We start from the raw sequence: 72,089 nt of genomic DNA on the forward strand, positions 1-72,089 counted from the left end.
AGGATTTTAACTGCCTCTCCAGAGGGGCATGAATCTTTTAAATCCCAGATTGTAGCTGTCTGCTACTCACATAAGATTCTAAAATATCTAGAACTGTACTTAATGTCTTTGTTTCAGCAGATTGATTGCTCCCTTAAATTTAGACTGATTAATTTAACTTTGAGAGATCTCATCTCCAGAAGAATTTAATGTCCTGAACTAGAAGTATAAAACTTTTCAGAGAAATCCTTAAGTACACTGATGTTTGTAAAATTAAAAGAGACATAAGAAAGAGTTGAAGTCCTGAATGCTTATTCAACACTGCATAGTGCCCTCCCTGACTGTTTTAGGCTAGTCCATCCTGTTCTTTCCAAGAAACTCTGTTATAAATAGACCTAGTTCTAAGCGGAGTAGACATGAGCCATTTGATGACGTGGTCATGAGATATGTACCTAGTTCTGCTTTGCAATGAAGAACAGTACCCAGGAAAGCCTTGGTTAAGGCTCTTCCACTTTACTTGGGAATTAGAAAATTTGCAGTGCAAGAGATTAAGAACTTAACCCTAAGAATTTAAGGTTACTGTCTAGTCTAGTGGTTAAGAGTTATCACACTGGTGAGTTTCAAGTGCTAGTGGTTGCCTGTGTATTTAGCTTGAGCAGCCATGAACAAAGTACAAAACCAGGCTTTAAGGCAAGGATAGAATCATAGCACTGTAGAATAGTTAGGGTTGGAAGCTCAGAAAATCTTGGCTATGTATCTCCTGTAGAGGTTAGTGAGTCAGGCCTTTATAGGCGTGTTTCTTCACCTTCTCTGAGTCAGTGAATCTTTTAAACTTTTTCAGAAAATGAAAGTTTTCAGAGATGTTAAAAGCATGTCCTCTCCTGAGCAGCCAGTAGCCTGGTAGGAAACAAATTCAATTCTTCCACAGCCCAATGCCTGGTCTTAGAAGGAAGATTAAAATGCGAAAGCAAAGGCATGGTGTTTCAACTAGCTCAGGCTTCTCAAGCAAGACTTGAAAGTCAATAGCTTCTTTGTAAAGTCTGGTGGAACTATGATAGTTAATATTAACCATACTATTCTGCCTCATCAGGCCTGAAACTTTGGAAATCCCTGAAAACAGAATGTAAATGTTAAGAAAAACTGATGGCACAGGGCAATGCATTTCAGGTCTTTCCATGATTACGAAGGAGCTGATTGTATTAGGCTAAGAACCTGTTTTGAATTTAGAGCAATACAGAGTATGCTCTTCAACAGAGGTTTTATGTGTTTTCATCCATCGAAGTAGGAGTACATAAGCAGTCCATGAGGAAGTACCTCTGTGCTAAACTCCGTATGTTCTAAAAATGATTGTCCATACTGAAGATATTTGGAGGATAAAAGTCTTTTAGCAATACTTCCATTTCTAAACAGAGAAGGGATATGAACCCAGGGTTAGATTATTCTAATTCTTGGGGTATTTTTCCTCCTGGAACCAGTACTGCAATATTGCAGTCTACAAAGCAAATCTTATAGAACTATATAAACAAAAGCGCATCTAGATGTGCTGTTTATTTTAACTTAAGTGTATTAAAAGAAGCAGCAGCTGCCAGAGTTAAAAGTAAACTATAAATTGATCTAAATCCCTGATCAATTCACCCTTTCACATAGTACCATATTTCACAGCATTGGTCAGCATGACCCAATCTTTGAAGAAAAAATCTTGAGGTTACTGGCTGAACTTCTGGCTTTTTGATAGTTTACTCTGACATCTTAACTGCTGTTTAAATGTTAGTATCCGAACCTCCATAAAAAAAAAAAAAAAAAAGGGAAGAAAAGAAAAAAAAAGAAGGTGGGGGGGGGGGAGGGAAAGGTGCTCAAGACAAGAGTGGGGAAAAAGGGAAAAAATCTGACTCAGTTCAACAATCCCATATGGTCAATTGCTGTAACATTTTATTTTGGCTTTTGTATGTGTGAGAAAGTGTAATAAGCCTGCATTGATCTATGGACCTTATTCTTTGGGGAAATATGAGTCACAGATGCATACTTTGGAGGCACTCTTAAAAAATATTATCTCTCAAGTGTTGTGTGAAGCTTTACAGGCTTCTTCCTGCAAATCTTCCATGTCACTGTTAGAACCAAATCCAAAATATTTACATCTAAACAACTTATGGCATCTGTCAATAAAAATTCAGTCTGCTCCAAAACGTTTCTAAGTGCAGCATTTAAAACAGCATAAACAGGAGTGAACTAGTAGCAGTCTAAAGTTGTCATCATTGACAGTTATGATTTATCTTAACTCTCCCTAGCCATTTGGCTAAAGTTTTAAGTAAACACTTTCAGTCTTCCTCATGTTCTCTTTACTGCCACCTCCCACTAATAAGAGATGCTGCCAAGAAAAGCAGCCAGACAGTTCATTTACCTCCCAAACTTGCCTGAAAGTAGCTTGCCTGGTTTAGACAAGGGTCGAAACTACTACTGCACATTTTCAACAGATGGAACAATGCTTCACAAATTATTTACATTAAAGTTATTTGCTTTCAGGATGTGTGTTTAACGAATGGTTAGTTGAATGAAATATTGCAGCTCAGACAGAGAATGCAAGCAATTCAAGCAAGCCATTTATGGTGATAGATGTAGTTGTGATCCTTAATTTTTTACAAAGCAATGTAGCATTTTGTCCTCATTCTTCATTAGCTCCTTGACTCTGACAAAAGTATGGTTTCTATTTTCACCCTCTCCCCTGCAGGCACAGTTCCATTAATCAGCTTTGTTGCAATAATACCTTGCACTGGTAAGACATCCTCTCATTAGCAGATCTTCAGAGATCTTCATAGATATAAAGAAGTCATAATTATTCTCATTTAAAAATAAATACATAAAGGCATTACAAATTTTAATGTGCTAATTGAAACCAGCCAACCAAATACAAATGTGAGATCTGAAAACCCAGCTCCTCCTTCTTTGCTCAGTCTCACACACTGTGTTATTTTTCTTAAGAAAGCATCTCTGCTGCTACCTACCATCACCATGGTTCTGAAACTCCAAACAGGAGAGTGAATTGCATAGGAACTTCCTTTGTAGTAGTCGATAAAGGAGAAAATCCATGTGGAGTTTCTCTCTTCATGACTGGCTTGAATTGGACATCATATCACTGCTATATACCATCGCATTTCTTCAAAACATTTATGAAAATAACAGAATGCAGCAATCAAATATGTTTTGGTAATTGGTAGGCAGGTTAGCCTGTTGTGGGAAAAACAGAGACTAACTTCAAAAAGAAGGAGCACTCCACCTTGAAATACTTTCTGCTCCAAAGCAGAAACAATTCTCCCAGCTCATGTTTCTGACAGAAAGGTACCTGCCATATTCTTTTTGACAGTAGGCTAATAAATATTTTCTTTAAAACACCAGGCCACTAACATTATTAGGTAAAGTTTTTTTTAGTCCATCAAAATCAATAGTAATGTTCTTGACATCAGTAGGCTTCTGTTTGTACCTGCAGAGAAAGCCACAGAGGAAGAATGCCAAACAATTGCTTAGGATTCTGAAGAATGAACAAGTAACAAGAAAAGGTTTTCCTTAAACTGTGAATTGCCTTACTTCTTTCTGGTTTTCCGAGAGGAACACAAGATAGGACTTGCCAGGAGGATCTTTTGCCCTTCTATTGGAACATAATGGTTCTGTCATATTAGCAGGGTATACAAACGGAAACCTAAGATTCCCCAATGTTTCCTTGGGCTACGGACATCAAAATGGACTTGCCTGAAATGTCTATTTTGTCTGAACTGGTGACTTTTCTTCAAGTTTTATACTTCATGTTTTCTAGATTGTCCAAAAATTATTTCACATCCTAGACAGCTTTACAAAATTCAGTTTTAACTATGAAGAATCTTTTACCTAATATGTTACCTAATATGTCCTTTTCACATTCTTTCAGCTTGGACTGAGGTTTTCCTCTTTCTAGGAAGTTTGCTCTGGAATTATGCTTATTCAAATTCATGTCTAAGCAGAATATTGTTGTGTTGCTTTAGTGACCATTTTGTAGTTAGGTGGTTGTTAAATTTTGTATATCATATCTCAGAAGGTTTCACAGTATGCATATTTTATCAAACCTATAGGATTAACTCGTGAGCTAGATGCAGACAGAGAGCGTTAATCAATTTAAGCTCCCTATATAGAGAATGAGGAGAGCTCTATAGAGCTATATAGTGCATGCGACTCAGTGGGACATAAATCCATAAAGCTTAGTGGATCTTGCTTTCCAGGAGTGCTTATAGCACCCTGGCAGATGAAGGATAGGTGCATACAGAAGCATAGCCAAGAGGTTGAGGGAAATGATTATTCTTATTTGGTTCTCATTAGACCATATCTGGAATACTGCATCCAGTTTCATGCCTCTTAGTTTAAAGACATCAATAACCTTGAAAGTACAGTGGAGAGCCACCAAGATTTTCAGGGCTAGAGTATGTGCCTTAGGAGGAGAAGGTGAGGGAGCTGGACCTGCTCCTCTTAGAGAAAAAATGGTTTTGGGGAAACATAACATCAGCTTGTCCATACCTTCAGGAAGAAGGTAAAATCATGGAGCAGATTCTCCTGGAAGGCATGCTAAGGCACGTGAAAAACAGCAAGGTGCTTGGTGACAGCCAGCATGGCTTCACTGAGGGGAAAACCTGCCTGACCAACTTGGTGGTCTTCTATGATGGGGCTACGGAACTGATGGACAAGGGTAGAGCAGTTGATGTCATCTACCTGGACTTGTGCAAAACATTCAACATTGTCCCACACAACATCCTTGTCTCTAAATTGGAGAGACATCAATTTGATGGATGGACCACTCAGTGGATGAAGAGCTGGCTGGATGGCTGCACGCAAAGAATTGTGGTCAATAGCTCAGTGTCCAGCTGGAGAGCAGTAATGGGTGGTGTCCCTCAGTGACTGGTGTGGGGACTGGTCTTGTTCAACATCTTTGTCAGTGACATGGACAGTGAGATTGAGTGCAAATTTGCTGATGTCACCAAGCTGTGTGATTCAGTTGATACACTGGAGGGAAGGGATGTCATCCAGAAGGACCTCGACACGTTTGTAAGGTGGGCTGATACCAACCTTATGAAGTTTAACCATGCCAAGTGCAAGGTCTTACACTTGGGTCAGAGCAATCCCAGGCACAGATACAGGTTGGGCAGAGAAGAGGTCCAGAGCAACCCTGTGGAGAAGGACTTGGGGGTGCTGGTCGATGAGAAAATGAACGTGAGCCGTCTTCAGTGTGCGCTCACAGCCCAGAAAGCCAACCATATCCTGGGCAGCATCAAAAGGAGTATGACCAGCAGGTCGAAGGAGGTGATCCTGCCCCTCTGCTCTCATGAGACCTCACTTGGAGTATTGTGTACAGTTCTGGTGTCCTCAACATAAAAAGGACATGGAACTGTTGGAACAAGTCCAGAGCATGATCAGGGGACTGGAGCACCTCCCGTATGAAGACAGCTGAGAAAGCTGGGGCTGTTCAGCCTGGAGAAGAGAAGGCTGCATGGAGACCTCATAGCAGCCTTCCAGTATCTGGAGGGGGCCTACAAGGATGCTGGAGATGGGCTTTTCATTGGGGACTGTAGTGATAGGACAAGGGGTAACAGGTTAAAACTTAAACAGGGGAAGATTAGATTGGATATAAGGAAGAAGTTCTTTACTGTGAGGGTGGTGAGGCACTAGACTGGTTTGCCCAAGGAAGTTGTGAATGCTCCATCCCTGGTGGTTTTCAAGGCCGGGTTGGACGAAGCTTTGGGTGGCATGATTTAGTGTGAGGTGTCCCTACCCACGGCAGGGGGTTTGTAACCAGATGATCTTAATGTCCTTTCCAACCCTAACTATTCTATGATTCTATGATTCTAAGATCTATGACCTAGCTAAAGTGTGTGGTGAGAGGGAGGATGAAAAGCAATGGTCAGAAACTGAAACATGGAAGGTTTTGACTGATTAGAAAGAAAAACCTTTTCACTGTCAAGATGGTCCAGAATTGGAGCAGTCTGCCCAGAGAGGTTGTGCAGGTTTCATTCTTGTGGTCTTTCTAGATACAACTGGGAAAAATCCTGAGAAACCTTACCTCACATTTAACCCCACTGTGAGCAGGACATTGAACTAGAAACCTCAGGAGCTCTTTTCCAATCTAAGTGATTTTATTATTCTATGAAATTAAACAGCAAAGGAATCTGGTTTCAATTCATAAAAATGGGAACAAATGCACTTTTAAAGGCCAAATGTCTTCTGTCTTCTATCAGCATAAGTTGAGACATAATTGAAGTGCATGGCTATACAATGGAACAAAAATTCTGAAAATGAAATAGAAATAGGCCATTGGGTTTAATGTCTGTAAGGACTACGTCAGAATAGTGCTGCTAGCACTAAACTGAGTATCTTCCTTTTGTGCTGTTCTTTGCCTCCCTGGCATACCAGAGGACTCAATACCTGCTTCATAGGATATATGCTGGAGCACTTTTTATCCGCTTCTCATGTAACACCTGGCTTAGAAGTGAATAATATAAAAACATTTACCCAGTGATACGCATGATCTGGAGCATGAAGCATTGTAAAACACTAAAATAATGGAAAAAATGAAGACAAGTAGTACAAGAATAAAAATAAACACAAACTAATTTAAACATGTACTCATTTAAGTACATCAGGATCTCTACCCAAGAATTCTATGAGTGTTAATGTGTGAATGTGAATGACGGAAATGAAAATATAATGAAAAATTTAATGCACACTTATCTGAGTTTACTGCCAGCTCTGCTTCTGGTATAGATGCTTGCATCATCCTGAGAGCTATATTAGAGATACTAATGAATAGTTCAAAGGTCTCTTGAGAGAAAAAGACTACTCAGAAATAATAGAAAATGGCTAGAAGTTCAAGCGGTAGAGAAGGGAATACAGGATATTATGTTAAGATGCCCATCCAAAGGAAGAACAGCTTGATCATTGCCAGCTAAGGTTGCTAGCTAGGAAAAGATGCTTCAGTTCTTCAACAGCATCAACTGTAATGGTTAGAAGAAGCCCAAGGACAGAGGGTGCAGAAAACACAAGGACAAGAATGGAAGAATTTGATTTACATCTAAAAAATAATTGCCATGGGTGCCAAGATGTCCAACTAAAGAATTATAAGGATTATAGAATCAAATAATAACATCCTTTCATCATTTCAGGAGACATTTCTTGAGAATAAACTGAATAATGTGAAAAGTGTTTGGCCCAGAGTGGCTGGAGTTTTTAGTTAACAATATTGTCCCCAGCAATGAAAAAATTACTATCAGTAGGAAATAATGTCCAAATTATGCCTTTCTTCTGAGTAGTTAATTTTTCAAACCTGGGGGTGTTATTCATATTAGATCGTATATATGAAATGTTAATATAGCATTGTATATCATATGTAACTTAATAGCATCCAGAGTGTGCTGAATAAAATTCAATGGAAAGTAATAACTTTCTATTGTTCGTTATTTAATATTTTGCCACTGTTTTCAGTGTGCAGAAACCCATTTATCAAAAATTTCTGTGCAGCTTCTTCAGAGAATTCAGAAGTTGTTTTCTGTGTTTGATACTATGGCAAAAATATGCAAAAGTGACTGATTTTGAGTGATTCCTTTTATCTCATAGTGAGTATTTAAGCATCTTCAAAGGTATCTGATCTCTTAAAGAAAATAGAACAAAATCTCATTGCTTACCTTTGCAAATCGTACCTCCATCCACCTGCTAGTCCTATCAGTAAGACTTAGTTTTAGCAGGAAGGCACCATGTTTGAGAGTAACAAGGCAGATAATTCATTTGTGGATCTCTTTGAGGAGATCCTCAATTTAAGTAGCTGGTTTTGCAAAGGAAACAGCCTTCCCACCTGAATGCAGACACATTACTTGGGATCAGTGTCACAGCTGAGTTATGCCATTAAAACCAGCTAAACAAACCCATGTAACAGCAGCAGCGCCTTAATAAATTTGGAAAGGAACAGAAGCCAACTTTCTGTGGGGTGCCTGAATTGAAATCTCACCAAAAAGATGAATAACTATTTACTAAAACTGAGTAAAATCAAGTGGGAGTTTGATACGATTCCAGTTGCCATGTGAAATCAAAACAGTTATCAGTAATTTACTGATAACAAATTTTAAAAATTGCAGATGTTAAATAATTAAACAATTTACTGATAACAGATCAAACAAATGTACTTGCAGTGACACCATACGAACATGTTGATCTCTTTCTTGCATATTTTATAACTGATATATAAACTTATAAGAAAATTACAAATATCTTACTCTTTTTGGTAGGGAAAATGTCCATATCCATATCTGATACACTGTGGCCACTGCTGTTAAAAAGTTTGGCTACAGATCACAAATTATAAGTAACTCATGCTGCCTTGCAATTACTACAAATTGTAGACTATTTTCTCCTCTTTTTTTTTTTTTCTTGCTTTTTTGCGTACTCTTGCATGAAACAGTAAGGCAATAGTTAATTTCTGCATTTATTTTGTGCTTGTGGACAACGAAAATGACTGAATAGGTGAAGAATCTCTGTTTGGATCAGAATACTGTAGTTTAAGCCCAGATTTTATATTTTATCTTTGACTAGCAGTAACATTATAAATGATATGGTTTTTGCAGTTTATTGTGTTGCTATTGTTATTTATAAGGTACCATAAATGTACACAAAGGTTTAAAACAATGATCTATAAACTGCAACTGAATGAAAATGGGACAGAAATCAATCCCTTCATCTGAGCTGCTCTGAGCTTTGGAGAAATGCTATTAGAAACATTATGTTAATGGGGAGCTTGTATTTTGGGCAGGCTGGATCAAACCCACATACCTGAACTTCGGTAAAATCTGGATACAGACCTTAACTTTTGAGATCTTATCCTCACTGCAATTAATTCTACAGTACATGGTTACCAAAGATGGCGTCAGAAAAACCTCCTCTACTTTTCAGCTGCGTGCATTATGCACAGATGAAGCATTAATCTTCTGGTAAATTCCATTATTATGGTCTTTTCAGGAATGAGTGCTGAAATCACTGGCTGATGACACAAAGCGTTGAAATAAACATGTATTAAATAATAATAACTAAGCATAACAGTATCATCTTGGCTGCCTCTAGAGGGTTCAGTGTGGTGTGGGATACCAGTGATGTCCCTTGTTATTCCTCTGTTGACTCTAAATCTGGACAGTCTGAAGCAAGCTGGGCAGCTGCAACACCCACATGCCAGTTATGAAATTAAATTTTCCAGCAGTTAGAAAATGAGCTGGCACATTTGCTTGGCTGGTTCTTATAAAGTCATTTTTGGTCCAGGTCTAGAACAACCTGGGGAGTGTTTCATGGCCAGGCTGCTGGTGGGCTATTTTATTTTGACATAACTATTATATTATGAAAGAATTTGCTTGTCTGTAATATGTCAAAGGATGAAAGCTGGTAAAAAGTAAAAATTAATTTAATCTCCAAAATTCTTTATGGCTTTGAGGGAAAATAGGTGCAGATACTTTTAATCTATTTGTCTACAGTACATTTTCAGTGAAGACATTTTATACTTTATAAGATAAATAGTTCCTTAATGAAATGGCCCTGTAGCATTTTAAAAAACTACAATCGAGTTTTCTACAGAAATATATTAAATTTCTGTGAAAAATTGCTTGAAATAGGAATTTATAGATTTATGTTCAAAACACAGCTTAGGTAATGGAGGGATCCTACGTGACAATTTCTTTTGTGAAAGCACTATTGAGAGTATACTGTCTAATACTACGTTTTCTGTTGAAATCTATCAATGTTTCCATAAATCTCTAGCAGGAAAGGCACTTGCATTTTCTCCACTTGGAAAACAACCAAAACTTTCATCTAGTTGAAGGTAAGGGGATCCCTGCCTCAGAAACAAGTCACTTTTGGGGTTTCATAAAATCAGTGGGAGTAAATGCTAAAATGGAGTAAGTAAGAATCATCTACTTTTACTAATTTGTAAAATCCTGGCTCAAATTAAGGTAATGACAGAAGTAGTGGAAACAACATTCTCAAGAAGTCTGTTATATTATGATTAGGATGTTTGTGCAGTAGATTGTCTCAATCTGTGATGTTCAAAAGTTTTCTTACAGACCAGATACAAGCATTTTGTATAAATATTTTAAAATATTTACTAAAGAACAAAACCATATTGAAGTCATATTTTAAAACTCACTTTAAACTGACTTCAGTCTGCATAGCCACTGATGTTTATTCTTTGATCTGACACAGAAAAACTAAATCTTAAGCATTTTCCAACACCAGAGGTCATTTGAGCCATCCATACAGTAAACCTCAGCTTTTGCCAACTCTCCAATTTCTTAGTGGTGATAAAATCAACAGAGAGGGTAAAGAAGGCCCAAGAAATGCTCGAGATTTCCCTGGTGGCCTTCTTTATTCATGTTCGTTGTTTCAGAGCTGCAGAGGAGTGAAGGACGTAGCCTTCAAAGCAGCCTGAAAATGGATATGCATGAAGAAGAAAATCCTTCCCTTAAGGAAAGCAAACATGAAGAACTTGTTTAAGGTGTCCTCCTCACTTGCCAAGGTGGCAATTGTATTGTTCCCTTCCCATAAGACTGCCTAGGTCTTAGCTGTTTGGTGGTGGTGGTATTCCTCTTTGAGGTTCAGCTCCTCGACTTGCGAGAAGATGTTAAAGGGGAGGGGGAAGGAAGGGCATTTCTAGTTACAAAGATTGTGAAGCAATGGTAAAAAATGTCACACCACTCTGACCTAATGGCTAAGAAAACAGATTTTTATTTATTTATTTATTTATTTAAACAAAATAAAATAATGATTTCATTTGTGGTAAAACTTGTGTTTCCTAAAGGACTGAGGCCAGATGCCAGTGTGTATTGCTCCTCTACATTTCATTCACCCCATCTATGTTTTATTTTTCAGTCTAGCTTTAGAGGCACAGCTTTGATCCCGCAAGAACCTCCTTGTCAATATCTATTGGATTTATCCACTATGGAATAGGACCTCACAAGCTTTCTGGCTATGGTTCCATATCCTTTTCCTAGATTGACTCAGCCGCTATGAAATTCATATGCCAGATAGCTCTAACCTTAAAAATTCAGACAGTCAGCCCTGTAGGAAATCCTAGTTTTATAGTGTTTCCTTTTCATGCAAATCAGATCAACATTTCAAAATACTTTTTGCATACAGAACTTGACTGAATAAAATTATGTAGACATATCAAAGTGTCTGAAATTGGTCTGACTTTGAGCAACATCCACTTGAGTCGGTGAAGTGTCTCAATAGACATAATTTTGGTTATTCATGGTCATATTTTTATACATGCTTTAGCCTACTTGTCTGAATTGTACTCCTGACATAGTGCATCCTTTATCAGTTTTGTGCCACTTTCATAACATTTTCTTTCCTGAACAAACAACTTCTGGAGAATTAAGTTTTGGTCTTAAATAGTCCTTTAGCTAAGATGTGATACACAGTTCCAGTGTAATAAGCAGGGATAAGCAGGGATTTGTCTTCCTATCAAAGTCTTACCCTTTTCAGTCTTAGCATAAGTTATATTACTACTTATTAATTCTGTTACAGTTGTGTGTAGTAAATCCTAAACAGCATTAGGGTCCTGATGTACAAGGTACAATTAAATAACATATAATCTCGGTAGACCTATATATCCACAATGCTGGTGTCTCACCAGAAACAGGTTTCAAGAATGATAGAAAAAGCAACAATGGCCTGATTGAAAACATGGTTGAGAATTTCTTCCCAAGCATGAGGGGAATTGGGAAAGGGTGCAGAGGTGTTTGTGAGATGATGATAAGAACTGGGCCCATTAGTGAAGTGATGGTGGAAGCTGACTGAACAATTCGACATTAGATTTGATAGGGGCTATACCAAGGATAAGCCCACGGCCAAGTGTTTGTGAAGACAGTGGGAAATGGTTCGGGCTGGAGCAATGTAGAGTTTCTAGTTAAAGTTAGCTTTGTTACGAATTTACTGAAAACTGCAATTTCCATCATACATATGCAGTACATGTCCATGGAAGAGTAAAGGTGTCAGAGGAGAATAAGGTCCCACATTTTTACCAAAAAACTAGAAAAAAGAGATTTTGGCATGGTCACAAAATATTTTATTTCCATTCCCTGGATCTGGAAATTTTAATTGTACTATGACACAATCTAAGACATTGCCAAAATGGCAATCTATTGGATATTATGAGACACATTCCTCCTGGAGACAAGGCTGGAAAAGAATAATTAAATGTGTCCCAGAGCATAAATCAGGACCTCCTGGGTATATGGCTAATTGCTGGGCCACTAAGTCACTTTCATACTCTTGTTTTCTGCCTTCATGATCATTTAAATACACATATTGATCTAGTTCCATCATGAGTGATTTCAGCCTCAGTGAAGTTTACTTAGTAATGAAGATACCCAGCTGCTTGCTGGTGACTTCAGTTCAAATCCACCCACTTCTAGTTTCAAGACAGCATGCCTTCCTCCTACCCCTGTAGCCCGTACTTGTAAAAAATAAGGTATTTTTCTGGAAGTAGCAAGAGATGGCCTCTGATGCTAAAATAAATTAGAGAAATGAAGCAATAACAGATATCTTGGCTACATTATAGAAACATAGAAGAGTTAGGGTTGGAAAGGACCTCAAGATCATCCAGTTCCTACCCGCCTGCCATGGGCAGGAACACCTCACACTAAACCATCCCATTCTGTAGTCCCCTGCTACTGGATAGGAGAGGATTAGTACCACCTTTTCCCACAGAATGTGAAGAATCTATACCTCGTTTTCTTGTCGGAAATTGAAATGAGTGTTTTATTTAAGTCTGAAATAAACACGCTACACTAAACACCGTTAATTTTATTATATTTTCTCAATATGTCAAGATACGTAAAACCAGTCATGTTTGCTTTAATTGCTGTTAGGTCAGAGACAAGTTGCCCAGAGAGGTTGTGTAGGCTCTGTTCTTGGTGTTTTTCAGGACTTGGATGGCTAAAGCACTGAACAACCTCGCCTGAAAGCTGATCCTACTGTGAGCAAATGCCATGAACTACTGAAGCCCCTTCCAGCCTTCATTATCCTATGATTCTATAATCTCATATTGAGTAAAACTGATTTTATTTAGTCAAACTAGAAAAAACAGTATTTCATTAATTCTAATATCTACTTAGCACTGATACCACTGTGTGAGTTCACTAAAATTTAGTCTTCTCTGAGACAATTCAGCAACCAGTAGGAAGTTTATTTATTTACATTTTATTTATTTATTTAGTGATTTACTTCTTTTCATGTGAGATTATACCAAATGGTGGAGAAAAAAAGAACTATGTGCCACAGCAGAACTGATGACTGTCTGCATGATACAAACTAAAACACTAGCATCACGGAATATTAAGGAAACTATCTACAAATTGTTGAACCTTGAGCAAAAAAATAATAAAATAAAAATTAATCTTTGTAAAGTCCAGTAAATTATAAAATTTCATGTAGTGTTCCTACAGACATAAAACCGTGAGTCTAATGAGGTTTACGTTTCATTTGAGCACCCAAAAAAACAAATGTAAATCAATATTAAAAAAAACCCCACCAAAGTACCCACCCATTTGTAACTTTAAAAAAACCACCTTAGAACATTTATCCTGGAAAGCTGTAAGAAAATGGCTGAAAGCCATTCCCAAGTGATATAAAGTCATACAAGTTTATTGCTTCTGACTTCAACTACTATTATGTTAAGCTTTCAAAGTGTTCTGAGGTGAATACAACAAAAATTAAGGAAACCTCCTGTAAAGTTTTCTTCCTTTTATGGGATGCTGTTTCTAGTCTGGAGAGTTTTAGAGCAAAGAAACCAGTAAATCAGCTAACCTAACCTTGTTTATAGGTCAGGTTGTATTGAATTGAAGTTATAACTTCAATTTATATATCTGTACATTAAACACAATTTTTATTTTTAACTAATGCATTTTTTTCCAGAAAGACATAATCTGGAGACACTAGGAGCTGAAGCATCCACTGACTCTGTGGATCTACAGAAAGCTGGTTGGTGATTCTGCACTAATTTAATCTAGATTTCTTTCCTAGTTGCTTTCCAATAGCAGTACAATTCTTTTGTTCAACAATTTTCTTCTATATAAAGCTTACAAATTTTGACTTCATATTAATTTAATGTAAGTTTTTCAGATTCATCTGTAAGTAATTCTGAAATCATATAACAGTCTTCTTGAACTAGATAATGTAATGAATAGGGCCCAGGAACAACTGTCTTGAAAGAGAATTACCACGTAACTACAGGATGAAATAATGAATCTGTTACAGGATGCACTACAATGGCAGTAATAAGATGAAACGAGCCTGAACACGATTTTGAGAGGCCTCAAGACAAAATTAAATGTTGAGATAATAAATAGTGTTTGGTCTCTGTCTGATGCACAGAACTAATTTGTCCAGTCATCTCTGACAAAGCACGGTACATTTCTGAACTCATGTGTCCTAGTTCTGTTGTCGTGCCTGACTATGGCTACAACTGCACTCAATGTTTCTATCAACATCACAGGGGCCAGCTGTTTGATCTTTTCTTTTTCTTTCTCTGCATAAAGTTTTGTGTTGTTTGTTAGGATTTTGTTTTGTTTTGTTTTGTTTTTAAATCTCTTCCCACTGTGTCATTTCACAAAGCCTGTGTTCTGCTGTGACCCTTGGGACTCCAGTTCCATTTCAGTATCAGTGTGCCAAAGCTTGGCTTCATAATGACACAAACCAGGCTACTCTGCTGGAAAGGCATGTGCAACTAGCTGCCACGTTTTCTTCTGATAGTCTGTCTTCCATGCCTTGATGAAAAAATCTTGATACCACATACCCTTGTTTGGGAACTGTACAAACAGCTCAAAATGCCACTCATAAAGACTGGGACAGTGATCTGAAGAGCTGATAGGGAAATTCCTTTCGGGATAACATTCCTGTCCATCCATCAGCTTCCAAGTTGTACCAGGACTTTCATTTTTATTTTCATACCCAGAAACTTCTCTATCAGTATCTTCATTTGAGTCTTCAAGCCACTTCATGACAGATGTCATTGAGTAACTTTGCAACTTGTCATGCACCAAAGATCAGAGGACATAGATTATTAAGTCAGGCACATAATTTCATTTGTGCTTAACAGAAAAAAAAAAATGTTGCAAAGAACAGTTATGACCTTGTTTGATAATAAAATTGTTAGGTTTTCATATTAAAAAGACAAAAAATAATTATAAATAGATAGTTGTTTAAAGCATGTTTCATATGATCTGAAATTAAGAATATGTAATTTAATTTTCAGGAAATTTGCATTCATTTCCTTTTGAATTGATTTCATTTAATATAGAAAAATTTTAAAACTAAATAGATTGGCTAGTCAAACATCCTACCTTCTTTCTGACCAAAGAAATCCAGGAAAATCAAGACAAGCTCATGACAAGTTTAGGTTGTCAGGGATATGTATTACAGTAAAGAAACTGCCAAAAAAAACCCTAAGTGCTTATACCTCCTAAAGAGGGGGTCTTTTTATGGGTTTGTTTTGGTTTTGAGTAGCATATTTTTTCTTTAGAGCAAACTAAACAGTTTAGTATGATGCTCTCTGATTATTTTTAAAAGAAGCAAATTGTACATTTTTATACACTTTTCTAACTAACTGGAAGGCTTTTCATATGAAAAATTAAACATGCAAAGCTGCCTAGAACTTCAGGGAGGAAAATACTATGAACTTTGAGATAAGCTTGACTTTACAGGTCCATTAAAAATTTTAATATTACAGTGACATTTGGTAAATAAACAACTAAAATAAAGATGTTACTTCTTGAAAATCATGTTTATTTAACTGCAATAAGAAAATGCAGATTTTCATCTCATAGTGTCTGTCTATAACATTGTTAAAATGCAGTAAATCCTATTACTTATTAAGAAAGCAATGCAATCAAGACAGAAAACAATAGGTGGCAATATCTCCTAGCAAGCCTAATGTGTAAATTTTAATGCCATGTGCAATCTGCTGCCATATCCGCTATCAATACTTTCCTTCTGAGTCACATGTAAGTACTGAGAACACAGATTTAGTGTGTCCACAGAACACAATGTACATCCAACAGAACGGCATGTGTCCAACCCTATGGAAGGATGTACGTCACTGAGCTCTGCTGAAAGCCATTGGTGCCTTATCCAAGCAGGGGCAACCCCTAAGTGTTCAGGATCTATGACAGGCAAGAATTTGACATTTATTTCTTTTAAATAAGTGTTCTACTTTATGCCACTCTGTTCAGATGCATAATCACAAGATGGTCTATAGCTTGGTGACTTTAATAAAACAATAAATTAAACAATTTTATGTAAAGAGCTATTTTATCCCAGAGCTGTTTCTAGGCTATTTTCTGGCCTTCATGCTTTTTTCAGCTCACTGACTCATATGGAAATGGATAGACCAGAGCAATTCACTCAGTGAAGTCCCTGGGAGTCAGCTAACCCAGATTTTATAACTGGTTTGGTCACTGAGCTGCTCTTTTTGAGGCATCCCGCACATTTTTTTGTCTATTTAGAGTGTGAGTCCTCTGAGGTTGTGTTTGGGTTTTGCCCTGTTTTACTATATGGCTGCACAGTGCCTCCTGCAGAGGGGTCCTGATTTTGGCAAGTGTTTATTAACTCCTAGAAGGCAGCTAGCTCACTGCCTTTGTACTTCCAGAATGCAGGATCCCTGTTCAAACAGTCATTAAATATGGTAAACAAATATCATGCCGCATCTTCACTTCACAAAAGCACCTTACTATTCATTGGTTTCTCCTGCATTTAAAGAAATAGCTATGCAAAGGACACTATAGAAGAGAAATCATGTAGAGCCCTCTGAATGTTTCATGTTTACCTGAACAGGTAGTACAGAGAACAGCAATACCCCTTTGTAATTTAGCTTTGTAATTTAGCTTTGTAATTTAGCTTATACAGCACTTTTTGGGGAAAGAGTGAGTTCTCTTCTACGCTGGCCATTTTATGGTGACACTACAGCGACTACAAATCAGGTCTGAAAATCACAAACCGCTTTCACGTCAGCTCTGTTGATATTTGTTGGGTGCTACAACTTGACTCAAGTTTTATTCTCCTTAATTGTTCTGAAAAAAGTTGCCATATGGTTTGAAAAACTGGTGATATACCAAAAGAAGCCGTGTGGAATTGCAAATTGAGAAAATGAGCTTGAAATATACATGTACTTGTTACTTCAAAGTTCTATAGTAGATGAGATGTCTACAAAGTATACATGGAAAAATGCTCCTCTTCTGTAGAGAGACAAGTACCAGTTTAGGAGTACATTTTAAAGGAACACATCCAGAAAATAATAGCTGTTTGAATTCCTGTACTGCACAGGAGACTGAATGTCCTGGGTTCAGCAGTAGCAGTCATTTTTCTCCTTCTTAGTAGCTGGTGCAGTGCTGTGGTTTTGACTTTCAGCCTGGGAACAGTGCTGATAACACCGATGTTTTTATTTACTGTTCAAAAGTTTAGGCTGACCAAGGACTTTCTGAGCCTCATGCTCTGCCAGGGAGGAGGGGAAGCCGGGAGGAAGCAGACAGGACACCTGACTCAAACTGACCAAAGAAGTATTCCATACCACAGCACATCATGCCCAGGATGTAACTGAGAGTTACCTGAAAGGGCAGGGGCTCTCTTCTGGGGGTCGGACTCGTTTCGGCGGGTGGTATTGTATTCTCTTCCCTTGTTATTTTCTCTTATCATTATTGTTGGTGGTAGCAGTAGTGATTTGTGTTATACCTTAGTTACTGGGCTGTTCTTATCTCAACCCGTGAGAGTTACATTCTCTCGATTCTCCTCCCCATCCCTCCGGGAGCGGGGAGTGGGGGGATGGGGGAGAAGGAAAGATAGAGGGAGAAGTGGTGGGGGGAGTGAGTGAACAAGCTGCATGGCTGGGTTTAAACCATGACACTGAATTAGAAGATGTTAATAGTATCACAAAGCTTTAAGGGTGCACTATTTGCCTTCATCACTGTCCTTAAGAACAACCTTGAGAAATATGGTAAAATGTTCATTCTCTGTATTTGTACTATGTCAGCTGCTAATACTAAATGAAGCTATGAACTACATAGCAGAAACAAGTGAAGATGAGATTGTCATGTAGGCTGGGACTAGCGTATCCCTGACAGCTTTAACCCAGTTAGCATGAAAGCAGTGGAAACCCTCAAAAGACACCCTCACTGTCAACCCCTGTCACAGCCAAAATTTTCATTGCAACTGCTACTCTTGCTTGCTAAGTAAAGTAAGCATCCCAGTGTCTAGCCTATAATTATAACCAGACCTTTATTTGATTACCCAGGGGTATCTCAAGAGCGGCTTCATTAATGAAAACAGACTGCTTTGTGTCCTTGGTGCAAGTGCAAGAGAAAACACTGATTTGGTCTCCATTTGGAGGGTTGGCTGAGCTTGGACAAAAGCTGCAATCAGTTCTTGGCTTTTGTGATATGAGAAGAAAAGAAAGATACCCTGAAGAGAGCAGTGTAATGATAAATCTTTTCTTCTTTCTTTTTTCTTTTTTTTTTTTTTTAAATATGTATAGTTCATATATATTGTCCATGTTATCAGTAACTTTATATCTTTAACAGTGCCTGATTTAGGTAAGAAGAAATGTGTTAAATTAAGTGTTCACATCTCATTGAAACCAAGCTTTGATGGAGCAACCAACTCTCTTGAGCTGTTTTAAAACCCCAGCTCTTAATTTTCTTGGGAAAGTTGTTGTTCAATTTGAACAAGAAAAGGAAATGGGCCTGGGGGGGATTCATGGGGTGGGGACATAATAAAGGAAATTGAAAACCAAATGCTTTTCTTTCTGTAGCTTCACAAACATTTGTTAGATATTTAATTAACTTCATATTTGGTTTTGCAGGCCGGATCCCACATTAGTAGCTTCAGTTGCTAAATATGTAAAATCCAAACAGTTATTACTGTTTTAATCAGCAAAATTTTTAGCTGTGTTCTCTTGGTGTTGGTTTAGGAAGGCCCCATAAACTGGCACACAAACTTCCGATGTCCTTCCAGTTTTGTTTTCTATTTTGGCTGACTAATTCAGACACAGAATCTTCCTTGCTCTTCATGAATTATTGGTATAGAGTGCTAATAACATCCTCAGTCACATGCAAACTGTGGACATTCACAATCTTATGCTTGTTAACTTTTTTCTTAAAAAAAAAAAATAAATTATTTTTCCACAGCACTTCTCACCTAAGGGGAAAGAGCAGATCCACAACCAACAGTGTGCGCTGGCACCCACCCAGCTGGTCTGCAGGGGAAAAAGGTCATTTCTGAATCTCTAAGAGATAGTTTGTAGATTTTGTTGCCTTTTTTTAGCTCCATCTCCATGATTTATGAAATAATTATGTCAACTTTTTTCAATATAGGAATTCATTACTGATTATCACTCAATTATTTGATCCAAATGGGGGAAAGGCAAACAATTAATGCTGCCTAACTTGGAGAAATATCTAACAAGTTGAGCTTGTAGAGAGGCTCAGAAACCTGCAGCTCTTGCCAGTAAAAATCATGGTCTTTAATTTGTTAAAAATAAGAGTTTTGTTTTATTTATTGCATGCTATGCCTAACCCTTTGGTAGCTGTCCTTTACTTCAGAATTTGTTTCTTGAGCTGAAGGAACAGGTTTCTTGTCTTTGCTTCGATGTATGTATAATTGGATACCACAACATATTTGTCTCTCAACACTCACTGATTTGTACATTTGAGCTTAAAGTAACAAGAATGCTCTGAAGAAAACCAAAGCCATATTCCAGTCAAAGTTGACCACTGCTCTGTTTGCAAATTAGACATAAATGTTAAATTTTCTTCAAATTCAAGTATTCAGTTTATCTCTAAATTCAAATAAAGTTGTTTATATGCAGACTTTTCACAGTACAGCCAGCAGCTTTGAAAACTTTAAGGGTTTAGATATCATCGAGAATTTTCCTTTAATAAGTTATTTCATGCAAAAAAAAAAAAAAAATCATAAAGGTTATCATAAGTATAGCAGTCAAAACAATAAGCAGATATAGGGCTAAAAAGTATGAGCTTGTATACAATAGACTTAATTTATGACTTTCTAGTCTTATGCTGCAGAAGCTATTTATCTCACAGGACTTGGGTGAAGCTTAAGATTGTGCTATGAAAGACTGGGAGAGAGACATAGGTGAAGATCGCTAAGCTGCCATTTTACTACTTTGATTTGTTAAGTGGCTAAATTATACTGACTTGCATATGATTTTTATGCAGTTGTTTAATTATAATTTAAAATTGTAAATCTAAGACTTTAGAACATCTTAACGTAAATACAAGTAAGCCTACGCTGATTTATGCATTTTTGCCAGTTTGTTTTTATGCTTGTCTCAGCTAGTGCACTGAATATTTCTGTCCGCACCATAAAGTAGGTTAAAACATTTGGGCATCTATACTGTGGAGGAATAGTTATTTTTTTAAAAAAGCTCCATACTGGATTTTTATCTCCTTTTTTATTTACCAGCTACTCAAGCTATATTATATGTTTGCTCATAAAGCCTAAGTGTTCTGCCTGGGCCATTTGTCAGGGTTCTTTTAGGAACAGGGCCATATCTAGTGTTCCTTGTCCACCTAAAACTCTTTTGTCAGTAGAAGGACTGGGAATATAGAAATGGATCCCAGGAGGGATATATAGTAGCTATGAATAGTATGTTAGTTGACCACAAAGCAGAGCTGTTACTGGCACAAAACAGAGACAGCTCATTAGAGAAAAGAATATTGTAATAGTGGAAGAAGTTTTACTTGAAATTGTTTTCCAAATGTGGCATTCAGAAATAAGATGGGCCACAACACTCAAAAAAGATGGGTGATCTTGAGTTTAAGTTATGGAATTTTAATTCCAGGAGAGAACTTTGCCAGTGAGTTTTGTGCTGATGGTCACACTACAGACTCTGTCTATGCCTTTTTTTTTTCCTTTTTTTGCTAAATAGAAGTGGTTCCACATGAGGGTACAAATTTTTTCTTCACTCTAAAGCCCTTAAATGGATTGCAAGATACAGCTTCATAAGTTCTCCTGCCTTCAAAAGAAAAAATGGACTGTTTAAACCTGGACAAATGTTTATAATTCTTTACCTGGCATGTGGGTTACTTATGAAAATATTTTGTGCAGTTACATTTTAAAGGGAGTTTTAAAAATTTGTTTGTCCTGTTAAATAGAATAAAAGATTTACAGCATTCTTCTGTTTTCAGAAGCAACAATCCTTTTCTATTTCCCAGACCTCAGTATAGAACGTGATGTGACTTGGTCATAGAAAATTTCACAGAAGAGATCCAGGAGCTCAAGAGATGTCAGTGTTTCAGTAAAAAGCTGGGCAATTTCTGAACAAAACCTGAGCTTTCCCATCCTTCCAGCCTCAAACACAGAAAGATAAGTTATGTCTACTTATGACAATGATGTGAGTTATCTGTGACATTTACATGATCAAGTAATGTGCTATAAACTACTTGGTATATTGTATAAAATGCTTATATTTCTTATTGTTTCCTCTTTCATTGTATCTTATTGTAATATAAAAATTCAGTCACCTAAATGTTGAGCTTAATCCAAATTCAAATTAAATTTCTTAAACATTTGGTACACCCCCTAATTAAGGACAGCACAATCCCTTCTGCTATGTAAGGCAACTGTAAACAATAACTAGAAATACTGCATTTCTAAAAGCTACTTTTTTATAGTTCTAGTGTGTTTTGCAAACCTTTGATAGGGTCAACCTCATTTATGAGTTCCTTTAACTGCATTTTCGTCGTACCTTTTAAACTTCATGCTTTAAGTAGTCCACAGTAGGTTAGCTTCATGTGACCTACCAGAAATGTTTGAACTGGGTCATAAGAGGCTCAGTCTAAATTGTTTAGCTTTTCCTTATCTCATAGGCCTGTCTTTTCTCTGGCTCTAAGTCTAGGGTCCTTTATTTTGATGGTCACTTTGTTACATTTAAAATTTTTAGTTATTTTTTCTTCCCTTTGCATTTTACAATGTTCTCAATGTTGAGATTATGAAAAGAGGGACGCAGTATCAACCCTTCTGGCTCAGACTTAGGGTCCATCTCCTCAAGCATTTGCCTCCAACAACAGCCATAAGCAGATAGATGAAAAAATGATACAAAACTTACCTTTATCCATTCTCACTGAAACAATGACATGTTAGGTAAATAAATTTTGTACTTTACCAGCTGTAGCAGATTGAACAAATGGGGTTCAATCACCTAACTATAAATATCTAGAGTGTAGACGTGTACATCTGAGCTTATAGCTTTAGGCCACTTATAGTCAGTGTGGAGAAATAGACCCCGCTAACATGCAGCTCAGTTTATCCTAAAGTCAATATCTAAAATGCCTAAGATGAGTTGCACTAAAAGTCTGTTTTGTTCTACTGAGTCTAAAGGGGGCTTGGGTTGGTTAGTTAAGATACAGACAGAAAGCATTTATATTTGCTCAGGTGACTTTCACATGTGGTTTCAAACTTTCTTTTGTAATGAGTCATCTGAATCTTGTTGCTGTGCTTTATAAGACTTGAACTTAAGTCATTCTGCTATGGAAATGAGGAAAGGCTTTGAGTTTTCAGAGGTAAAACCAAACAGTTCTAGGCCAGCATCCTATTTTATTGGAACATTGTTAAATGGCAGGAGTGTGGGAGTGTGCTGATCTCCTTTTTTTATGCACTTATACTACCTTTAAAAGAGTTTACAATATCAAGGAGTACCCTGAATCAACAGAATTCCTCACAGTTCAGACTTTTGTTTTCTTAACCTTCCTTGCAAGTAACTTGAACTCGCAGAGAATTCAGACTGCTTCAAGTCTTGCTTTCTTTGCTGAGTTGGTCACAGCTATTACTGATGGCTAAAATATTATCTTGAATCTACATATCAGTAGTACATATCAGTACGTATCAGTAGTACATATTAGCTTGAATCTACATATCAGTCCTTTCTGTACCCATTTCAAACCAATGTCTTAACATCAGGCTATAGACACTCTCACATTTTCATTACTGAAAACTTCATTGAAAGTAATATATTGTTTCCAAATAGATAAACAAACTGCATAAAACTGTATAGACAGGTGAAATTACTAAATCTCAGAAATCTCAGATGACATGTCTGATAAGCAAGTCATATGGGTGAGCTGGCATACTGAGGTGTGCCGTGCTATAACAGGCAACAGGAGTTGAATGCCTCATAACAATTTTTATGCAAATCCCTCCCCCACCAGACATTTTGATAACGGATTAGTTCTTTGCTGATGCTGATTTTATGCCATCGCAGTTTAAAGACACAAGACTCAGAGGGGTTTAGGCATCTGATCTCCATGAATGCTCAGCATCAGAGAGTCTGAGCCCAGATATGTGGTCCAAAACTGTCAGGTTGACTGAAGTCTCTCCAAATGAGACAGAGGGTGAATAACTGAGTTCAACCATAGCTCCAGTGATGCCAAGGCTTGGCTGGCTGAAACCATATCTCATAAGGATATAGAACAACCTCTATGGCTAGGAAGTCCTCTCATGCTGCAGTCAGACAGCAATACCCAACAGACTAGAGCACCACCTTTATAACGAAAGAGGAGGGGAAAAAACTGCTTATTATATATCTTAATCTATGTAAAAGAGAGAATGGAACTACTGTATCTTCCATCTGAAACTGTATTAAGAATTTTTTATACTGGAATTTTAGTAATGTGTAGCAATTTAGCATCTTTTATCTTGGAAGGCTACATGTATATTCTCAGTGAAATAAGTGGCAAATACAAGTACTTCTGAAATGTGAGATGGTCTTTTCCAGCATGATTCTATGATTCTATGTATTCAGGCTGCTGGTGGCTGCAGTGAGCAGTGGAAAAACTATACAAACTCTTTCCAGTATAATGTTCCGAATGCACAAACCTGCAGAAATACTTAAATGTGAGTTCAGAAAATTACACCTAAACACATAACTTTAACTGTTTTATTATTAGAGCATTGATATTTTATAATCTGGGTCACTAAATGGGATTAATAGAGGAAAGATTTAATTCAATACTTATACAATGTGAATCGCTGAAAATAGGTTTTTAGTTATATAAACAGAAGTCAGCAATTTCTCTCACAGATATATGCTTGTATAAACATTCATACAGTGCACAAAAGCAGCATTTTTCTTCTAGTTAAATGTTGCTGGCACAAATAGTATTTTAATGGTGTGAGAACTGTAAAAATATAAATATAAAACCTGTCATGAATAAATTGAAATCTTTTAGCAAAGAAGATTTTAAAATGTAGCTTATGTTTCGATGGAAATAACTATGTGAGGTAGCAGATTCAAGGGTCAATCAAACAGGTGTGTATGAACCACAAGTTAAAAAAAAAGTGAAAAAAGAAGTTTTATGACACTATTAAAAAGGTTGTCATTGCAAAATTATTTGTGGAAAAAAATAACCTAAGGAAACTGAGTCCTAGGAACCCAGAGAAGTTCTCCAGGTATGCTGGTGGGGTTTCTCACACCTAAATTTGGATTATCTTCGTCATAAGGCACCATGTTAGTATTTACTATTCCTAATTGATTTTGTCTGATTTCCTGTGCTGCACAACTTTTGACTGAGGTTTTATCCTTCTTTAGAATTTGCTATAAGGTTATGGAGAAGGCTCCTTACTGTTGCAGGACTTACTGGTACCCCCAAGGAAAATAATATGGATGGCCTATGAGGACAATAGCAAGCAGAATAGGAAACAAGGCAGTTATCAGGTATTTCTAAAACCAGCTAAAAATAGTGTTCTGCACTTTAGGAATATTAGTCAGTGAGTGATAGTGCTGATGAGGTGATGTAACTCAGATTTCTGCCTCTTCATTTTCATGTTATGTTCTTCTGGAACTGGGCAGAGCTGGATTGCTCTTACCTCAAGTTGCTTGTGCAGTATCAGTTTCCATTCATTCACCTGAAATACCTTCTTCCTTTGAAAAGGTGCATTACTGCTCTTTTTTAGCTCAGATTCACAACTGTTATGAGGAATTGTTTGGAGTTTTAACAATTAGAGCCCACATGTGACTTAAAAACAGTTCCCTCCAAACAAACTCATAGTTCCCTGGAGGTTATTCCCTGGATCCAGTTTACTAACAGTGGGAAGAAGGCCAACACAAAAGCATAAAATATAATGGAATGACTAAAACAATATGGCATGGTTCTTCAGATAAATTTCCATAACCCAGTATTCATGGATGTTGATTCTTTGTGGCATAAGATGTGGTATAAGATGTTAATTATTTTATTTATAATTGTTGAAAATATTCATTTAAGTTTCAAAATAAATGTCTTTATGCCTTCTCGGCTTGTTCTGACTTCCATTGTCAGAATTAATTTATTCATGTTTGTGTTCTCTCACTCTTGTTCCAGATTTCTGTACCATGAACAGGATCTTCTACAATATACACCAGCATAGTACTGAGACAGTTGAACTGTAGCTACGAGTAGATATGTTATAGAAAATAAAATTGCACACTAGAATGAAAAATGCATATAAATAACATAAATAGTAGGATACTTGCTTTATAATTTTGAGCAGGTAGTAAATGGAACAAAACATGGAACAAAATATGGAACAAAACATGGAACAAAACATGGAACAAAGCTGTCTAATTAATCTAAGTAATCAAGATTACTTTTGGTTTCTGAAGAACATTTTTATATCATCAACCCAAAATTGTTCATTAAAAATGCTTTTGTATACTCTGAGCTATTATTTGTGCATGTACAGTAAAGGATTAAGTGATATATACTGTGACAGAAAATTGTTCATTTATAGTCCTTGGAGTTTGAAGATGGCAGAAATGTGGCTTTACAATCCAAAATGTGGACAAATCCATACTTTGTGTATATTCTTCAAAAGAAAAAAATAAAACTATTGGTCACAATGTACAAATTCATCTGCACCATGAACTTATTATCAATGTTTATTGCAATTCGGTTAAAGACAGTATGTTTCTAACTGACTGGAGAAACATGCCTGATTCTTTTTTCTTTTTAATAAGATTACTTTCAAATTATAAGACTATATAATGGATTCTCCCTTTATAACATAAAAGAACAAGAGAGGTGGATTTACTTGGAAAGGGATTACTTCAGCTTCAACACCCTCATGGACCTGCAAGAACAAGCTCTGGGGATAACAATGGGCAAATACGGAAGAATAATCTGCAATCTCTCTGTCTGGGTGAGGGTGTTATCTTCTGATTAATTTAAATACTAGAAATCAAATTATGGCCCAAAAATGGCATTCCACTCACAGCTCTTGTGAGGCACATGTGCTTTAGTGTTGCATCAGGTTAGAGAACTTGTTAAGACAAAACACGGATGTTTTGTTGGCTTGTTCATGAGGCTGCTATTCAGCTGGATAAGCAACTTAGAGACAAGGAGAACTCCACATGCTCACTCTTCCACCTCAGTTCAGGAGCAGAAGTAGGGAACAAGGTCCAGCAAAGGAAAGAAAAAGTTTGGAATGCCTTTGGCTAGCAGGGTCAGGATGTGACTGTGAAAGTACAACTCTATCCAAAGAGATTTTATTTCAAAATTCAATGACTTTTGATGTAGCAAGCCCTGGGCTTCAGAGTCTAATTACTTGTTCCTGGACCCAGGCCCTGAGCAAAATCTCAGTAGCACTGGAGAACATAACTTGAAATTTCCTGCCCAAGTCTGATCCCAAACAAGGGGAATTCCTCTAATAGAATCATAGAATAGTTAGGGTTGGAAAGGACCTCAAGATCATCTAGTTCCAACTAGAATTAACACTAGGTGGTGTTAACCTATGTAAAAGAGAGAGGACTTGTGCAAAGTGTCAGTGTCAAACACTTTGCACAAGTCCAGGTAGATGACAGCAACTGCTTTACCGTTATCCATCAGTTCTGTAGCCCCATCATAGAAGGCCACCAAATTGGTCAGGCAGGATTTCCCCTCAGTGAAGCCATGCTGGCTGTCACCAAGCACCTTGTTGTTTTTCATATGCCTTAGCATGCTGTCCAGGAGAATGTGCTCCAAGATTTTACCAGGCACAGAGGTGAGACTGACTGGCCTGTAATTCCCCAGGTCTTCCATTTTCCCCTTCTTGAAAATGGGGGTTATATTTCCCTTTTTCCAGTCGTCGGGAACTTCACCTGACTGCCATGATTTTTCAAATACAATGGCCAATGGCTTAGCAACTTCATTCGCCAGCTCCTTCAGGACCTGCGGATGGATTTCATCAGGTACAATGGACTTGTGAGCGTTCAGATTTTTAAGATGGTCTCGAACCAGATCCTCTCCCACAGTGGGCCCAAGGTCTTCATTCTCATAGTCCCTCCATCTACCTTCTAAGAACTGGGTGGTGCAGTCAGAGCATTTGCCAGTGAAGACGGAGGCAAAGAAGTCATTCAGAACCTCAGCCTTCTCCAAATCCTGTGTAGCCAGTTCTCCCGAGAGCTTCCTCAGGGGGCCTATTTTGTCCCTAGTCTGTTTTTTGTTTGCTACGTACCTGTAGAATCCCTTCCTGTTATCCTTAACATCCCTGGTCAAGTTTAATTCTAACTGGGCCTTAGCCTTCCTAACCTGGTCCCTGGCTTCCACACATAGAAATATCTTGCTAGTACCATAGAGTAGACATAAAGTGGTACAACTTCATTGCCTGGCCACAAGTCCGTAAGACCTTATATATCAATCTTCATTGGCCCACAAGCAAGTCAGGAACTGAAGAGTCAGAAGAAACTCAGGAACCTGCATGCACTTTGAGGCACGAGTTTGTGAAAACTGAACATTCAACAGACATTCAAATTGCAGTTTATTTGTTGAATAGAGCAGGGAAGATGGGCACCTGTCCACTGGGAACTGCAGTGACACTGATGTCAGCGACTCTTTACACATACATAACTGCAGAGATTTCGGACAGCAGTAACCTGAGCTCGGCAGTAACCTCATCTTTCTAAATCCAAACCACCCAGCATTTATTGGGGGGGTTCAAAAGGGGGCCTGGGCCTTTACTGCTTGGCCTGGTCTCGGGTAGGAATTTTCAGTGTCTGTGACCAAAGCTGGACAAGAATCAGGGGAAAGTAGATTGGTGAAGTCCAAGGATTTCATTATCAATGCACTCAAGTATCCAACCCCTTCTAAAAAAGGCTTTCTATCCATTTACTCCCAGGTGATACTGTTTTGCTTCAATGTACAAGTTATTTAAGAAGCACCTTGAAATAAAAAAATTTTGAAGTAAAGTTCAAGTTTTCTCTTATATTTTAAAGGCTATAAAGAAAAAAACTCCAACTTACTAAGACTCTTTCGAAGCCAACAGAAAGACAAGAATTTTCCACCTTGCTGCTTAATTGGCAATATAACAGTTTAGAATGTTCTTTTAAGAAGTTTGGACACACTAACCAGTATTATCCCATCCAAATGGCATTAGTGCTTTATTATCATTCATTTATATTGCACTCGGTATACAAGAAACATACCATAAGGTTAATTTTTAAAATGCCTCCAAAATGTCAAACTGCCACTTAGATGAAGACATAAATGAAGCATTTGAAATAAATTTAAAATCTGAAATAAATTAAAATTATCCTCCTACAAAATATAACACCTCATTTGTTGTAGCAGAGATTGCCTTTTTTTTTTTCTTTTTTTTTTTTGCCTTTTTTTTTTTCTTTTTTCTGTTCTGGCTTCATCAAGGTGTAATTGAGCCCATTCTGGATGAAAATGATGTTCCCAAGTTCTGCACATGATGAATTTGCAAGCTATAAGTATGCAGGCGTGAAATCTGGCACCTACCAATCTGTACATTTGTACTTACAAATTCACTCAAGATTTATAACCATTACTAACACATGATGTCATCAACCATTCCACATATTCCCTACCTCATTTTCCCAAGGTAGGATTTAAATTTTTTTGAGGAATGTTGAACTGGCAATGAGTACTGATAATGAGCAACAAATAGCAGGGACAATATCAAATTATTTTTAATACCAGAACACTATTCCTTTGCGGTTAATACTCTGCAAAATGTTACTGCATCAGCAACATTTTTACCATGTAAATGCATTTTCTACAGTATTAGAAGGTTTTTCTCTTACCTATAATTTCAAATTTTCTAATGCAACAAGAAGGTGACCAGCTCATGAAACTACCCTCCAGGGAATCATCATAAAATCAAATCCTAATCAAACAAAATTTGTTCTAAGATCACTAGAAATTTTTATATAAGATGGTCAGGTAGGTCTTGGCACATTTTCCTCTAAATGAGTATAATTTAGCCATTGATTTATGGTAATGGGCTAAATTCTGGTCAATAGGATTTTGGTAAATCTGGAGTAACCATATGGATATCAGTGGGCTTTTTTCTGGACAGTCACCAGTGCAAATAAGAGAAGAATCTGGCTCCTGTGCATAAGGCTGCTATTTATTCAAAATATGTTCCTACAGGCTGTACACATTCTTCTTGCAAATGTTTTAGTTGTGACTCGGGGATATGGATTCAATGTGAAACAAATCACAAATATCAGACCTGTAATGAGTGATAAAAAAAATATGAAGTCCATTCTGAATAAGGATTTGAAAAAAGGGCAGAGACACTTTTTTGCTGCCGCATAAGGGGCAGTCATGAATCATGACTTACACTATACCTTGTCAATGACTTATGGATATTTTATTTCTTATAGGGAGCTTGGAAAACATTTCATGGAAGACTTACTGACATATGCCAATATCTTTTATGACAATGTGCTGCCCGCAGTAAATGAAGAGTGGTTATTTCCCAGTAGCAAGTGTGCCAAATACTATATCCACTGATATATTCCACCATGAAACACCGCTTCTTCTATCAGATAATACCAAGCTACGGCTGGTGGTAAAGAGGATGTGCTATTTCAAGCAACTGAAGCTAACTACATTTTAGTTGGGATCACTTTGCTTTTTTCCTCCTGGAAATCATGAAGTCATCTCAACTTTTATTTGCTCCTTCTAGTTAAGTTGCTTATAAAACTTGATGTAGGCAAGGAAAGTGTGAGTTTGTAACAGTAAAAGCCCAGTATATTTTGTCACAGGAGCCCCTTCTTCCTAAAGCCTCAATTTTAAATGCACAGCATTTCCCTATAGTTCCTATATTGACCCTGAACTGGATGAGATCCTTGTTCTGAGCTAGCAGCAGTGTTTAAGTAGTTCTTGGCAATTCTTTGTGGTAAATAATTTATTTAATACACTTATCTTTAATTCTGATCACAGATGGTCCAGTGACAGACTTTTAAAAAACAACTGTCAGTGACTGGCTTTAAAGGTTTTAGTACTGAAAACTTAAATATCAATGGGAGGAAACTTCTATAGACCTATTCTGATTTCACAAACATACTGAAAGATCATGACTTACTGACTTACCTCATCCAATGTTATGCTTCAGTGACAGCAGAAAAGCACTTTCAAAGTCAATATATTTCTAGGACTGACCTCTAGAGAGTCCGTTGACTATAGAAGGGGATTAGAATGATTCCATTTGTACCATAGTAAGTACTTAAATTTGCTGGAATGAACTGTGACCAAAGTGTCTGAAACAAAATTTTATTTATACTGGAAATGCCTATGCTTACAGATATTGATATTTATAGACATACAAAACTACCACTTCAGAGAAGTGTCATCATCTTTTTCAATCACACCTAGATACTTCCATAATTTACCATGTCAGCTCATCAAAATAAAGCATTATGGTATATCATATGAGATATTGTCTGGTTAGGAAACACAGAGTCATGCAAATAGCATAGTTTAGGTCTGCAAAGCATGTAGGATTTTCAGGATGGAAATGCTCACTGTTCACTCAAAAGTTTGGGAGGGTTTGTTGTTTCATTTTGGTTTGGGATTTTTTTTTTTTGTTTTTTCTTGGTTTTGTTTTATTTGCTGTGAAAATGCAAAAGATGTTCATCAAAACTTTCTTCTGTGAATATATTTGCCAGCTATCTCTCTAAGTATGTATGATATTTGGTGTTTTCCCATATAACACATTAAAATCTATTAAATATAATAAGCATGACATACTAACTAACACCAACTGAACTGCAAGGTCTGTGAAGTATGAAACCTTTTCTTACTGTACCTGTTTGAATCACCAGTTCTCTTTGGGTAAATGTAATTGCAACACACAATACTATAATTAAAACACTGAATTCATGGATCAGATAGTCAGCTGCTCAGAGCAATTCAAGAAAGCCATTTAAACACTCCTGCGAAAGAGATCTCATTTTATGACCACTTTCACTGTGACCCCATATGTTTCTGGGTGTTAAAATTCTGTAAAAATAATTACTCAGACCTTCATGTTGTTCTTGCCGGCCTTCCTTCCTTCCTTCCTTCCTTCCTTCCTCCCTTCCTTCCTTCCTTCCTTCCTCCCTTCCTTCCTTCCTTCCTTCCTCCCTTCCTCCCCTCCTTCCTTCCCTCCCTCCCTCGCACCCTTCCCTCCCCTCCCTTCCTCCCTCCTTCCTTCCTCCCTCCCTCCCCGCCTCCCGTACCTCACTCCCTCCCTTGCACGCCTCCCTTCCTCCCTCCCTCCCTCCGTCCTTCCTTCCCTCCTTCCCTCCTTCCTTCCTTCCTTCCTTCTTCCCTCCTTCCTCCAAACCTCCCAACCTCCCTCCAAACCTCCAACCCTCCCTCCCTCCAACCCTTCATCCCTCCCTCCATCCCCCTTTTTCTCCTTCTCTCTCTCTCTTATTCATTTTTTTTAATTTGAAGTTGGACCTCTACCGTGGAAACCCTCAATTGTATTCTGAGAGTGTTCAGCTCGGACACAGCATTGTACAGCTCTATTTCAGTTCAGAAGAGCATAAATTCACAGCAGTCACCTCTGTGCTCAGGCTTTCTCTCTGGTCCTCATATTACTTTTTTTTTTTTTTTTTTTTTCTGTGTACATCTGGTAAGGTAGTTTTCTAAATTTGTCACTATTAGAGCAATGCAAACTATTTATGAGAAAATCTCCAAAACACATGGAACTCACCTGCTTCCATGTTTCATTACAGATCTGAAATTCAGCCCAGCTTCATCAAACATTTTACAAAGTCCACAAATCTTTCAAATACACCTGGCTGAGGTATAATTCTGCATGTAAGTTATCCAAAATTAATTTATCCAAAGCCCAAACGCATGTGAAATCAAAGGAACTTCTTCAGTTTTTAGTTTTTTGCTTTTTAATTCAGTTTTGCTCTGTGCTGGCTCAGTTTATTTGGGCTCTAAGTGCAAAATAAAACTTTTCCTTCTCCCCAAACTTTTACCCAGCTCTTTGTCTGCCAAAAATGTGATCAACAGGAATAGCTCTGAAGGCCTCACCTCAGGCAAAGCTCCCATTTCCATTTTCTTCAAGGGCAGCTTAACCTGGCTAAGGAGGGTGATAACGAGCAAGAAATAGAGGAGGCTGCCTCAAGTATTTTTAACACCCAAATGCTACTTCTGTGTAATCAGCAGCCTGCTGTGAAATGCATCAGCAACTTTGAAACTGTGAAAAAGATGATTCCCAACAAAAAGTTAGTATTTGCCTGCAGTTATTATTTACTGTTTAACATCATGTGGTCAGCACAATATAAGGCACAAATAAATGTAATCTCTAACCAATAAAACAGAACATGGATTAATATAACAATAACTTATCTGAAAGTTTAGTGTGTCCAGGTTGATCTGGTAGGAAACTGGCTTAGCGAATTAAATTTTTCTGTATGCTAAAGTACCACACTAAAATATAGACACTTTCTATTCCATGCCGTTCCAGAGAGAATCTTATACCTCTTATATCCCAAAGCCTTTGTAAAGAGCATGATGTCAAGTAAATAGTACCTGTCATATGCAGTTTATCTTTCTGCAGTGCAAGGAGATTGTCAATGCATGTGACCGCATTTGGGTAACAGTTTTAGGGAAGGAGAGTGAGATAACTGAGTGATACATGTGCTGCATATATCTAGCAGAAAAATGGGTCGTATGAACTCCCTGTTATAGACAGGACAACACGGGTTATTGGCAGGGTTTTTTTTTTTAACATTTCTTTTCCTGTGAGAATTAATTCCAGAAACTTGGACCAATCTCTGGAAAGGAATGTTTTCTCCTCTGCACAGACAACTGTTACCTTCTGGATAGAAAACACTGCTGTGCCTGGGGAGGGGATTTTGCATCCCAGGTTCCCATCCTGGTGCCAGAGAGATTCTTTGAGATCCTGTCCACAGTGCCAGCTGCAGACAGATTCTCCCCTCCTGCATTAACCCCAGAACCAGAAGGGCGGTTCTGGATAAACTGTCAAGTCAGTCCTGGAAGCAGAAAAGTCACGTTCACACACAAAGGGCAGGGTATATTAGCTTGGGCATGGCGCCAAGTACATGCAGCTATACTGCTTCCAGATGCAAACTGGTGAGTCCACAAAGTCCCACTCTGCATTTGCACGGACTTACTACTTTGGATCTCTGGACCATGTGCTATTTTGTCCTTACCTATCCTAAGTGCAGGTCATCAATCATCTTGCAGGAAAGGTGAAAGACTTTCAACTCACTTCTTTTTATTTTCTTCTTAGAGGAAGCCAGTGGAGAGAGAGGACGTTATAGGATAATTGCATAGCTTGTGTTGTTGGGTTACGCTACTGCATTTAGTTGCAAATTCCTACAGCAGATGGCTTAAGGTGAAGGTATATCACATTACTGAATTCCAGATGGGAAGTGAGAAACTACTATAAACTCAGACCAAGGTCATCATCTACTAAAAGACGTGGAATCTTGTCAGAAAGCATGAACAGAGAAAAAGGGAAAAAAGTTGTACTCTCATCATTGCTGCATTGAACATCGCATATTTAGAGGAAATCAGAATAGAATGGAATAGAATGGAATGGAATAGGATAGGATAGGGTAGGAAAGAATACAATAAGATAGAATAGTTTCAGTTAGCAGGGACCTACAACAATCGTGTAGTCCAACTGCCTGACCACTAGAATTATAGAATCGTTGGAATTAGTTGGAAAAGACCCTTAAAATCATCAAGTCAAATGTTAACCTAACATTACCAAGTTCACCATCAGACCATGTTCCTAAGCATCACATCTACGTGTCTTTTAAATATCTCCAGGGATTGTTGACTCAAAAACCTTCTACGGGCAACCTGTTCCAATGATTGAGAACTCATTAGGGAACAAAATTTTCCTAATATACAGTCTAAACCTTTGCTGGCACAACTTGAGGTCATTTCCTTTCATCTTATCACTTGTTACTTGGGAAAAGAGACTGGTACCCAGAACTGAACACATTATTCAGAGTGCAGCCTCACCAATTACAAGTGAGTTATGGGCAGATGAACAATCACTTTGCTAGTCCTGATGGCCACAATATTGCTGATACAGGTCAGGATGATGCTGTTTTCTTGTACACCTGGGCACAAGCTGGCTCATGTTCAGCTGCTGTCAAAGTCACAGTCGACACTCCCAGGTCCTTTTCTGCCAATGAACTTTCAAGAATCAATTCCCCAAGCCTGTAGCGTTCCACGGGGTTGTTGTGTCCCAAGTGCAGGATGCATCATTTCACCTTCTTGAACCTCATAAAAGTGGCCTTAACCCATCAATCCAGCCTGTCCAGATCCCTCTGAAAAGCCTTCCTTACCCTTCAGCATATCAACACTACTGCCCAGCTTGGTGTCATCTGCAAATTTCCTGAGGGTGCACTAGATGCCCTCATCCAGATCGTTTCTAAGGATGTTAAACTGAAGTGATCCCAGTACTGAGCCCTGGGAAACACAGCCTGTGACTGGCTGCCATCTGGATTGAATGCCATTCACCACAGCTCTTCTGGCCTGGCATCTAGCCATTTCTTTACACAGTAAAGAGTTTATCCATCTAAATCCTGACCAGACAAACAGAAGCTAAAGCATACTATTAAGGGCATTGTCCAAATGCTTCTTAAACACTGACAGGCGTGGGGCATGGAGCACCTCTCTAGGAAGACATTTCCAGTGTTGGTCAAGAAATGTTTCTTAATGTCAAGTCTTAACCTCCCCTGATGCAACTTTGAACCATTCTTGTGTGTCCTACCAGTGTATACTTCTTAAAATACCAAGTTTAAGATTAGTGCTTCACTTTCTTCAGATTCCGGGATTACCAGAACATTTGCATTGTTGGTCTCTCTTGATTTAGAATCACAGAATCGTAGAATCATATAAATTGGAAAAGACCTTTAAGATTATCAAGTCCAGCCATTAACCTGGCACTGCCAAGTCCACCACTAAATCATGTCCCTAAGTGCTACATCTACATGTCATAAATATCTCCAGGGATGGCAACTCAATCACTTCCCTGGGAAGTCTGTTTGAGATTCCAATGTTTGAGAACTCATTAGGGAAAAAAGTTTTCCTAATATCCAATCTAAACCTCCCCTGGTGCAACTTGAGGCCATTTCCTCTCATTCATTCCTTCTGTTATGAAGTTGCTCAGGCCAGAGCAGCTGCGGTACACACTGATGCACTGTATGTGGCAGCTTGGTGAGGAAGGAAAGGTGGCATAACAAAGACAAATATTAGCTACACTATCTGGAAGAATTCAATTACATAAACTCCACTGAATCCTTTCCTAAAATTATTTTCAGCCAGATTAATTTTCCCAGATGCAAAAAAAACAGGAAAATGTCATAATCAAGAGCAAAAAGACTTGGGTCTCTTATAGGGGAAGTCTTAGAAGCTTCAGAGAAAACCACTGCCTGAGAAGAGTGTTTTCTTCACTCTGTCCCTTCATCTTAACATTAGGAGTTCAAGACAATGAAAGCCAGTGCCATTTAATTCAAACCCAAGGCTGTTTTCTTAATGTCTGGGAAGAATCCTAGATGTCAAGGAGCAACTAAAACATGGTTTATCGAAACAATTAGTTTTTTGTCCAAGAATGGAGCACTCTAAGAAACCGATGAATGACAAAACAGGCAAGAATTGTTTTCTAATAAAAATCATCCAAGCTAAAGAACCAAAACCAAATCTGAATCTAAAAATCTAAACACCTTTTAGAAACCAATCTGAAAAAGGATACAACTAATCAGGAAACCACATCACCAACCTTCAGGCAAAATGAGATGTTGAAAAGCTTTCCTTTGGAGAATTAGGGTGAAAAAAAATCCACAACTGAGAACAATATTCAGAATGTCTCTCCCTCTCTGTAGAAAGATTTTAGTGTTCCAATAATCTCTAAACAGTTTATTTAAATTATGTCCTAATAGTAGCTGAAATTATGAAACAAAAGGTATGTGAAACTGAGAAAGCTGATATGTTCCATATTGAAATATTTAAACACAATACTTTAAAAAGTATTTTTTAAAGTTTTATTTTTATTCAAGTATTAAAAAGTTATTACAAGCGATCTTTTTCTATAGAAAATTTCAAACAGAAAATGATAATTACACCAGATAAAAACCTGTGAAATTCTGAATCAGCTGCAGAAGGCAGTGGGAGCTAGAGATGTGCAGATGAAGGTCGTGATTGTTGGCTTTCGTCTTCCATAGGCTTCATTTTGGCTACCTCCTACTAATCTGGCTTTATCTTCACAATCTTATCCATTTTATCCTAAAGTCAATAAAATAACAGTCATAAGCTTCAGTCCCTAGTGACAGGCAAATCAGAAGCTGAAGCAAAGATTTTATGATATAAACATTTTAGGCTTTGTGTTGCAAATCCTCAGCTACCCTTGAATTAAATTAGAGATTAAAGGAAGGGGAAGCAGATGTGTAACTAACAGCTCACTCAGGAGAGAAAGGTGAAATCTCCTCTATCTGCAACATGTACCTGTTTATTGACCACTAAGGTAAAAACTCCTCCTGCTTTAATCTGCCATAACTATTAAATTAAATGGAAGTTGAAGGAATTTAACTCTACAGAGGACTATGTTAAGACATAGCATTCATTCCCTTTGTTTTGTCAGCATTAAAAGTAACAGCAATCCTCTACTACGTATGTTTTGTTCTTTACATTTTTGGAGTTTACTTCTTGTTAAAGGTATACCTGAATCCAAATTACTGGGATTAGAAGGAAGAAATTCAAAATAATCTCATTCCAGGTCAAGGTGATTGAAAGAAAGGAAATAGCACAAAATTGGTTTAAAAGGTATTTTGTGTAAATGACCAACAGACAGTAATTAGAAGTTATGACAAACATGACAATTTAAAACAGACAGATCACTGTACACAATAACCTATTCCTTTTGAAAGGCACTGTTACTGAAAGCAAGTGATGTTAAAAGCCTACTGTGGTTCAGAACAGGAGTACATAATCAATATAGTGTTAGTCATAAATATTATCAAAAGAACTTTATTGTATCTGGAGACAGCAAACATACCTTTACTTGAGCTTCATAAATTTTATGAAATCAAAATAGGGAATTGATCTAGGACAAAATATGGTCTCTTGTCCTTCTGCAGTGGTCACACATCCTCTCTGCAGGTTCCATCTAGTCAGTTTTCTCCTTTCCTTTTTATTTTTATTTCTTTCCAAACCTATAATACAGCTCAAATACTGCACACAGCAGTGTTTATGAGACTTCACATGAAATCTGTTATTAATGTATAAACAGGGTAGAATACTCATTTTTCAGAAAAAAATTTGTCGTAGAATTCAAATAAAATTTGTCATGACACCAGAAAGTTTCTGTGGCATCCTCAGAATAACTAAGACCGAGTGGAATTTGAAGTTAATTATAATTATTTCAGAAAAAAATCTGTTCCTACCCAAGGTCTTTCAGCAAGGAGAATATTTGTAGCACTAGACAAAGCAGTTCTTTGTTCAGTTAGTATAGAATACAGTCAAACTTATACAGTAGAATGGATTTCTTCATTGAAAAAATAAAGAGCAAAATTCTTATATATGTATTTGTAAGCACATGGTAATTGACATGGACTTTGGAAACAATTTTTCCAGTAAGAAGTTATTTCTACTTGAGACTAATAGCTGATTGACAATGAAAAGCAAATTAAAAAGTCACCAAATCCATTAAATTTCTATCTTCCCTTTTTACAAAAAAAAAAAAAAAGCCATTTTAGACTTTGAAATAATAATGAGGCCTAGTGTAATAACTTCAGTATGAACTCCTGATTTTTTTCATATATTCCAAGGAGAAATTAAAAATTTACATATAGGGGATTTTTGTTTGTTTCTTCTCTACCCCCACCTCCTCCACACCCCAGGAGAAAGAGGAGGGGAGGTGGTTTTCTGGGTTTGGAAACAAAAAATCAAAAAACAACTTAATAGAAATTTCCAAAACTATGTCCAGGAGAAATTCTGCTAATTACTTTGGTTTGCTCAATTATACTGCACAGTGCTAAATCTCTAATTTGGATCTTTAATGTAGACTGACAATAATTGTAAACCCACAAATCCTTAGAAATTGTGGGCACCAAATTTGTCAGTGAAGGAGACTGTTGTCAGGAGATTAGTGCCAGCTGAAGCTCACTGTGTAGCCTGCATCTGCAGCTAACAGAGAGAGGTGTCTTTGAGGGAGCCCTTCCCCTCATCCTAAGAGGGTGTGTGCTTAAGACATGTGTGCTGAATCACCTGGAAAGATGTCATACCTGTCCACTCCTTGAAGAGAGGTCTAGGTGTTAAACTGATAGATGTCAAGCTTCTTAATGCCTAGTGTTAGAATAGGATATATTGTCTTCCATTATAATTATGTTTTGAACTGTGTTTTAAATTACAGAGATGACAAAGCTTGAAGAGACCAGAGCTGTTTTTCAAGAAAACCAAACAAAAAAATGTCAGTTTAATTCAGAAATATTCACATTTTAATTATTGCTACAAAAGTGTTATTTTCCACACATCTACTGCACACTGTATAAATGCATCACAAAAATATGTTTCCCATTAGAAGCTTCCATTGTAAGCAAAGTCTGCAAGCATAGTTTAATACCTAGGAGTTGTCGTATTTCTGGGTGACACACAGATTGCCTGAGCTGAAATTGTGAGAAGACATGTATCCTGAATCTGAGCTTCTTCGGAAGAGTCAAAAATTGTGTTTTCCAAATTTTTGTTTTTAAATTGATTTTTCTCTACACACATTTTCATGTGAAACATTAGGGAGAAATCCATTAGCTGGGCCACACTTCTGGACTTGGAAATAGATGGCAACTCCTGCACGTATTTTTCTGATTTGTCCCTAACTGACACATTTCCCTACAGAGCACCCCTTGGGCTCTGCAAGAGACAGGGAAGCAGCTCATTCTCCTGACTTCTGCCATTACTTGTAGGGGAAGAACAGTGACAACAGCTCTGGTGCTTTTTATTTCATGTGGCCATGGCCTTGCTAAAAAAACTTCACAAATGCTTCTTGAAAGTGGCATCCTGGGACCTGGAAGCAGCGGTATCTGCTGCACCCAAGATTAGAGCCATTCCTCTTGATAGACAAACACAGATAGAAAGTTGTGATCCTCCATCTCCCATGTATCTGGTCCCAGGTCTGCTTTAAAGATCTCTGCCTTCATTAATTAGCAATACTTCCAGGAGTTACACCTGCTTTCTGATAAATTCATTATGGAAGAGCTATAACCTCTTCTGTCCCTGACTTTTGCTTTTATTCTATCTTTCAGATCGTACTGGTCATTACTTATAATGGGAACATCACTATTTTGCTCTGTAATTTTGTAAGATAGGCTGAATAATCTGGAAAAGGATGTCAGAGAAGGTGGATCCTGCTGAAAGGTCTTGCTGGTAAGCAAGGAAAAGCAAGCAAGAATGAACAGAACCTCCATCACTTCCAGCAGCTAAGCAAAGAGGAGGAATGATACAGGAGGAAATTATGAAGATTACCGGTTTTCTCTCAGAAAAAAATCTATCCAGTTGCCATCTCACCACCTCCATTTGACAGTATTACTGGGAAATTACTGGGGGAAGGAGAGCGGGGCCGGGGGGGGGGGGGGGGGGGCAGGAATTAAAAATTAGAGCTTTATTCAAGTTTTGAATAGTTGTAGTTTCAAGTTTTTTGACAAAACTCCAGAGAGGAGCTTGACTGGTTCTCTTTAATGAAAACAATTGTGACAAATATTGTCTAATAGATTGGACCTCATAGACTGTTGCTTCACATAAATCATTTCATTAATTGTTTCATTGCAGTTTCTAACAGAAACATAGCAGTTAATGAAAACTGCACACTTTTTAACTATTTGTAACTAAGATGCGGCACTTTAATGTTATTCTTGCATATAATACATATGGCAGTCTCATATCAGCTTTAATTAATATTGAAAACTCTTTCACATTGGTATAACTAACAATCAGAAAATTTTGTTATTTTGCTCATTATTTGGCAATTTGACCATCTAATACAGGGAAGCCACAACTACCAAATTCTTTCATACGGGCCACTTAGAGCTAGCACAATGATAAAAGATAGATTTACAAATATCAGACCAGATAGAGCAGTATGAGACATTGCCCTGATTCACACAGTTAGAGCTTTTATCAGATATTAATGTGGAATATAATCGCAAGATATTGAAAAGTAATATAATAATTCATCAAAATGACATTGGGTTTCCATAGTTGTACGTCCTATACTTCACAACAATTTTTCTGACGATTATGAAATACTAAGGCAAAGACAAAGAAGTAATAAAAATGTCATTGCTTGAATATATTCTCCATGTAATTCATTATTTACCAGCTTTAGCAAAACACTGCTAAAAGTGAGAATTACAGAGAGGTCAAATTCTCATTGCTGCTAAAGAAAAGACAGGAACACCATGTGATGTGAAATAGCTGAGTATGAAGACGGGAGTGGGTGCAGTGTTCAAATGTAGGGTCAAAACCAAAAAAATGGGGAAAGAGGGAGGAGTATAGACCAGAAAAGTAAACTAGGTGGGGTATGTTCCAAAACTTAGCTAATGATGTAATTTTCCATGTGCTTTTTTCCCCATAAGATTCTAGTTTCAAGGACACTGCCTCAAATAAATGTCTGCTAAAGCATACTACAAAGAAGCCTGTGTATCTTGCATGAAGAGCTCGAGTTATAGATGCCAACAGCTGTTTATTTCTCAAATACCTACCTTATAATAAATCTAGACTGTCTTCCAGCCATGGAAAGATTAAAATGTCTCGAGCGAGGCATTGTTTGGCAGCTCATAAAAGACGGAGGAAACCTTTCGTCCTCTTGATCCATCCTGTGGACAATTGGCAGCCAAGCCTTGCCATACGGCAGGCCAGCTCACTTCCTTGAGCACAGCGTACCTGGACACAGCTGTGCAGTGGTGCAGGGCTTATGTAAACCAGGTTGCAAAAAGTAGGGCAGCACAGGGAAAGACTTATGAGGGTTTTAGCAAAATTTTTTTGGTACAACAATCCCTTCCATTTCAGACAATTATGTAATGCAAGAATAAGACACTTGGTGAAAGAGCAGTAAATTCAGAACAATCTTTTTTTCTTCTTGGGGGATAAAATATAATAATTCCATTTGAATACTGGAATTTACTGACAAGGCAGAGAGACAATTGCCATGTTTAGACTTAAGAATTAGGATAATTTGTTGACAGATAATATTTGTAGATGTGCAGTCTGTTTAATCTTACCTTGAAATTAGTTCTTTAAGGCTTAACTGTGTGCAGATGTTTGGACACACTTTTTCAAGTAATATCATGTAAGTGAGGGTCCTAAACATGTGCAAACCCATATTGTTCCAGAAATTCAAATGTGTCGGGGCAGTTTACTTCATTTGTGGGACTGGACAAAGATTGTTATACTTACTTTTTCCTCAATACATTTTCAAGAGCGGGTTGTGCAGTTACTTTACAGCAAAGAAAGTAAGTTTTCAGCTTACGTTAATTTTTATAGCTCCATGATTTCAACATATACTTGGCCAGTTTCAGCTGCTAACGTGCTCTGAAACATCAAAATCAAAAGAAATTTTTATCAGTACCTGAAGGATGCTGCTGTTTGATAACCAGTTCCTCAAAATATTACCAGTCTTGAGCAGATGTATGACACATGATTGAAAACCAACCACTATGGTAGAAGGCAAGCAACTTGGCTCAGTGCCAGTCCCCTTGTGTTTTTCTAGTGATTCTAAAGACCAACCGAAGATACAGTTGGGGGGATCTGCAGCTGGTATAAAGCCACCAAATACGACTAAATGGCCAGCGAATGGGCATGGGTGACTACTACAGTGTTTCAGTGATAGGATGTTCTAAATTGTGCCAGGGACCAAGTTGGGAAGACAAAAACATTGGTCTGCTAAGAACCCATCCTTTGTTGCAGTCTTCCTACTGTACATCTCAGCCAAACATGAAATTTTAATGCAGCAGTGAGTCCAAACCACAGCACATGGTGAGTTAGGATCTGAGGTGATTTGGCCCACTGTGAAGGACAGAGGGACCACCCACTCTAGTACTGTGATTTATTCCCTTACAAGTCAGTAAGAAAATTTTAACTTGAGTGGAGTTGGATCGAGGCTATGTATCTGTTTCCAACCTAACTTTTTCCTAATATTTTGAGGGATTGTCAGACACTTTATTTGACTCCTCTAGAGCAAAACAAAAATATTCTAGAACTCTGGAAATCTCCAAGTATATATGCATGTATACACATACAGAAATATAAATAATGCTATCAAGCTTATAGAGCAGACTCCCAAGGGGTATGTCAAAGAAACATATTTCTGATGTGTTTTAATTTACTTATGTCTTCAGCAACCAGAACGTAAGACCAGCTGTCCATGCGAACATTCACAGTGTCATACTCTGAAACTGAAATATGCTGGCAGCAGTAAAGTTATAAGGTGTCCAGTGACATGTGTTAATCCACTGATCACTGCCTGGACTGGATTTGACTGACCTTGCTGGGTAAAAGAATGTCATTTTGCCATATAGAATTAGTAAACTATAAATCTTTCAAGATCAGATAAGGCTGAAGATTAGGGGACAAAAAGCTACATGGTGTAATATGAATACTGAGTCTTTTTCCTTCCTTAATAACCATTTTTGAGTATTTATTACAATGTTGTATTCAGGGTGTTGCCCTCTAAAGTTGTGTCATCACTTCTATTGAGGAAAAAATAAAGGTTTCCAGTAATATAATGTGGTTTGAAATTTGTGTCTGCAAAGTCTATCTTTGAATTATTTATTTTTTTTAATTGGCAGTGACATTTTTGCATTCTAAATTTAATTTACAATGAGCAATGTCTTCATTATTTTGGCTTGGCTATGTTAGTCTATTTTCATAAAAATAAAAAACTGACAGTCAAGCTTATATGAAACTGAGAAATGAGCCTGAACTTAATCCCAGGAAAAAAAGTCTAAGTAGGAAGTTTGCAATCAGACCATTCATCTGTCTCTGAATCATGTAATAAGACATAATCTTTAGAATTGGGTAAGTATGAACACATTCAAATCCCTTAAATGAAGTTACTTCATAAAATCATAGAATGGTTTGGATTGGAAGGGACCTGAAAAATCATCTAATTCCAACCCTCTTGCCATGGTCAGGGGTACTTTCCAGTAGACCAGGTTGCTTAAAGCCCCCTCCAACTGGGCCTTGAACACTGTCAGGGATGGGGCAGCCACAGCTTCTGTGAGCAACCTGTGCCAGTGTCTCACCACCCTCACAGGAAGAATTTCTTCCTAATCTGTACTATAAATATACCCAGCTTTCATCCATTCCCCCTTCTCCTGTCACTAAACACCCTTGTAAAAGGTCCAGCTTTGTTGTAGGCTCCCTTTAGGTACAGGAAGGCTGCTCTAAGGTATCCCTGGAGCCTTGAAATTGCAGTTACGAGTAGGGGATGCTGTTGATGAGGCACACATCAATCATTGTCATATTTTAATAGCCTCCATATTCATTCTACTGTTCTTATGCAAAATGAAGAGAATTAACATTTCTAATGCCAGGACTCCAGGCTTAACAAGCCCAACTATCTCAGCTTGTCTTCATAGGAAACATGCTCCAGCCCCCTGGTGATCTTCGTGACCCTCCTCTGGACTCACTCCAACAGGTCCACATCCTTACTATGTTGGGAGCCCCGGATGAAAACACTTCAGAAAAACAATTTTTAATGCTTGAGATGAATTTGGGATGAAAATGTTACATCCAAATTGTCATAACTTTTTTTCCTGCATGGGCTAGGTATCCACGGATGCCAATGGAATGTAACCTGCTTAACACCCAACAAGCAGTCATGTAGCAAATAGGGAGCAGCTCAGGTGGGATGGCTTATGGTAGAAGAAAAAGAGGATTGGCATCAACTTCTGCAGATTGCAGTGGAAACAGGTGCTATGGTAACTGCTGTCTTCCAGCTTCTACAGAAACATTTCTTTTCTCTATTGTTGCAAGCACAAGATAATCTCAACATATCACTGTGAATATGGTATCTTATACTATGGAATATGACTTTCTGTTGACTTAAACTGCCTTCCTCCTTACCTTTAAAGCAGGTATTCAAAGACAAGTGGAAAACTTCAACAAATTCTTCAGTCCTTTTCTTAAACTGTGTTTGAGGTTTTTGCCTTTTATGCTCCACCTCCTTATACCATTTGGAAATAAAAAGCGCCAGCAGCTCATCTGGCCTGTTGTTCTGCTGCTTAAGTCAGGAATGTCTTCACTGGAATGATAAAAAGAATTAATCTCCTGTACATTTGTGGCGTTATTTTCATCCTTGTTATCTATGCATTTCTGCTCTGGAGCTGTGAGCTGCCAGGTGTCAAGATTGCTATTTATATATTTTTTTATATTTGAGAGAGCTCTTTGTATCCTCCCACATCTCCCAGGTTTTCTCACCATCCGATATAAAACATGTTGAAATACTTAACTTTCATGAGGCAATTCTGGACAGGTAATCACTGCAATGGTTTCCCATAAGATCACTTCATTTGCAGTTTAAGTGTGCTACTGTGGAGATTCTTAAGCACAGAAAAAACTTCAGGGTGTCTTTTATCCTCACAGGGCTTTCATTCTGTTGCATGCTCTTCCAGTAATGTTTCTGGACCTCTCTAACAAATGCTGTGATCAAATACTGTGATTATCCTTTCTTTAAATCATATTAAATCAATCTTTTGGTAAACAAAATGATAAAATGGAAATGACAATTTATACTGTTTGGGTTTTTTTTTAATTAGAAAAATCCTATCAAGTTGCTATGTGAGAAAATATAATTCAGTTTTATCTCCACTGCAGGAACTTTTACTGCCTCTCCACTCATCTTACACCAGCTCTCAGAGCTTTTCCTCAAGGAAACAATGTTCTTCAGAGGCTACAAGAGAGTTTGTTGGTCATTCTTCCGTCTAAAGAGGTATGTTATGGTCAGTGTCATGTGTCTTTTTCATGATACTCCCATATCTCTGGAGTACACAGCTGGTCCTCCTAAAATAAACTCTGGTGCCACTGTATCTTAAAGATTTAACAGTTGAATAGTCATCAAACTATTGAGTTTAACACACTCTTTGGTTTCCATCTTTCTCAAAGCCAGCTTAATTTCAGATCAGTCCTCTCACCTCTCACCCTCAACAGTACCCTGGCCTTTCCTTCATTTCTGAGAAGTATGTCAGCATGAGGAAAATTTTGCAGCTGACAGCAGAGAAATCATTAGCTGGGCCAGAGCCAGGGTTTGTGGGTAAGAAAAAAGTGCACCTAAGCATGGTATGCTACCTTTTGCTACCACACTTCCTACCACTGTGAATCTCAGCAATGTATGTAAAAGGTCTCCAGATTTCCATCATTAAGGTCACTTTACATATTAAATCTCTGGACAAACCATGACTGCTCAATCAGGGAGATCACAGACTTTTCAAATTAATTTCTTAGACTCACCCTTTACAAATCTGCAGAATAACAAATGCTACCATGTCAGCTTTCTGACACATAAAATTCTGGCTTTCTGTCATTATCATTTTCTCTCTGTTCAATCTTCCCTTTTTTAGGATAGCATCTATATTTGACTAAAGATCATGTCTATTTTTAAATATCAGCTTATAACTCTTTTTCTATTATTTTATCATTCTGCTAGAGTTCTGTTTCATTAGAGTTCCCTACTGTTATGGGGATCATCAGTGGCTGATGGCCTTTTCATTTCAGACCAGACATCAAAATCTGTTTTCACAGAGTCTATTTTATATTACACTAAAACCTTTGATTACACCCAGAATAACATAATCTGGGTGACAGTGTATTTTTCATTCATGAAGATGCTGAGCAAATCAACACAGTGGTTCTTCTTTTTCTATGCATAATGTGATTTGGTGTGTACTACAGGAAAAAGGTTAAGTAGCAAAGAATTGTAGCAGTGTGCTTTAGACTTCAGCTAGGCATGTTGCTACAGCTAAGAGTGCTTTGGTATTGCAAAAGTTAAATAAGCATAACAAAAATGTTCCAATGGGTTAGCCCTTCCAATTGCTTAGTGAGCGCTTGCATTGCTTTGGACCGTTGGCCATTTGTTTGGCTAAGGCACCGTCCCTGAATGTTGGACTAAGATGCTCTTGTCAAACAACTGGAATTACTCACTTTGGAGTTGAGTAATGTTACATCTTACTCTTTTGGGGCAATTCATTCCAAAAGAAAAGGACAAAAAAATCTCCTTATTTCCTGCTCTTCATTAAAATCATAGACAGAGAGTTACAGGTCTTGGCTCACAACAATCTGTATGAAGACAGTATTAAAACCTGGAAGAGGAAAGAACTACCAATAGTAACTCTGTTTTCCCCATACAAAGCACGCTATACCAATAATCATTAACAGAGAGTGGGAGGGGAAGTATCTCCTTTAGTATGACACTGACAAGGCTACTTCTGTACTTTTTTTTACTCCTTGTCACCCTTTGGAATATCAAGTGTTGCATCAATAGCAATCCTATGAAAAAACATAGCTTGATTTGTAGCTTGTAACCCTGAGAGTATAATGGACTTTACTTAAATGTCATAGCTTTCATACACTCTCAAAAGTAAACCAGTTATGTGTATAGATATGTCCCATTTCTCTCCTTCTTTTTACATTTTTGAATGTAGTCTTTTTAAAAAGTTACACATCTCTGCTGAGACCATAGTGACAGTTTAAGGCATTGCAATTTTTGTGCTAAGAGAAGAAGGACTCACCTCCCTGAACTTTCTACTTTGAAATCTGTGGGAAGAAATAGGAGCTACATGAATGGCTATTCAGCTGGCTAGTTCTAGGTATCTAATTTAACCTGAAATAAATCAAAGTCTGAAAGTGTCCTTTTCTTGCCACTGAATACAATGGGAGTTTATAGGGACCAGTTTAGATGTAAACATCTATATTTGTCCAGATGGAACCCATCTGGCTGTCTTTATTTATGTGTATTGCCCAGAAGGCATCCAATTTTAAACGTTAAACAACTAACAATAGTAACAAAGTCTTTACAGAGACTATAGCAGCAGCAAGCCTTTGCTTGGACACAATGATGTGTACTGTCCCTGGTCACATGTCGCTAAACATGAAAAACAAAAAAAAAAAGAAACATATATGGGTTCTTAGAAAGTTAAATGAAGGTGTTTTTTTTCCTCTTTTAATTTTCACTGATAAATGAAAACTTTGAAGAAATCAAAATGCCTTTATTTTATTTTGGTTTTTTCCACTTACATACCACTATTTATCACATTTCTAATGGATGAAAACAAAAAATTTTACAACTGCTCTAGCAATGAACTTCATGTCATGTGCTATTCAGGAGAAAAAAGAGGATGATCCCATTGTCACACAAGCTCCAAAAGCAACATGAATGAAGAGTTGTCCCCATTGTTTAGGACAGTATGAGTTTGTTAGCAAGGTCAGGAATGTAGTCATAGCCCTAGCTCCATGCTTACACTGCAGCCAGCCCTGCACCTGTCACTCTCAAACCACATAAACTGCCCATACCTGTCCTGAATCACTTTCCCAATACATGAATTCCTTCAAAATCTTTCTGAGATATTTTAAATCATTCAGCATCAAGATAGCTGCTCTTCACTGGACTGAGCGACAGCACAACTTCTCTGGCAAAACTACCCTAACAATGAGGTTTTGTGCTGAGTGTCTTTGAGAGGTATTTATTACTTGAGGCCATACAGTCTTTTACAGGCCAGCATACGCTTTCATTGTTTTATGTGAAGAAAAAAAGTTACGCAATGCTGGGTTAATGTAAGCTCCTTGGAAGCAAATAGAGAACTATTGTGTAATAACAGATGCTATTGTGTAGCATTTTTCAACATTTACTACAGACCAGCAAATAAGGGCACACTTTGAATGAAGAACTTTGCTTTAACTTGTCTACAAGACAAGGCTGCATTTTCTTCAAGTGCTTCTTAATACAACAAGACAATTTTATCAAATTTCTAACTCAGACAACTCTGATAAGCCCACTGAATGGTATTCTAAAATACTGTCAGTCACTGCGTGGCATAAATGGTGCTAATATATAGCTGCTCATAATTTCTGAAAATTTTAGGTTCAATGAAAATAGCTTTCATTCTTTGGTTGGCTTCAACACTGAAATGCTGTAGTTGACTTAGGGATAGCTGTGAAGGATAACATTCCCTGGACAGGGAGACAGTGTCACTCATGAAGTGAAATGGCACATACTCTGGCAGCAGAAAGAGGGGGATATTTGAAAGGAGGCAATATTATTATTATTTTTTTTAAATACTCACCCAGATTTTTTCCTGCATTTACTGAACACTAGATTCAGATGCCTTCTCAGTTAAACAAGCTACAGAGAAAATCATGAGCCGCTCAACTTGCATTGAGACACAGGATGAACCTGTCTTCTGAGAACTGCACTGAGTCCTTGGAACACACAGCAATGAAGGGAGGGTTGTTTAAATAAACGAAGACACAGTTTTAGCCCTCGTGCTTTTATTAGCAACCCACATATCCTTCTCTTGTGCTGTTTCCATCTGCATAAACTCAAATCTTCTTAAGACATTTTTCAAAGCACCCAAAAAGAGCACAGTGTGAGCTTAAATTTGATATGTCTGAAGCAGACGTCCTCACAAAACATGCCTAGTTATGGCTTATTTTTAGTTTCTACAGAGATCAACTTGGCACTATTGACTTACTGTGAAACAGCAGTCATAGCTGAGATGGATGGAATTTTTTGTGGACACAGCATTTGCCCATGTTGAATATTTTTAAGTCTGTAGCTTCTGGTAGCATACAGATAAACCTAAATGTAGAAATTTACCCTGCTTCTCAGCTTACAACTAATCTTCTTCTGCCAATAATTCATTTACAGTTATTTAAGAAACTCTAACATGCATTTCATTCTGTCTGTAAATTTTGCCCCCCATAACCAATATCTATCAGGCAGAATCAAAAGGAGTTTGACAACTGGCAGTATAAATTTTCCACACTGTCTCCCATGATATCCTCATAGGCAAGCTCATGAAGTGTGGATTGGACAGATGGATGATGAGGCGGATTAAGAATTTGCTGAATGGCATCAGTGGCACAGAGTTTAGTTGGAGAACTTTAACTAGTGATGTCCCCCAAGGGTCAATACTGGATCAAATATTATTTAACTTATTTGTCAATGGCCTGGATGAAGGGATAAAGCACCTCCCCAGCAAGTTTCATCCTGTTTCACTTAAATGTACTTTTAGAAGTGTTCAGAACCAATACTGGTTGATTATTTCAGACACATGATCTTCCTCTTTAAAACCTTCAAGTTATGATCTTTCAGGTCCTGTTCCTACTTTAATTCTTTGCATTTCCACACCTTTGAAATATCATTTGCCGCCTTCCTGACAATCAGCTGAGGGGACTGAAAACCTGTAAGGAGTGTGCTTACCCACCCATCGTGGCCCATGCTCCAATAGCTGATGTGAGAGCAAAGTTGACAACAATGTTCTGTCCCCCAAATGGTGTTCTTTCTGTCCAAAATGATAGCCAGCTCTGATAGTCCAATTTAGAATCATAGAAAAGAATTTCACCAAATTCAGTTTGAGGCTTTATTCTCTCTATCCTGATGAGTCATGTTAGGATTCTCTTAAAACTTCTTTTCCATACAACCTTCAAACAACATCACAAGTTGGCCCAAGAGCCAAAATTATTCTTTTCATTCTGCCAATATAAAAAATACTGCTTTCTGTGCTTGATATGTTCTTCTACAGTGTCTAATACTATACTCAAGTTTCAAATTCTTCAGGTATGGGACTACCTTTCATTACATGTTTGTACAGCACTTAACACAACTGAGCCATGTTACTGACTGCCAGCTGCGGGTAGAAGATCAAGCAGAGCTCGAACAAGATTGTCGAAGGAAAGGAAGTATCATGTTACGCCTACAGTTACATATGCTCTGTGGGACAGTTTCTCATTTCAGCCACAACAGTGTAAATCTGGAATAATTCCACTGGAAAACTGCTCTTCTGCACCAGAACATGGTGTATTGTATCTACTGTTTGCTGTTAAACATGGGGGATGACTTTTCCATTTATATATCATTTCTTTCAGCTTTAGCATTATTTCAGGCTTTGCATGCTAGGCTAGCTATGATTCATATGACACCAAAATAAATCTCTTCCTCCTGCCTCTCTGCCTTTTTTTCTTATTCAACGGAGGAGAAGATGTGCTAATTAAGTCTCTTCTTTATTAAAGACAGATGCACACTTTCAGCAGTTTACTAGAAGTGTCATTTCCACAAAAATATGGGAAACTGCAAAATAATCACTTCAAATATGCCTGCAGGAAGCAAGGAGACTTCTTATCTGCTCTCCAGAAGTACTTCTGTCGTACTAGCAGGCAATTGCTATAGGGTTTAACTTAACCCATATATATCCTATCCCCATGGAGCCCCGTCTTCATCTTACATTCATCCCATATCTAGGTTCATTCTTTCAAAATGGCTGGCAAATGTTGAGAGGAGCTTGCGGCTAGCAGAAATAGATGCTGGGGGCTCACTGGAACATGAAGCACTCAGAAGGGTTGGCTTTCAGAGTGGACATGGGTCACAGTGGTAGTCTCACCTGGCATGGGCTTGGACAGAAAGGGCAAGAGAAGGGTCTGGGAGCAGTGCAGAGGTGTCTGATGGGGATCTAGGAGGGTTCATGGTAGATGTGTTGCTTTGGAGCAGGAGGGGTCACTGGGCATTTGGGATAAGAAAGGAAAAGTGGTGGGAGTTCATGAGTGGTAAGAAGCTTTGGTTTAAAGGCAGAAGCACACAGAAACCTGCTCTCTTCTCTCTTCTTATTCACGATTTTTGTCCTTGCTCGATAGGAATCTTGTACTGCTAACATTATTAATCAAGCAACGTCACCAGGCAGTGACAGTGCTCAGTCCTGACTGCAGCTTGAGCTGGGGGTTTCCAGAGTTCTATACTGTGTTGCAGAAAAACATATGTGAGATGTCAGGAGTCTTCAAGTTGTTCTGAAACTCTGAGAAGTGAGGTGCCAAAGGAGTTAATGTTGATTGAAAAACATAAAGTTCCCTAAAATACACTTTATTTAATAGACTAGATTTGTCAACCTTAATAAAAGAATGAATAATAATCAGGAATAAATTTGGGGCCTATAAGGATGTTGAGGAGGGACTCTTCACTAGGGGCTGTAGTGACAGGACAAGGGGTAACAGGTTAGAACTTAAACAGGGGAAGTTTAGATTGGATATAAGGAGGAAGTTCTTTCCTGTTAGGGTGGTGAGACACTGGAATGGATTTTCCAAGGAAGCTGTGAATGCTCCATCCCAAGGCCAGGCTGGACAGAGCCTTGGGTAACACGGTTTAGTGTGAGGTATCCCTGCCCATGGCAGGCGGTTTGTAACTAGATGATATTAAGGTCCTTTACAACTCTAACTATTCTATGATTCTATGATTCTAATAAGGGATAATATCACTGAATTTTTTGAAGGCAATTTCCCTCCAGACAAATGTCTCCTAAAATGTTGTCAGTTAACTTAGATAGCAAAACTGGGATATTTCTTCATTCTTTTTCTTTTCAAATTTCAAGGTATTCTGTCCAGTAACCCTGAGAGAGAGAGGAGTGACATCCCACAAAGAAAGGCACTTCGGTAATCCTATTTGTTTATTTCGGGTAATATCCATTTGGCAAGTCAGTGAAAAAAATAACAACCAACCGCAGTAATTCTTCTAAAAACAGAAGAGCAAATGATGTTTCAAAGAAAACAACAAAATAATGACAACAGTTTCAATGTCTAATTAGAAATTGTAACTGGTTTCATGATATTCGAACCAAGGGAGATTTTCTGAGGCAGAGAAAACACCAAGGCCTCCCAGAGTGCACTACCAAATTACTTCTGAAAACTGTAGGGATGTATAGGCACATGAACATCTTTGTGAATGTGTTTTGAATGTCTTGGTGCCAGTTATCTTCTCTGATCTGTGCAGCTTCCAGTGTACAAACCATACTATGCAAGCATTTTATACATACTATGTAACTATAAAAGTTAAAGTTTAAACTATGTGCTCTCCAAAAAGCATGTGGAAATCTACAGTAAAAAAAAAATATTGGCTATGGCCAAATGTTAGAAAGAAGCTCCTAAGATCTATAAATAAGCAAAACCTGACAGATTAGCTGAGAGGAGCAAATGCAAGCCTTTGCTGACTCAAATATCCACTCCTGCTACTAAATAGTGCTTTTATCGAGAAGCAATAAACTATATCCACTAACTGTCAATGTCTCTATTCTTGACTCCATGTTATGAAGATCACTATCTAGGAATAAACATCCTCTGAGATAAAACAAGACTGTGAGCTTTGGAGACAATAGCAAGATTGTCCCCCTAGCTGAAGACACTAATCCTTAAGCATTTTAAAGAACATAGTGTATTCTTCAGATTGTACCTAACACAATTACACTTTGTTAAAAATTGGCTCTTGGTAATACAGGGGATGGAGGGATATGTACAGTTCTAGGTTTTTTTCTTTCCTTTCAGAAGACCAGGTGGCCACATTTTGCCCTCAGATTACATTTGATTGTCTTCCTCAAAGCTTCATGCATGTACATGAAGGGATGTTTCCATATGTTTTAAGAAGCTTGGTAGAGTTAAATATATTTTCATTCAATTATTGTCTCTGATGTAGATAGCCGGCATTATATTATTGCAGCTTACACAAAAAAAAAAAAAAAAAAAAAAAAGAAAAAGAAGACAGTAGAAACCTAAGCTATATATCAAGAATATAAAAAGAAAAAAAAGTCATGTTAGAGTAACTACTTTTGCCAGTAATGCAGCTGGCAATGCAGCTGTGACTTTGCAGAAAATAACTTTTATCTCCAGTCTCCTTATGTAGAGCAACAATCAAGTAAAATAGAACCATATGGTATTACTGAGGGGAAGGGGTTCTTTGAAATATTTTTATTTAAAAAAAAAAGGGGGCAAGAATATGAAAGTGTGTCTTCATATGCACTGGTTCCACTAGATCAATGTCAAAAAGTGAAGGGGGCAATACAGCAGCCTGAGACTGATAAAACATAATTGGCTCTGCTCTGCCTGTGGCATGTGCAGAACTTATGCTGTTGTGTAGTTTGAGCTACTTATATAATGCGACACATCTAACTGCTTCCAGCTCCAGTTCTGTCACACCCGCTGGTGCTTCCTGCTTGCAAGCTCCCCACCATACAGTGCACAGGGTGCATTTATCTGCTGCAGAGCCACAGAGTCAGGCTGAGCTAAACTGCTCATGGAAAGCAAATAGACGTGTCCTGCAGCTTTTGGAGGGCAGGGTGCATTCAGTCTACCCAAGGCACTGTGCAAAACCTGAAAGGTGAATGTGCACTCTGTGAGGTGCTGATGATCACTGTTAGGCAAAAGCATTTAACTCTTCAGTTATCTGAACCCCATGGGTGATAGCCCCTGTATTGCTGAAATGCAGCTTTTCAAGTGATTTAGGCTTCACCTTCATTGCATGGCAGTCATAACCTTCCTGCATGGTATCTATATTATATATCTGTACTACAGGTGCATGGTACAGAATAGAAGGTGACACACTATGGATTTACCCATCACATTAGAAAGATGGCATGGTGGAGTGTAATTCCTATGAGGCTGTGTTGGTTTTTGATAGGATAAATTTCCTTCATAGTGGCTGGTATGATGCTATGATTTGGATTTATGCTGAAAACAATGTTGATAATACAGGGATGTTTTAGTTACTGCTAAGCAGTGCCTATACAGAGTCAAGGCCCTTTCTGTTCTTTATCCCACCCCACCAGTGAGTAGGCTGGGGGTGCACAAGGAGCTGGGAAGGGACACAGCTGGTACAGCTGCCTAAACTGATCCAAGGAATATTCATTCCATAGCTTAGGACGTCATGCTCAGCATATAAAGCTGGGGGAAGAAGAAGGAATGGGGGATGTTCGGAGTGATGGTGTTTGTCTTCCTAAGTAACCGTTACGCATGATTGAGCCCTGCTTTCCTGGAGATGGCTGAACACCTGCCTGCTGATGGGATGTGGTGAATGAATTCCTTGGTTTACTTTGCTTGTGAACACAGCTCTCACTTTACCTATTAAACTGTCTTCTTCTCAACTCATGAGTTTTCTTATTTCTACGCCTCTGATTCCCTCCCACATCCCACCAGGAGTGGGGTGAGTGATCGGTTGTGTGGAGCTTAGTTGCCAGCTGGGGTTGAACCATGACAGAGACACATATAAGCCTATGGTGAAGTAAACATCTTTAGCATCCCCAGTGGTGAATAGGAAACGTACTCCAACCTGTAAACTCTTGAAGAAAGTGGTTTGCTTTCTTTAAAAGAGAAAGCAGAAAGTAGGTCTGACTGAAAACTTTTTTCTAGGTTTTCTAATTTATAATTCCCATATTAGCAGAAATTTTTTAAAATAGCTCTTTTTAACCAAGCTGTGTGGCTTGGTTGATACATTGGAGGGAAGGAATGCCATCCAGAGGGACCTTGACACGCCTGTGAGGTGGGCTGATGCCAGCCTTATGAAGTTTAACCATAACAAGTGCAAGGTCCTACAGCTGGGTCAGAGCAATCCCAGGCATAGCTACAGGTTGGGCAAAGAAGAGATTCAGAGCAGCCCTGCAGAGAAGGACTTGGGGTGCTGGTCGATGAGAAACTTAACGTGAGCCAGCAGTGTGCACTCGCAGCCTAGAAAGCCAACCGTATCCCGGGCTGCATCAAAAGGAGCACGACCAGCAGGTCGAAGGAGGTGATGATCCTGCCCCTCTACTCTGCTCTTGTGAGACCTCACCTGGAGTATTGTGTGCAGTTCTGGTGTCCTCAACATAAAAAGGACATGGAACTGCTGGAACAAGTCCAGAGGAGGGCCACGAGGATGATCAGGGGACTGGAGCACCTCCCGTATGAAGATAGGCTGAGAAAGTTGGAGCTGTTCAGCCTGGAAAAGAGAAGGCTGCATGGAGACCTCATAGCAGCCTTCCAGTATCTGAAAGGGGGCTATAGGGATGCTTGGGAGGGACTCTTCGTCAGGGACTGTAGTGACAGGACAAGGGGTAACGGGCTCAAACTTAAACAGGGGAAGTTTAGATTGGATATAAGGAGGAAATTCTTTCCTGTTAGGGTGGTGAGACACTGGAATGGGTTGCCCAGGGAGGTTGTGAATGTTCCATCCCTGGCAGTGTTCAAGGCCAGGTTGGACGAAGCCTTGGGTGACATGGTTTAGTGTGAGGTGTCCCTGCCCATGGCAGGGTGGTTGGAACTAGATGATCTTGAGGTCCTTTCCAACCCTATTCAATGATTCTATGATTCTCCATTTTTATCAAAGCAATGGTTACCCCTGCAATGCCAGTTTGCAATGTAACGCATATCAATCAATTCAATAATAGAAATCACTGATATTAAAAAATTTTGAGGGCTTGTTCATGTGTGCAAGTGAATTTGGTGTAGGTCCTGTATGGATATTAGCTTTCTAGAAGTAAGAGGACCTTGTGAGAGTGTTTTGGCACAGGATGTCATTCACCCATTCTGCCCTCCGAAATAATGTAACAATGGTGTGAATAGCAAGTAAGTGGAATAACCCTCCTTGCAGCCATCCATGTTGCAAAGTTACTACAAAGCTGTCTGGTGGGCTGCAAGTATTTGCTCTCATAACAGGTCTGTCAGATCTGAGAATATCATGTGGGTCTGAGACAATCATTGAATGGCTTTGGTTCCTGTCAACTTGTGACTTACACAACCCTGTTCCCATATGTTTTGTATTATTTGAAAGAAAGCTGGATCCATTTTGCTTCAGATGAATTCTGAAAAAGATAAACATGTATAAATCTGAGAAAGAAAAATAATTTGGTATTTTGTCTTGTAAGTTTGGCCTTCTGGGATGGGGTGAAAGGCATCTCCCCCAACAGGAGCAGTGCTGTTATAGGCTAAATATTAAACTCTAAATGCCACCACAGTATGTAAAATTGTGATGATGAGAACTCGCCCTTTTGGTCCAGTCTGGGAGTTAGGTTTTTTCTCATTTTCAGGTATAACTGAAAATAAAACTCCTGGATCAACTCTCATTTTCTTTCTTCTCTGTTGTATCAGCTTCATCGAGGCCCATATAAGTTTTCAGCATATGGAACTATTCCCTCTTTCACCCTAAGCAAAACTTCATGACAAATCAGGAAATGCGTAGGCCTCTTCGGAACACAGAAAGCCAGCTTTCTGTAAAATATCCACTCTGATTTTAAATTGATGTGAAAAAACATGTTTGCAGTGTTCTGTGAGGAAAATCTAACCCCTAAAGTGCGTCAGAATTTAAAATTGCACTGGGATTTTTGTGGGTTTTTTTCTTTTTTCCAGAAGGGCTCTATAGCCAAGGAAACCAATAACATTTTGCTGGAATAAGTTTGTTTGTTTTGAACTCGGCTGACTCAAACAGTAAACTTCACAGCTTTGTTTTTTCTTAATTGTGTTGTGCATGTTTTGCCAAATGTTCTTGCTGATAATCAGAGCAGTGGTCACTCCTCTGAGTCTGCTGGGAGACAGATTTTAGTTGGAGATCTGTAGATGCTCAACCAAACTATATGATTGAGCATAAGAGAGTAAATCTGAAGCTGAAATCTTTGTCTATCAGAAGCAGGTACCATTAGATTTCATATAGTCTACTACCAAACATCAGTCCTGGCATGACTGGGGCCCTGCACTGCAGTGCAGATGAGCAAAATGGGAGCAACCCCTACAGGATGGAAATGCAGGCATTTTCCATCTTATCTGAAAAGATAAGTGAAACCCTTTTGGCTGCAGTTAGGCATCTTTTTTGTTTGGTAGGAAAGGAAAAGCCTGGGGAGAGATCTTGTCAGTTTGCATTTAGTTTTATAAAGAAAGTTATTTCAGTATAGCTTGCTCAAACTGCAAAAGTGGGATTATTAGCTGGGATCTCTTATCTGTAAGAGGTCAAAACTGAAAATTGTAACAGAAAAAAAAGGAGTCTGGTTGCAAGAAGCATTCAAATATTTCAGTTTTTTCACCCTGAATTTAGGGTTAAAAGCTAAAATATCGAAATTTTTCTCTAAGGGAGACGCTCCAAGCAATTGTAAGTTATTTAGTGATCAGCATTATGTTTTTATATACATTGATATCTCTGAATCACAATGCTTCAGTTTGGTTTATTGAACAGAAAGGTATGCCTGGTATGCAAAATCAGTTCCACATTAACTGCATCACTCCCAGAACCTCATTGATCTATGTAAGCTTCATCACTTAAAAAACCTCTGCTTGTTCCACATGGATCAGACTTCTTAGCCACAGTCTGTTTCCTGCGATGTAGTATCAGATTGATTAAAAGGAGACTTTAAACATTAAATTTTAAATATGAATGTTTTCTGCCAAGCCAAAACACAAGAAAGTCTGGGTTGGACTGACCTGAAGCAAAATTTTGATCTTTTGGTTTCTCAATAGATTTTTTTTTCTTTCTTTTTTTTTTTTTTTTTTTTCCCAGTAATGTTGATATTTATTTATGGAAAAGTGAACAGTACACTGACAAAAATGGCTCATGAGCTCTCATGTAAACCAGGTGTATGAACTAGCCAGGCACTAGGTTTAATGCATTAGACAGGTTATTTCTTTGGAAATTTGGGATATATATATGTATTCATGCTCATTTATAACGTATGTATGTCGTAGATTTTGTGATACTTCTTGTAGTTACTTAAGTTAAATAACATCAGAGATAAAAAGGCCATCTGTGTCCTTGAAAGAATATGGGTGAATAGAACCAAGACTTTTTCATTATTCTGAAATGAGAAACTCTATCAAAATTTTGCTGGATAATTTATCATGCTGACATTACTGTTTCTGAAATGTTTTATTTTCATAAGAGACTTTTAAAACCAGTTTTTATCTCTCTCTTGGTAGCAAAAGACACTCTGAAACTAGTGAATGTATGTTAGAAAATGTTTATGTGAACTTTCTAAAACAAACTGTTCATCTTGGGTGTAACAGAAATGCTCTCATTATATTACTGTTCCCATGTCACTCTCCAGCAACTGGCCAACCAAAACACCTACTTACAAAGATGAACTGTACCATTGCAAGCTCCTTGGCTACTCTACCATTGTATTTCAGTCGATAAATTTGCATTTAGCTTATAATTTGTTCAGTATGCCTTACTAATTTGGCAATATTTATTTTGGCACGTAGAATAGAAGGCAGCTGCTTTAAATGTCTTGCTAAGTTCTTTGTTTTGTTTTGAGAGGTTTCTTTTTTTTTCTTTTTCTTCTTCTTCTTCTTTTTTTTTTTTCCCCCTTTTCTTTTTCCTTCATAAAAGGATCTAAGATATGAAAAAGCTTCAGTGTCGTGGACAGGGCTGAGTTTCCTGTTTATGAGTCACCATAAATATGAAAGGTGCTGGTTGACATTTCTCAGCTGAAGGATTCAACACAAGTCTGTTGAGAGCAAATCCCCAAGCAGGGTGGTCTTGCGTTGACTTGTCGACCTTGTACATTGTTGAAGGAATCACTTTTAAAGAACAGTAGTTAAGGAAAAGTCAGCTTCTCTAGCAGCTCTTCTTACTGTTACACTGTTTAGAAAAGTGTGTTATTGTATCTTTGCTGTGTAGGAGTGATTTTTGAGTCACGGTTTTTAAAGCAAGAGCAATTAGCAACATACACTTGCATTTCCTCCTCATTTGCAGAGACCTTAATATCCCTCATTTCCCAGTGTTTTTACGTTCCTTCTTAAAACTCAAGTAGCCAAAACGTTGTGTAACTGTTGTTAATGGGCAACCAGATAAACACAAGTGAAATTTTTAGTGTCTTATTGTGTGCGCACATCTGTCTGGCATGTCTCTCATCCACACCAGTGCTTTCATTACAGGGATTTCTTTAGATAATTAATTGCAGGTGCAAAAATGAAAATATAGATATGGTTAATGTCTGCTGAAAACATAGAAGCTAGATAGAGGAGGTGTATAGAAAGTGTATACATGGAGGTTTGTGCTAAGATATGACTGAGTCACAAATAAGTGTAAGTAAAAGAAAGCGTCACTGGTAAGAGTGTCGCTTAACTGCCCACTCTCCAGGCTGTGTAAGATACAAATGACCTGTGAGTGTGAGTGAGTTTTCTATCTAAACTCCAGAATTCTTGGTTTAAACATTAAATAGACCTGGAATAGTCCCTTTTGTGGCAGTACAATGCTGCATTATATCATTAATGAAATCAGCAGCAGGTATAAAACATACAGGAATATATACAAGAAGACAGAAATGATGAGACACTTCCAGTAAGCTCTGAGAAACGCACTGCTTCTTGTGTATTTTATTTAAACACATGAAATGAATGTTTTATGTCAGTGCCCATGGCAGTAAAAAAAAAAAATTACTCACAGGACTTTAACATTCCTTGGTTTTATTCTGAGTTTTCAAGACAAAAAAAAACAAAGCATGCATGTGTATGTTTGGTCCATACTATGAAGGTGTGCACTTCTCCAATAAGACTATAGTTTAGAGAATGGAAAACTAAGAAGGTGGAATAAGGAGGAAGAGGTGGAAAGAATTATTTCTTTAAAAGAAGATGACAATGGAGATCAACAGATGGGAGCGTGTGGAAAGCTAGATTGGAGTAATGATTGACAATGGCTAGCAACAGTCATAGCTTTTTTCTAGTTTCTGAAGTCTAACTATTGCCTTCTTTAAAAAATGATGGTGGTAAAATACACATAGACAAAAAGAAATGTGTGGTTACTGTCTGTCAGTAAGGGTGTAAGTTTTCTGTGTTTAATTCCTAGTAGCTTTGGAAGACCTACTTTTTATTTTCCTTTTCTTCTTTTTTTCCTAGATTATGTCAGCTAGTATATGCAGGCAATATTCCAAAGAACCAGGGCGTTGCTTCTTACTTAGCCAATGTCTGACTGAATAGCTCAAGCACCAAAATGTTATAAGATTCTTCCTGATCTTACCTTTCTTACTTGCTCATACTTTAGATAAACCTAGTAAATTTACATTGCTGAAAGAGAAATAAAAAATAATAATAATAAAAAAAAAATCTAAAACTTCTTTGGGTATTCATTTGATATGTATAACTTTGTAAGTAAATGTATTAAGAACATGGAGATAACATGGTACTACCCACAAAATCTTCACTGCTATTATAAGTCCATTCTGTTTGGTGATACATGAATTGTCTTTTAAACAGATTACAAACTATAATAACTCATAGGACAATTTTCTTGAAAGTAAAATTAACTTTTGGATAAAAGTTCACAGAGCTAGGACCCATGATTTTAATATTTTCAGGAATGGTGGGAAGGAGAGAAAGTACATTATTTCCTCCTTTTTTTGTTTTCTTGTGTTCCCTAATAACCCAGGTCTCCTATTCACTGTTACATATGTTTGTTTATACTGCTCTAAAATAAATTATTTTTAAAACAGTACATCAAGAATTCATCAACATCAAGGATTTATTCCTCCTCTCGTGTGCTTGAAAACAAATACTCAGTGAAATGGTGCCAGGGTCAAATAGCTTGACTGCCAGCATCTGCCCATGTCAAGACAAAACATCCCAGGATACTTTCATATTTTGAAAGAGGTAATCTGTTTTTCTTTCCCAGCTTTTGCCCAAATCTTTCTTTGATTTGTAAAGCCTGTGTAAGTGGGTAATAGTTTTACACAAACTCCTGCAATATATTCACAGCAAAGGAGAAAACATGCTTTCAAGCTGACAAAAGGTTTAGAAAGGGGCAGAGTTGTCCTCTTCTATTTTGGAGATCTAAACTGCTGTTCACATTCCTGCTTTCCACCCTGAGGCAGAGTATACATAATATAGTTCAAATAAATATGAGGGAAAAAAATAAATGCACTTTATGTGGAAAGCGCTTGGTTTATGCAGGCATATTAGGCTGCAAAAAAATGTTTTATTTCTCATATTAGTCATTCTATCTTTTGTACATTCTCCGATTATGTCCCCCTAGTTAAACATAGGGGATTTTTTTTAAGGGAAATCATATATCTCTGGCTTGTAATCTGAATCTAGCATTCTTTAGTTTCAAATATCTTTTATCTAAACATAACACATTTTGTTCAGCAGTCATTTTACTCCTTATAGTTAAACACTACATTAAAAAATTCCATGTAGAAGAAGAGTCAAATTCCAGTCAAATTTGAAATATCCTGTCAATAAAAATAATTCTATGAAATTTATTTGTATTCTGTGTTTTATTGGCCAAATTGTGACTCTTGTGAAATAAGATCAAGAAATCCCCTAACTGTGGAGTATTTCCTGGTTTTAAAAGATTAGTTCAAGATTTTTACAATTGTTATCAACCGCTGAATTGAGCAGAAATATAACATGGATAGGATCCTACAAATAATTCAGGGAAATTATTCAGAGCAGTTTCTGATAACACAATTCTAAAGAAAGAGAAAATACATTTCTTTTGATGGTCTGACAATGATAACATGTAGCTGTGAATCCCTGCGTGCTCTATTGATATGACCCATAAAAGGCCCATGGTTCCATCTCTTGTTTGTATTCTTCATTTTATTATCATTCTCTCTCTAAGGTCAGCAGTACTGGTCTCACAGAGACCATTAGCATGCTTTTGCTTATTTAATTCACTAACTGCTGAAGTGCATGCTGCTTTTAGTGGCACTCATACAACTGCAAGCACTGAAAGATTTGGTTTCATGTACTTGAACTCAAGTGACACAAATATTTCGGTGGTGAATCAATACTGGGAAACGATGGTCAGTAAGGTAGGGAGTGTTTATAGAAGTTGTTTCATCACTACTACTAAAACATGTCTTATTGTTAGTTCAGGAGGTGCTGGTATTTAGCTCTTTGAAGGAGGCTTTTGACAAACCAACAACTTTCAGGCTGCTAGTAAAATAAAATTTAAAAAATTGCACAAGGTTAGAAATGTAGCTTTTTGCAAAATGTCTGTGGATTATCCATTTCGGAATTCTCATTTCTATTTAAAAAGAGATTTCTCCTGTTCCTTCATTATAAGCAACACTGACTATGTGGAAATGTTGAAGCAACACTGACTATGTGGAAATGTTGATCATAAAGTACATTGACTATTTCATTTAACCTGATTATAAATTAATATTTGATCCTTCATTACAAAAGCCACATAACATTTTTGGGAGCACCCAGAAGTTTATGGTTGTCTCACATGTCAGTGCTAGCTGGAACAGGAATAGCATTCCTGTACAACTATTACAAAAACAAGCTTCTAAAGCTACATTCAAATTGAAATGCCAGTAGCTGTTATGGCAGTCTTGATTCAGAAATGGCATTTGAGGGAATCTATTCTGCTCTACAACTGCCATTTCCCTACCATATTAAAAAAAAAAAAAAAATCCATATAAATAATTCCATACCAAAGACAATTATCTGCATTTTGCAGCACTTCTTCAACATGAGATGACCTTTTTTACTTACTGAGAGTAGATAGATAAAAAGAAAGATAACAATGCTATATAATATTTCTACATTTCAGTGTTCTACCTGGACTGAATGAATTGGCAAATGAAAAGCTATTTTTAGTTTCCTGTTAACACCATGAATGCTTCTGAGGAACTGAAGCCCTTGAAGCACACTTTTGGCTAATCTTGGGTAACATAGCTGGCAGAAGGACCAAAAGAAGAATACAGTTATAAAAACACAAGGAGGCCTTTGCCAAGAAACGCAAATAAAAAGGAAATATTTTAAGACAATAAACAAAGCTACTGAGTAAAACATACACAGAGAGGAAAAGGGAACAAAAGAACATTTGAGTCTTGATGTCTTAACATTTTGTGGCAACGTATGTGATAGTCCAACCAGAGCGTGTGAAAGAATGTCACAGCTGTGTAAGCTATGAGATATCCATACATGCCTTGAGATCAGCAAGCCATCAGGAAAGCCCACCTAGTTTGCCAGCTTTTCAGGTCTGCTCTGATTCTACTAAAAATAATAAGTTCCATCCAGTCCCATCCATGTGATTGCAAAAGCTATGCAGTGAGTCAAGGGGTTGTTTGCAAAGCCTGCTTTAAATAGAAACCTGTATTCTTTTTCAAGGTGCAATGGTTTATAGCAATTTCCTGAGGCTATAAAACATATATTTTAAAAGAAGACAATCTTCTTCTGTTGCACCTAGCCTATGCTGTTCTAGTCTTACTGTGGCTATCTGCCAAGGACCAGCAAGTGGCTATTAGAAACAGAAGGCTATCACAAATATTCAGTCAATTGTACTGCAGACCATGTCAGGTGAATAGCGTTATATAGCGCACTAAGGGAGGAATAAGACCAGCAAATAACATGGCCAAAAAGAAATACGAAAGACTCAGAATCTCCACATGCCCAGTTCTTCATTTATCCCCATGGTTATGACTTCCAGGCTGCGGCTGTACCATCAGAGAACTTGATCTGGAGCCCAGTCTCATATTGTACATGCTGTCTAGACACTGCTTTACTCTGTGGCTTCTATTTAGAACAAGCCATCTATTCCCTTTTCTTAAACTCACTCCACCTCTGGCTCCATGGACACAGATGCCTCCAGCTTGTTATCTCATCCTTCACTGGTGTAGGCTTGACCTCAGCTGCCCAAGGAACTATACAGCATCCACATCGACATGGAGCAAGCTCAAAGTTCGCACTTTTTCTCCAGAAAGTTTTTAAACAGGCACATTGCTTTAAAGATTAATTGAGATAAATGAAGATCCAGGATCATTATCCTCTTCTTTCATTTCTTCAGGCTCTATGCATAGGATATCAAGCCAGGATGGAAGTTTGAATGAAAACAGATTATGGAATTAAAGACAAAATATAGCTGTAGCTTCTGTTTGATTTAATTCTGTGAATATAAAGAATACACAGAAGTTTATTTTTAGTGTCTTACAAGAAGGTTTGGGATTTTTTTTTCATTTTTTTGCAGTAATTTATATATAGGTGCTATTATATTTTACAGAATTTCATCTTTTTTTCAGATCCTACATGCTCTAGACTTCAGGGTTCTGAAAAATTACTAGTTGTCACTATCCAGTGCAGAATATCTTATAGCTCTGATGTAGCAGAGATCCTCCAGATTTATCAAGAGAACTTTGCTGAGGAAGTCCGTTATTAAAATCTCTGTAGTACAGCCAAAGAAAATGAGACAGAGAGAAGAAAAGTAACTTTTTGTAAGTTCATATCTTATTCTTTATTCTTTCACTTTTTCTAAACTATAAATGAAGTTTTGTGGCATAACAGTAGGAGAAAACTGGTGTCTAGGGAGGCTCTGTTGATACAAGAGTAGATCAGTATCAATGTGTTTTCGACTTTATATGAGCATGACCTTAATATTCCATTTTTTTAGATCACACAGACTGAATATAGAATTTTAAATTCAGCATGCTCAAGAAAACCATGATGAATAGCTAGAAGAACTGAGAATAGAAAGGTGTGAATGATGTGGGACTCAGGAGAACAATTTCTGTGTCACACACCTCCCATATGAAAGTCACAGACATTTTTAGCTATGTTAATTTAGACATTTTTTTCGCAAAAACATTAATTTTAGAATAGTTTTATGGTAAATTTACCATCATGCAAAGTTGCAGTATGCCATATTTCTTCACTGTCCGAGAGTGGAAAGTTAAGATTGGATTTTCAGTTTTACCAGAGACTCACAATTGATAAATAATTTTGCTTGTGGTGGTTCTTTTTCCTGTAAATGAGGGTAACAGTACCCCTCTGCCTCACAAGGAGGATAAAAATACTGAAAGACTGAAACACTAAACTTAGATGACAATAAGAAGCTTAAAAATTAATATTTCAGTTTAATTCCTTCTTGCTTGCCATTACATTGAATGTATGGAGTTCTTTAATTTATGCAGGAATGAGATTCAGCTGCTTAAACACAATCAACTAGTAGCACTCAAGCTCTTTGTAGATACCTAACTTATGTGACATATGCCAAAGCTGGCAGATATGTTGCAGAGCTTATAGAGTATTTGTACCCTTCTGGAGTGGCAGCCTTGCAGGTTGTCACAGGGCATCAGAAATGGTGCAAGATGCAATCCCAGTCTCCACAAGCAGTAGCAGGCACTTAAGCACCCAATTCAAGGAAGAATCCTAGCCTCAAACTGGATGTTGCCCTGGCTAACTTTTTGAGCCTTGTGAAAATACTCCTATTACTGACAGTGAGGTCCATATGTTTAAGCATATGAAGACCTTAAGTTTTAAAATGCTAGCCTGCAGGAGAAAGGATGGTCAAATCATTCCACATACATATGTACAAAATTTGCACAAACTGACCTTGCTCTGAAGTTGGCATTGTAGTAGAAAAGTAGTATGTTAGAAAAGTGGTTGAATCTATGTCAAAGATAATAATTCATTTCTACATATTTCACAATCAAGAGAAACACTTATTAACATTGACCATAGTGATTTTAGATTAATTTTTGCTGTTGATGTGTGCAGCTACAGAAAACATGAAAAGTCATACAGAGATTAGTATGTGTATTTCAATTTCCACTAAAGTCTTAGGACAAATATTCTAGCTGTGTCCCTACTTCAGACTTACTAATTTCATTTAGCCTTGTGTATAATATAGGTCAAAATATTCAGTTACTTTCCAGTTCACAATTTTTATTTTAGACACAGTGCATCTTTTGAACACACTAATTTCAAACGGTAAGACTTCTTTATGCAAATTCTACCAGTTTAATGACACTCACTGTCAAAAATGTGTGTTAACTTTCTAGTGTGAACTTAAGTTCAGCATACAAAATATTCAACAAATTGTTCCTTATTAGAAATTGGAATCTTTGCAAATTTTTCATACTCATAGCCTTCACTTTTCTCAATTGTTTCAGCTTTTTCAGTGTCATTAAAAAATATTTTCCAAATATTGAATGTTTCTGACCTTACTTTTATAGAGTCTTTCTAATTTGCTGACAAACCTTTAAACTACAGGCACTCAGAACTCAATTCATTTGCTTATTTCTGGTACACCTATAGAAACTTTACCTATTACACCTGGCCTCCACCTCCAGTTCCAGAAGGAAAGAGTTCTCTTTTATTCTGCTACTCCTGTATGGACATCTTGGATACACTGGGCATCAGTGGCTCAAAAGGCATCAGGTGCCTCTTTTTAGGCAACTGACCCAAGATAAAAGCTTTGTAAATACTACCTGCAGAATTAACATAATATGCCACATCTGTATTATTACACTGTCTGAAAATAGCACTTCCCAGCTATAGCTGAACAAGGGCTTGACTGGTTACCTGTAAGGACCAGAAGGTTCTGTTCCGGTAAGTACCTTCTGAAAGAGACTGCTATTTTTTTACAGCTAGGATTCTCATTCTGTTGTTTTGATGTCTCTATTTACTTCAGTGGGAAAATTATCTAAGATAAGACTTTTACTTGAAAGATAAAAGATTTATCACTATTGTTTACTTACTTTTCCACTTATAATTGTGGCATCCAAAACCATCATTGCCAACAAACATAGAGTTTTTTCTCACTTATTTCTATCTTGCTTTGTATCAAGACCACTATTTCTTGCCTTGTCCTAAGTGAAAAAGGAGAAAAAATTATTGCCCAATTCTTTGCAGCACGATTGTACATATTTGAACACTGTTATCATGTCTCCCATTAGTCTTCTCTTCTCTAGACTAAACAAATCCTCTTTCAATCTCTCCTCAGAGGTAACATTTTCTAGACCTCTGATCTCTGTGCTGGACACCCTGTAATGCCTAAATGTTCTTCTTGATGTGTGGGTTCCCAAAACCCAGGAAAGCTTTAGAAAAGGCTTAACAGCATGGAGTAAAGGGATTACAAGTCTTACACTGAACCTATCTTATGTGTACTTTATATATGATTCTTGCCTTTTTTCAGAAGGCTATGATATCATGTTCCCAGCATCTCCTACTGGAGATGGCCAAAAACAGACTGTAAAAGTATTTTAAGATGGAGTAAAATGCCAGCTGAGAATTTTTATTAGTATTTGGCACTAGTATACAGTTGACTCACGTACAAGACCATGACCGCTTCTCTTAGAGCTCGAGTTATATTGTCATGACATTATGGCTTTTAGTCAAAAGAAAATCATCAAGAAAAAATAAAAAGCAGAAGCAGTAACAGACTTCAGTAAGACTGAAAAATGCTTTTTACATCACAAATACAATTATTCTAAACAAAATACCCTGAGTATCAAATAAATAAGTCTATACGTTTTTTCCTGAATGTAACAAAAAAGTTTCCCTATGCCAGAAATATTTTCATATCTTATATTGAATGTCAACAAGAATTTTTGCTTTCATATAGTACTAAAACCTTCTATCTGAGCAAAGGAATATGTTATTTTTATATGATATACTTAGTTTTAAAAATACTCTGCCTCTGAGCATATTTATGTGTATTATTTCATTCATCTTGAATGAAATTAAGAAATAAATTTATCTCTTAAGTCACAATTTTTTTTTTTTTAAAAAGTAAATTTGCACATGGAGAAAGGGAAATTTCCTGTGGAATGAAAAGTAACTCATTCATCTACTCTACATATATTCATTTATTGTTTAGACTATTGTGAAGAACTGAAATATAGCAACATTTCTACTGGCATGATTGTTGTAAACTTTTTTCTCTGACATGCATAGTATATTATTCTTTATTCCTATTTAACTACAGATTGCTTTAAAGTTCATTTATTCACACAGAATAAGTACAATAGAATTTGACTCAACACATATTTCCACAACTATTTTAATGTGAAATGGCAAGCTTAGCCCAGCACTCCTCATCCTTGTCCTTCAGGCACTGATACGTATGGCTGGCTAACTATGTCCATATGAGTGGTCCCACCAACTTCAGACAGGACTTTCAGACACTCTGAAGTCACATAACTCAATCCTGCCTGTCACTGGGAAGCATTATAGATCTGACAGGGAGGGACCGAGGGCTGAACCTGTTACACACTGAACTCTTTCTGGTCAAGCAGAAAGTAGGGGAAGGTTGTGTTTCTTTATGTGCCAGCTGACTCTCAGACTCTTTGTCAGGGGTCACTGTTCTGGCTGTAGGAATTCCAGCACCCAACAGTCTGCATTAAAGTACAAATAAGTAACAAGAATAACATAAGCATGTGTTTTGTTTTAGTTTTTAGACACTTAATGCAAAACTGAGCCATTAATAAACAATTGCTTCTTGTTTCTTAAAATCATAGCATCCATAGAATGTGTTGCTTCCTCTGAATGTTTAGAAATAGAATCACAGAAATTATGTTACAACTTGTATCAGTTTAATGGCTGATGAACCTGAATTAAGGCATCTCTTAACACATTAAAGAGAAGACTGCTATAGTAGATAAGTTACAGACTCTGAAGCAGACATTGGACTTTTGAGGATCTATCTGCTTATAAGTAATTATAAATTAATTTTACTTGCAAGTATGAATGGGTTACAAACCACCATTCCTTTAAGTAAATTTAAACAGTAACTTTGATCTCTATCAGTAAGTCTTTTTCTGTTAACTAATAACACATTGCAGCCAAATCTTTCACTGCCATCTGTTCAAATGGAAACATGTGGTATTAGAGTTCTAATACTGTGCCCTTGGTAAAGATATACCTTAGAGATTTCTTTTGGAAAACTTCATAGTTAGCAAACAATTTGTGGGCAGTTAATTTGCTCCCTTGCTGGGATTTGCATTCCCACGTGTGAAATGTGCTATTCTGATGGTAATGTTAAATTAAATGAATGTACACAGGATCATATTTACATAATATGGATTGTATTTACTCTGTGGGAAACTTGACTGCCCTGCACAAGGCCATTATTGAACAGAACAGAGAGTATTTGGATATTTGGATTTATTTTTGTTGTTCTAGAGCTCTTCCTGTAGTATAATGTTGTAGAACGAAACGTCCTCTTCTTGCATCAGTTCAAGCTTTATTACATCGCAGAAATGAAAAACACCTTCAACACATGCAAACATGCATGGAGCCACACACACTCATCTTGCAGTCCAAATTCTCAGGGGGTTATGCTGATTGAAAAAGCTCAATGTGTTCACGCTATAAACACATTTCCTTTTGTTTTTTTTCTTTTCCCTTTTCTTTTCCCTAACAATCACAAAACAAACTATTCTGAGAACATGTTCAAAAAAAAAAAAAACCTAGACTGTGAGACACTTATGGTGAGCAGTGTGTTTCCTCATGCAGTAAAGTTTTTCTCTTCTGAATATGGCCATCAGAATTTTGCCAATCATCTTAGGAACTGAATACTTAGAGCAATAAGTATATTTTTCGATCAAAGGTTATCAGCAGTAAAAGCTATTCATTTTGGCATCGTACAGCTTAGTGTATGTGTTTGACAAAAGAGAATGAAGATCAAGTGATGAACAAGAGCATTTTGCAAACACTGTTAAGTTCTTGTTTTAATAGCAAGAAAAAATGTTGATTTTCAAGTCCTGAGATTTATAAATTAATTCTGCAGGTCACCTGACCATTATCAGACTAGAAGTTCAAGAGATGGAGAAAATATTTAAAAAATATTTAGAACTTTTGTGGATTAAACCCCACAAACTACATGCCACAGCTCCAGTTAGAGTACGGGTTCTTGCTTTCCAGACCAACTTCTTGTATATGAGGCTCTGCAGCAATTTCTTTTACATCAATTGTTTGGGCCCAACCCTGCACCTACCAAAACATTTATGCTAGGCAGGTCAAGGCAGACCCAAATCAGCATCCTGCCTGCACCCCTGGACGAAGATGATTACTAGCAGGGGAAATTGAGGGAAGAAGGACAAACGTGAAGCAGCGTATCTTTTGTTACATTTTAATTGTATTTCCCAGCAGTCAGAAGCTTAGAAGTTTCCAGAAAGTAAGGTTTGTACCTGCATTTCCACATCTAATTCTTTCATGATTTTCAAATAGTTTTTAAACCCCTCTATACTTTTTATTTGTCTATCTGTGCTACTTATATGCAGCAATGAGTTCCGTGGCTTAAATACACCCTGCAAGGCCATGTTTCTTTGGCAGCCTTTATTACAAGTTCGTGACATGAAAGCAGGACATATCCATACTTGCCATCACTTTAACTTTCTTATAGGAAAATTCCACACATGTTTTTAGAATGCTATTAACAGTTTCACAATATCTCAGATAGCCTTCCTTTTCTAATACTGTAACTCTGTGGGGTAGCAGGACTTTTACTCACACAGATTAGATGGGATGACTTTCTCTAATGAGGCACCACTCACCTCTGCTACTTCCTCCCAGGCTGGTTCCTGGCCCCTGCTATGTTTGCTCATGTAGTTGTGTTTCCTTCATGCTTGACAGGTACTCTCTCAGGCATCTCCACAGAAATACTTCTTGTTTTGCGTATATTAGGAAGTGAAGAAAGAGTATAGCACCACTGGAGTGCAACTTTACGTCTTCAAAGATGTCACAAGATTCACTAAAATTGTAGTGTTACTGGGAACACATTATTCTTAATGTAAAGGGTGTGATTTGGGGATTTTACATGAGAATAGACAGGGAGTGTTTTCAAGAACTCAAGTTTTCCTTAGTAAATAAATATTCTGATAAATGCATAAAATGTAACATCTTATCAGGAATTTAACTGAAAACTGCCTTTAGTGAATATCATTTCTGCAACATTTCCACATAAGGTTTTCTTATTTTGCATTTTAGTGAGATCATTGACATTTACAAACAGAAATATTCAGCAAGAGTACAGCTGAAAAAGCCACATATTTCTCAAATCTAAGCTGACCTAATGCAATGTTAGATTGAAGTTACATTTACATTACATGCTGTTTTGTTTGTTTTCAGTGGGGTTACCATTTTATAACAACATTTGAAAATGATAAAAGTATAAAGTGAGGACCCTCTGTCTGTTTATACAAACACTGTATATTCATAAACAGGAATGAATCAGTGAATAAAAATCCCCTTAATTGTTTTATGGTTTTGTTTATTTTTACTATATTTTATGTATCCCAATGAGAAGCATTAAGTTATTAATCATGTAGTATGCTATATTCTGTATTAACAGAACTGTGTAAAAAAACTCTCTCCAGTTTATTTGTCTGCCAAGGAGATTACACTAAATCATCAACAAAATAACTCCTCTCATAGTATTTATTATAAATGGGTTAATATCACAAGTGTATTAAGTATTTATGGTATTTTCTGAAGTCATTTGTCAATCTAAAGAATGTGTAGCAAAAGAATTAAGATCAGAAATGTCTCTGAGATCTCAAAACCCTCAAATTCTGGCACTATTCTTAGTACTATTTCTTACCTGAAAACTTAACATCTGGGGCTTTCAAAAACTATGCTGATATATAAACTTTTTCAAGAGACCTTGTGAAGGCGACATCCTTTTCTCTAAATTGGAGAGATATCAATTTGATAGATGGACCACTTGGTGGATAAAGAACTGGCTGGATGGCCGCACACAAACAGTTGTCAATGGCTCAATGTCCAGCTAGAGACCAGTAACAAGTGGTGTCCCTCAGGTATTGGGACTGGTCTTGTTTAACACCTTCATCTCTGACATGGACAGTGAGATTGAGTGCACCCTCAGCAAGTTTGCCGATGACACCAAGCTGTGTGGTCCGGTTGATGAGCTAGAGGGAAAGAATGCCATCCAGAGGGACCTTCACACGCTTGTGAGGTGGGCTGATGCCAACCTTATGAAGTTCAACCACAACAGGTGCAAGGTCCTACACCTGGGTCAGAGCAATCCCAGGCACAGCTACAGGTTGGGCAAAGAGGAGATTCAGAGTGGTCCTGCGGAGGTCTTGGGGGTGCTGT

This window comes from Lathamus discolor, chromosome 5, assembly GCF_037157495.1.
Source record: "Lathamus discolor isolate bLatDis1 chromosome 5, bLatDis1.hap1, whole genome shotgun sequence".
In the NCBI taxonomy this organism is placed as follows: Eukaryota; Metazoa; Chordata; class Aves; order Psittaciformes; family Psittacidae; genus Lathamus; species Lathamus discolor.